Source organism: Bombyx mandarina, chromosome 23 (assembly GCF_030267445.1).
Source record: "Bombyx mandarina strain Sakado chromosome 23, ASM3026744v2".
Classification (NCBI taxonomy): Eukaryota; Metazoa; Arthropoda; class Insecta; order Lepidoptera; family Bombycidae; genus Bombyx; species Bombyx mandarina.
In genome coordinates this window covers 15,213,339-15,267,520 of record NC_143229.1, presented here as the reverse complement: position 1 = coordinate 15,267,520, position 54,182 = coordinate 15,213,339, and the positions used below count along the sequence as shown (strand labels likewise).

Here is a 54,182-nt window from a genome sequence, read left to right as displayed (position 1 = left end):
CGCTAACAAAATTTCAGTTTTTATAAAATAACGAAGGTCTGGGGTTCACCACGGGTTCTCAGGCCATATAGCATACATCCACCACTCTCGCCATCTAAGTATTTCGACCAGAATCGCTTTTTCCACTTCTTTATTCCAATTGAACGATGATTGCTATTGTTACACCGGTAAGAGTAACGCCATCTATCGCCGAATAGTCGAACGAATACCGAAGGATCCAGTAGCACCTAGAACGCTCGAGGAGTACCACGCCATCTATTGTCATGATGGATAGATGTGGTATCGGCTATAAAAGCGTTGCAGAGATGGCACGAAGTCAGTTAGTAATCGGAACTACTCGAAGCGAAACAGCGAACGGATTACCTGAAGCGAAGCGGAAGAAGCGAATTGAGAATTTGAAAGTGTTAGTGAAGGGTTTTAAGTGTTCTAAGTGCTAATAGAGTTTTAAGTTATACTCGGTAGATTTTTTTATTTATACTGAACCCCAGCGCGTAACACTATTTTACTGCGGACGCGAATGGGTTACCAATGCCCATAACACGGGCACATGTAATAAAACGAAACTGAACAGTAAAAAATGTATGTATTATTATGTACATTATATTATTTACAGTTTTTCTTTTTAATATCACAATATAAGTTCACAAAGGCACTACCGACGTCACTCGCATACAGGGTGTTCGGGAAACATTTATTTGTTAAACTAAGAAGTTGATAATACAACAGCTATAGCTAGTTTTTTTTTCATAGAGTTCCCTTGCTATGAACACTTCTTTTCCAAGACCGGTATGCCCCCTCCTTTAAGAATCCAAACGGAAATACTGTGGAGTGCCCCCGTTGTGTTGTCAAACCAGAAGCATGGCTGGAGGGGTTGCGACAAAAGGGGTGGATATTGGCTCCATCCTCATAATTCTTCTCGCCGCCAGTGCGACACCACAGCCTCTCTGCTTGGTCAAGAGGATAATCGAGAAATCGTTCTTGGGGATTCCTTCCCAGCAGTACTTAACGGAGCGAAACCATACTCCTGACCAGTACACCCAACAGTTCCTTCACGGATATGCATTGATTCAGGCATAAAGATTCCAGAACCAACGATGGAGTTTCACCATTGTGACTGCGACGAGGACACGATCGAGCATACGCTGGCACATTGCCACGCATAGTTGGGGCATTACCCGTATCGAAAATAGGACCGGACTTGTCGCTGCCAACCATGGTGCCTACGATGGTTGGCAGCGACGAGTCCTGAAAGGCGATGCTAGACTTCTTCGAGTTCACCATCTCGCAAAAGGCGGCAGAACAAGAGAGGGAGAGATCAACCCTCTCCGCACTTATCCGTCGCCACCGAGCCGGGGACCGGAGGCTTTTGCCAGACTCCGACACGTGTAGGAGGCAACCTCCCCCCGGTGATGTTACGGGGCGACCTGAGGGGGGCAAACCACTCGGCCCCTTACCTGCGCTCAAGCATGGTGCATGATAGCAGTTCCATAGAAGAGCAACAGATTGGCGGTGTATCGCGTTCCGACCTAGCAGGCTGGTTCTGTTTTAAAGTCATTACACAAAGTTTTACCCTCAAATAAAATACCCTTCAACTATTCTAGACTCAACGGTAAGCTGGGATCGAGCTCCTCTGCAAATGGATCACCCTCTTCCGTGCTTACATCAAAATTCAGTTTAACAGGAACAACAGTTTTGTCATTAGCCTTGCTGACTGATGAAGTATCACTAAAACTACTACAATAAATATTTTTTTTCGATCCGGCAACATTGACTGGACTTCTGTACGCCGCCATTGCGTTTGTAGATTTGTTCACTATCGTTATAGGGTTCAGGGGTGGAGGTTCGCCGTATCTTTTTAATTTTTCAATTTTCGCTTTGATCTGCTGCCTACGCAATAACGTTTTGGGCGATGGCGACTCACGGTCCGACTCATTTGTTAAATTTTTGAAGTCATTTTTATTTACTGTTAATGGTGTCGAAACAGACGTTGTCTTTGTTAAATTTACATCACTAGTCTTGTATGGAGTTACATTTTCATTGCGAGTACTTTTCCTTTTTTTATTCTCTATAACGTCTACGCAATCCTCGCAAAAACGTTGAATGTTGCAAGATTTAAATTTTTCATTCAATTCTACCACTAACTTTTTGAGGTCCGCAATCTTGGGAGATTTCGTGAAATAGCTGATTTCCGTGGCCCTGTACTGGGGGATGCTTCGGGCGGTGCTGCCCGCGCGCCTCTGCACGTTGACGCAGGCCACGACCTGTCCCGTGTCCAGGAGGCTATCGTAGCCGAACTTTTCGAGGCCGCCCCAGAAGTTGACACTGACAATGTTCCTTTCGAAATCCGACAGGTAAACGTTTTGGAAGTGCACCGTGTTGTTGAGAACCGTTGTCTTGGGTTCGACTCGCACTATGAGCCCGGCCGTGTCCACCTCGTCGTACGGGGTCTGCGCGGCCGGGCTCCGCACCAGCTCGTCCAGGGTGCACGTCCTCCTCCTGAAGAGAGCCGCGGTGGACTCCTTCAGACGACACGCCGTGAACGCAGACTGCCTGCCGGCCGAGAGCTGCATTTCGGAATATCTGAAACACGCGTTTAGAGTATCTACATATTATATACGTGAAGCAAAAACTTTGCACCCCTTTATACGAAAATTGCGCGGACGGAGGAGTATGAAATTTCCAATACTTATAGAGAATGTAGATGAGTGCAGGATGTTAATATTTTCTTAAATTATACATAAAAAATACATTAAATCAATAAAAAAAACATTACACACACTACCATGTATTTGACACACACACGCATGCATACCATTTGTTTATTGTCAAACTTTTCTTATTGATAATAGTCTGTGGTCAAATTGAGAATAGATTAAATATTGTTGGTCTTTAATACTTTTTGTCTAAAGTGTAGTCTTAGCAAAATCTGTGATTATAGAAGTACAATAGTATTTGACAATAGAATCAATAATGTTCAAACTTATAATTTCAATTAATTATAGTCGAATTTCGACTACCAGTTTTTATAAATGTCAGTGTTTTATAAATGGTACAGCGGTACCTAGTAACAAGGAATCGAAACTTCGACCTCACGCCTCAAGGAAAAAGACTTCAGCGTCGAAAATCACAATAAAGCCAGTGAAAATTTCACTATCAAAACTGTCAAAATTAGTTAAGTCACCTGACAGCTGTCGGCGTGACGTTCGTCACTTCTATCGAGTTCCCCTCCTGCAGCAGCTCCAGGACCTCCTCCGTGGGGTTCCACACCGACAGCGTGCCTGCGGGATACAAAGGCGGTTGAAGAGTAACACGAGATGGCGTTTGTCTCACGCCAAAGATCTAGTAGGCGGATTTTTTTTAGACCTTAGAACTTATATCTCAAGGTGGGTGGCGCATTTACGTCGTAGATGTCTATGGGATCCAGTAACCACTTAACACCAGGTGGGCTATGAGCTCGTACAACCATCTAAGCAATAAAAAAAGGAAAGCATCGTACATAATAATTGAAACCTCCAGAACCGTTTGAATCTCTATTTTATTGGTATTACCCTAAGAAAAACCACTGAAAATTTGTCTTTGATTTGGAAAGGGTCCCGATTCCCCCCATTCTACGGCAGCCAGCATGACAGCAGTACAAAAAGATTCGTGTTCGTACCTCTGGTAGCGCAGTCCGGTCCTGGATCGAGGACCCTGACCCGCAGTACGACTGCCACATTCCTCCGCGCCAAGGTGCCCTCCGCCCTCGCACGGAACTCGCTCTGCAACCTGGCGACGACTGCATCCCGACGCGAATCCAGGTGTTGCTGCAGAATGTGGTTTTGAGACGCCGTGAGGTCGCTCTGTAATTAGACGGGACACGAAAGATCTTCCATAAAAAAATCTAAGGTTATGTACCAGTACTCAGCACAATTTTCACTTTGAGACATGAAGCGTCCTCACCGCGCCCTCTCGGCACCGCCACGGTACTTACACGGAACTCGCCGGGGTCTGTACTTCTCTTCATTTGTCGATACAGCTGGGAGCCGCTATCTGAATCTCTCCTGCAGGACATCTCCTGAGAATCCACATCTTGCGACTCCTGTGCAATATGTGAATACAAATTAATTCCAAATGAACGATTCTGCCAACCAATCTTCTTCTTAGACTGAATGGACTAGTACCACACTACTACACTATATCAGACTACGCTATGCTATAGTGCCATATAGTATAGCAGCGTATACTTAGTCAATAATATATAGTACAGTAGTGTGAACGTGTCCATAACAATGTATGGTGTTTTTTTTATTTATTGCTTAGATGGATGGACAAGCTCACAGCCCACCTGGTGTTAAGTGGTTACTGGAGCCCATAGACATCTACAATGTAAATGCGCCACCCACCTTGAGATATAAGTTCTAGGGTCTAAAGTTTGGTTACAGCGGCTGCCCCACCCTTCAAACCGAAACGCATTACTGCTTCACGGCAGAAATTGGCAGGGCGGTGGTATCTACCAGTGCGGACTCACAAGAGGTCCTACTACCAGTATCATTGTATGCGATAACAGGTGTGCGATATTGTTGTGCTATGACCTATATACATTATGCTATTATATTATAGCGTAGTCTGAAAGCGGCTTAAGCAGTTACCGGATCCGTCGCAGCGTGAATGCCGCCGTCCGTCTCGATGCATGAGATCGAAATATCATTAGTATGACCAACTACCCACCTGCTCGCAGCACGCGCGCTCCACGTCTCGCTGCAGCTCCTCGGCCAGCGCCTGGCGCACCGCCTCGAGCCGCGTCTGCTGCAGCTGCTCCAGGCGTTCCGAGCGGGTCACTGGGTTCAGGCGAGGAGTCGATATTTAGAACTGACGAGTTTGCGTGCATGACTGCGTGACTGCGTGCGTGCGTGTGTGTGGGTGCGTATCTGTATGCGTACGTGTGTTCGTGCATGTGTGCGTGTGTGCGTGCGTGAACGTTGCGTGTACGTGCGTGCGTGCGTCGTGCGTATGTACGTTCACACCTGAATATTGTTATACCATTGTTATAACTACCGTTTAATTGACTTTAAAACATATTATTTGACATAATATGACAATAATTATTATTATAGTTACTCGCAAGCTTATTCAGATTGTGATTTCAACGCGTATCAAAAGAATTATGTGAACAATAAAAAAATAAATAAAAAATGTCGGTCGAACGCGGTCACCCACGTTCAGACATGGTGTTGAGGTCAGAATTGTTTGGTACAGTAGCTGCTCCACCCTCCGAACTGGAACAGAACCAGGCAGGATGGTGGCGCCGACCCGTGACAACTAACGCTCGTAGCTGTCGTGACTTCAGAAACATCTCTTATTTTTTCCTATCTATTTTAGTAACCTCGAGGGGTTATTCTAGATTCACCGAACTAGTAGGTGAGCTCACGGGGCTAAAACCGGGAGTATTGCTAATATTGGCCCTAGCAAGAGCCGTGCTTCGCAGAATCTACCACCGGATCGGAAACGCGCCCCACTAAGAAGATCCGGCGAGAAACTCAGTAAGCTGTGTCTGTGGGTTAGGTACCTAAAAGCACCGTAAATGGATTGGGAAGATCCGTAATGACGTGTTTAGGGCGACGTCGAATGTTTACCATTCGGTCCGCAAGATCGGGAATGTAGTTACCGACGGCCACGATGAGAGTTCTTTTGTCGTACCGCTTTCTCGAAATGGCGCACTGATGCCGACTGTAGATACTTACTTATGGAAAACATCTCTTGATGAGGCAGAACCGACCTGCTACTTGTACCCTGAACGCACGCCGGACTAGTCACGTACCGGTGGTGCCGTCTCCCAGTTTCTCGACGTACAGCGGCGGGTAGACCCTGACCACGTGGACCCGGAGGCGCGCCACCCGCCCGCCCTGCGCATCCACCTGCCGCAGAGCGCGGGACGGGCGAACGCGGTGATGCCCCAGCCGTGCGTACCAGGGACAGCGACTGGTCGAGTTCCCGGACAGCTTTAGACGTACTGAAGATACGTCCTGGGTTGAAATAGTTTTCAGTAGTACAGTGTTAAGGGCAATCATTATTAATGGAGGTGTGTGTACACACCATCCCAAACGCGCACTTCTCAGCTTCTCTGTCACAGGTGCCACTTTCAGACTTCCTCTAACATATTCATTCCGTATTCTATCCATTATATATTATATTGTTATGGATATCGCCATGTTAACACTATTTATTATATTAGTGTAATTCCTGTTGGTAACTACAAGCCGCTAGAGATGGTACCAGCACTTTGTTATTTGTGCTTCGGAAAACCTTGCGTTCAGCTTGAAAAGTGGGGCAGACCATGTGTGTCATAACTCGCCATGCTAGCTGCCATGGCAGTGCGCCCCAAAAATTTTTTTTTTTTTATTGCATAGATGGGTGGACGAGCTCACAGCCCACCTGGCGTTAAGTAGTTACCGGAGTCCATAGACACCTACAACATAAATGCCGCCACCCAACTTGATATATGAGTTCTAAGGTCTCAGTATAGTTACAACGGCTGCCCCGCCCTTCAAATCGAAACTCATTACTGTTTCACGGTAGAAATAGGCAGGGTGGTGGTACCTACCCTTACGGACTCACAAGAGATCCTACGACCAGTAAATCTGAATCACACTAACGACAGTTGCAAGATAATTACATTATTACAATTTAACATCCTCAGACCTGTTCGGCTGCGTGGAAACTCACCTCCCAAGGCGACACACCCTCGCAGTTCAACAGCTCAGCCCCACAGGTCATCACTTTGGTTCCGACCACGATTTTACCGCTCCGCACCATCCGGGCCAGGAGCCCGTCAGTGGTGGCCTTCACCGAATACCAACCGTCACTCACTAACAGTTCTATGTTGTTCGTTTTTGGGACACTGAAATTTAAATTAATTTAGTTCAGATTAGTGTTATCGGTCTAGGTCAAATCCACTTCGAAGCAAGGACCTGTGGCGGCAGCCATCACGGAACATAAGGTATTTGACAATGTCTGAATCTCGCTTACGATATTTTCAAGATAAGGTTGCATATATACAAGCTCAGAACAACAACATTAGGACCGTCGATCTACCGAGCAATATCACCCGCTCGGTGGAAGGTCTTCCCTTTCTCATATACCTACAGACCCTAATGGGACACGTTGTTGCTTGTTGCACACGCACCAGTAGAGCCTTGATGCTGATCTAAGCTGCACGTGTGCGATAAAAAATTAGCACCTTTGCACACGCGTAACCAAGCCACATATCAAGCATCAAAAGACCAACTCCATTTAGGCTAGATTCGGCCTATCTAGTACGTCGGAATGGTCACAACAGATCGGTGTTTGGAGATGCGAACCTCAGCACATTCAATGAACTCAAATACATTATATATCCGACCCACTTTACAGAACTGGGCACATAATGATAGATTCTCTAATCAATTTTCAGATAGACCATTAGATCACAGGGTTTGAAAAAAAAAACACATTTTGTTTCCGCATACCCGGTCTGTCTGCTCTAAGAGGATCCATCCACAAGCAGCGCTTACATCTAAAAACATTTACCTTTTCACTTCAACTCCGTCAACAAAAATCCCGGCGACACACAGTACCAAAGTCTTAGAAGGGACATCGTCTTTCTCCAAGATCTTCCTCAAGGCCGGCCTTTCAGCATTATACAACTCTTTGTCGTATCTATATTTCAATTGTTCTATGACATTGCCGACAGTACAGACATTCGCCATGACGTTAGGAAATTTAATTTCGTACGACAACAGTTTCCACAATATCAATTTTATATGATTTTCCAACCAGCCCTTTGGTATCAGTTTCGCATTGACCGAACTCAAAAATATTCTCTGGACGTGTTCCACATTCACTACAGTTTCCGTTACATCATTTCTATGTTTTTCAAAAATGAAATCCATTAGATTATCCATGTCGTAATCAATTGCAACAGATTTCTCTTCATATCTCTTTTCTAAATCACACAAATCTTTCAGTTTGTATGTTTTCGTTTTTTTATAATCTTTTTTGAAATTTACAAGTGGTTTTTTTTCTTCGATAATTTTTGAGGTTTGTGTGTGTTTAAGCTTCTTGTGTGGAGCTTCGAATTTGAGTCGTTTAGCCTTGGGACATAACAAAATAGGACTTGTAGATCTTGTTGATCTTGTTGCTGATATTGTAAAATCTTCCGTGTACAGTGTTTCGTTGAAACCTTCTTGTACAGCAAACAACAAATCGTCTGGGTATACTGAAGAATTTCTTAGGACATCTCTATCAATATTCTTTACGTTTTCTTTGATTTGCTCACTATAATTGGTCTTAGTGACTGATTTACAACGATTTATAGTACTTCCCTCGGCCATGATGTTAGCATTTCGTGGGTTTTTCACTAATATTTTCGCTTTGTCCAAAGATGCGTTCGCAACATTGACCTTGTCGTTTTTAGGCGACCTTTTAAAATCCGGCTCGGGTGATACGTTTCCAGTATTGAGATTATCATCAGAGCTAGCATTGAAAATCTTCTCGAAAATCTTTTTCGTCCTGGATAAGGCTCGTTCTGATATTTTTACAACATTATTGTTTGCTGTTTTAAAACCTTCGAAATTCTTCGAAAGCCTGTTTTCATGGATTTTTTTCACCGGATCTAAATTGTTTTGGCATTCGTTCTCATTATTTATATCTTTGAATATATTTTTCGTTTTCACTAATGATTCTTCGGATACTTTCACGACTTTATTATTAGCCGTTTTAAATCCTTTGAAAACATCCAAGCTTGTATTCTCTTCGCGTTCATTCGTTAAATCTTGTATATCTTCGAATATTTCCTTACTTTTAATTAGTGAGTGACTGCTAATTGTAATATTTCTGTTGTTAGCCGTTTTGAAGCCAACACAGCGAGTGTTGCTCAACGGCTGATTCCCAGTGGAAATACCAACAGTATTATTAGTCATACATTTTTGAGGCTCAGCAAAATCTGTATTTAACTGATCGTTTTTAAAAAATATATTTGGTGTTTCAATGTTTTTAGTTTTGTTTTTTATAAATTCTGAATTAGTTATAATGCTATCACCAATATCAATGTCTTTGAACACATCATTAGTTTTACGTAATGCTTCTTTTGTAATTTCTATTATCCTGTTATTAGCAGTTTTGAAGCCAACAAAATCACTGCCTAAAGTATTTAGTATGTTAGATTGGTGATTTGTCATTGTTTTATTTTTAACATTTTTTCTATTGACACAGTCTTGTACATGACAATTTTCTTTTTCGTTATACTTCGATACAAAATCATTAATTTCGATTGTCATATCTACGTTCTCGAACTCTTTAATAATGTTTTCGTCATTCAAATCAGATTCCAAGTCTTCCATAAAACTCTGTTTCGATTTATTGCAATCCAAATTCAACTCTGTTGCTTTAATTTGATAATTCAATTTCTCAATGGCTATATCGTCGGCATTATCATTGAAATCACTTTCGTTATTATGAAACACATTGCTCAATTTATCCTTTCCATTATTCGAATTTTCATCAAATTCTTCATTCAGATCTATATCTTTGAATACTTTTTTGCATCTCAGTAAAGCACTATTAGATAGTTTAATTTTTTTGTTACTAGCCGTTATAAAGCCGTCGTACTTTCGTTTCTTAGGTTTCAGCACATAATCGCTGTCAGCTTTACCGGAAACCTTAAGTGAATCATCATTATTTATGGCCATATCAATATCTAGAATGCCAACATTTTCGGAATTCCTATTTAATTCATCCTCATCTTTATTCGTGTTCGTCGTACCATCACGGGCCTCAACAATTTCATTGAAATTCAATTTGTCTGTGTCTTCAAAGCTTAATATAGATTTAGCTTTACAAAAAGACTCCTCGGAGACTTGTATGGGATTATTACTGGCTGTTTGGAATCCAACATACATACTTTTGTTTATAACATCATTTTTGTCATAGGTAGATGTTTTAAAAGGGCAGGTTAAAGGTAAATCTTGAATCATTCTATCACTTTCTTCATCGCTACTAAATAATATTTCATCTTGTATGTAACTATTTGTTTTTTGCCTTAGATCATTTAATGCTGTCGTCGGCATAACAATTTTGTCTTCGATATTTAATATCGGACTTTTTTTATCCAAACACACGTACAAATGATTGTCTTCAATTTCTATATTCAATTCTCCATCAGATAATTGAGAGTTAATCAGATGTTTGACTCTGGTTAGATCTTTGTTTTCTTCGACAATGGGAAAGGCTATTCTCTCAAACCTTTCAAACTTCTCCAGGTCAAACACTAATGGCGGTATTTTATTGTTTTTAAAATTTAGCACTGGACTCGGTGATCGACTTTCTTCTGCCACTAATGTTTCGGAAACTTCAACTTTGTCCATTTCAAATATTTGACTTTTGAATATGTTATCGTTTACTTCAACAGTGTCTGTCTCATCATTCACACCAATTGATTCAGCGCTCTCCTCTAAATCATTTAGGAGTGAACTCTTATCATTATTTTCTTCCTTACTTAGCGCTCCTCTGTGATTGTCTGCTGTTTTAGTGGTGTTACCGTCACCTATCTCAGCAATTACGTGATGAAGAGTTATATTTTCTGGTGTTGAAACTTTCGTATCTAGATGCTCCGCATTCTGCACTACGGCAATCAGTTGAGAATCAGACACAGACTGTGTTTCAAATCGGTAAATATTTTCTTCTTGTAATTCCTGAAATCATGAAACCTTTTTCAGTGTTTTAATAATGTGTTAATTTTCTTTTATTATTAATTTTATAAACAGTGAACATTCTCATGACCCTTCAGATATTAAGTCATTACCAGAGTATGCGGCATTACTGCATAATTTTTTTACAAGATGTCAAAGCCTCGATTACTAAGAAAATATCTATGTAATTCTATTGGTTGAAGGGTGTCTTGTGAGCCCACATGAGCAGGTTTCACCACCCTGTCTATTACTGTTGGAAGGCATACTTAACAAATGTTTACGATTGGCTTCCACAGTGAATAAATAACATTGTGTAAAAACCAAACCTGCAAAATTATAATTTCTGTGATTACGTGGTAGGAGGTCTTTTGAGTCTACTTAGGTAGGTAATACTACCCTGCCAATTTCTACTGTGAAGCAGTAATGCGTTTCGGTTTAAAGGGTGCAGCAGCCATTGTACTGTACCTACCTTGTGACTAACATCTCGAAGTGGGTGGCATACATTTTAGATGTATACAGGCTCCAGTAACTACTTAACACCAGGTGAGCTAAGCTTGTGCACCTATCTAAGCAATGAAAAAAAATCAAACAAAATATTCACAGTAGAACTCATTCTGATGTTGATGTACAAACTTGTACAGAACTATACACAGGGCATATACCACCTTATGGATATTTGGATCTAAAATGGCAAAATTATCTGGTAAATTTAGTTAACTATTACTTTACTTAACTTTTAACCTTTTAACTTTTACTTGTAAAATTAAGAAAAAATATGGAAAAATAGCAGGGCTCAAACAATTTGGAGAAATCTATACTAATATTATAAAGAGGAAAGATTTGTTTGTTTGTTTGTTTCGAATAGGCTCCGAAACTACTGGACCGATTTGAAAAATTCTTTTGCCATTAGAAGCCGACATTGTCCCTGATGAACATAGGCTACTTTTTTGGAGTTTACTCCTTTAGAATCGATTTACATATATAGGCCCGGGGTATGAAAATTATGGGGACCAAAATCGTACTAGCATGTCACACGAAATGCGTTATGCGCATGTCACACGAAATGCGCGCCGGGCTGCTGCGCCGGCAGTCCGCCACAAAGCCTCGTACTGATCGCGCGTTTCTCTCATTATTGTATTTTCATATATTTGTTAGTCGTTTGTTTTGTGTCTCGTTAATTTGTTAATAATCTGTAGTGTATCGTGTTGTCGTAATATAGAACTATTTCTCGTATTGTTTCGTTTAATTTTTTATATCCAGTAAACTCCAGTCGTGCGTCGGAGCGGACACACACACTTTTTTTTATTTTTTTTTTTGGAGTTTACTCCTTTAGAATCGATTTACATATATAGGCCCGGGGTATGAAAATTATGGGGACCAAAATCGTACTAGCATGTCACACGAAATGCGTTATGCGCATGTCACACGAAATGCGCGCCGGGCTGCTGCGCCGGCAGTCCGCCACAAAGCCTCGTACTGATCGCGCGTTTCTCTCATTATTGTATTTTCATATATTTGTTAGTCGTTTGTTTTGTGTCTCGTTAATTTGTTAATAATCTGTAGTGTATCGTGTTGTCGTAATATAGAACTATTTCTCGTATTGTTTCGTTTATTTCGTTTAATTTTTTATATCCAGTAAACTCCAGTCGTGCGTCGGAGCGGACACACACACTTTTTTGGTTTCATGTGTGTTTTAATGTTTCCGAAGCGAAGCGAGGGCGGGTCGCTAGTTAATTGAATAAAGTGTAATGCTGCTCAGGACAAATAACAGATATGTTGGCAGCAGAAGGCAAGGGCTGGGCATTATTTACGTAAAGAATAGCTCGTGTTCTTATCACTGTAAGACTTTCTGACCTTGCAATATATACTGACCTTGGGATAATCTGGTAACTCAGCCACAGGGATAAACTCCTTTTTCGTAAAGTAATTATTAGTTGTATTATCAACTTTGGTCAAATTATTCGTATCAGCTTTCTGAATGGCTCTCATCTGTGATTGTACAATCTTTATAACGTCCCTTGGTTTGCTGGCCTGTTCTCTATCGCGAAAATCGTGTCCGTATAATACTGGTGTTCTATTACGTTTGTTTCGTAAAATTAATTCAAAATCTTCTATTTCCTTTACCGTTTTTTCCATTTCGATTTTTTAAGCACTGTTCGCTTAAATTACACTATGATTATTGATATTCTGTAACAAAATTGTCCTCGCATTCTGTGTTTACTTACAAATAAAATGAAATTATTGAAATAAAAGATGTTTTGAAAATAGTTTGAGCGAAAAATCCAACACATGTCAAAAGTTTTGACTTACTTATGTTAGATTTTTCAGTTTATGTGTGGCCATTGTCACTCGATCCTTTAGCCTATTTATTTTTGTTTTTTACACAACACACACGTCATAAAAGAAAGTCTCAAAATTTTGAGACATAAATGTGCACCTATTCCCCTGTTTATTCTGAAGATAAGCTACCGGTAAAAGTGTAAAATAGCTCTTCGGTTATGATAAAGCCGAGTACCACGCAACAAATTCCCAATGTGCACAATTCTGTTACTTATAAACGATGTTATGCGAATATGCAACCATTTACATGTTTTTATATATTTTCAATATTCGTTACTTTATAAATCTTGTAAGAGCGAAAGCGAAATAAGTACCGTGATATCGTGGGATAGGTATGTTATTTTGATTAAGAACTAATAAATCAGTTGACTTTTTTTCACAAATTTTCGAAGCAGCCATTTGTTTCGCATTGAAGGAGTTGAGACTCTACTTGATTTCTCAAGGTGAGCCCCGGAGGATACCCTTCGTAAGGTGGACAGCGGAATTCACCTTGTGAAATCTATGGTTCCCAATAACCTCACACCAATTAACCAATTCACACATTTATGCAATAAAGTGAACGTTAAAATATACCATACTCTTTAATATAATTTAATTTTCAGGTACAAGATGGTACACCAAATACGTTTAATGTTTTGAAACTATGAATTGCTGGCTCTATTTGTTACAAAACAGATAAAAAAAATGATTTTTGATCGAATTTTTTATCACATTCTGGAACATAAGCCTTTTTTAAATTAAATGAAATTCAATTTTAAATATATATCAATTATAATTAAAATTATTATTAAAATAAATAATGGAATCAAAAAACACATTTTCGAACGTGTCATTAAAATTTTTAGACCCTAATATTTTGATGAGCTTTTCTGTTTATTTCTGAACGAATAAAGTTAGAAGCGCGATTTGATGGCCTGATAATTCTCGAAAGAATCCTGTCTGTTTATAAATACAACCGATCTTTTATATTATTTAATTAAAATCTTAAAGATCCTTTAAACATGGTATGTTCAGTTTAATTTTTACTTAGTAACGTTGAATTTCTGGTCCAAAATATGGCGGCAAATAGAGGTTATGATTTCAGAGTCACACAATTTTGCTGGTGCAGCCCGGTCCGAGGCCCGAAACCAGGACTTACTCAGACTACGAAAGCGTCAACGACTGCATGGAGGGTGTGTGTAAAATATATGAGGAACATCTGAAAAGGCGAAACCCTAATACACCCACTATCACGTACGATATATCACAACTCTTCGATTTTGTAGACCAGGTATCTAATTATTACTATATATACAATTGTATTGATGTGACAGAAGCATTGAAAGAACCGGCCTAACTTTTGTGATTATTAGTGAGCAGTGTAGATCACAAATGAACATGCTGTATTAATCTGAAAACGACTCGGAGAAGAAAGATTAAATAATTTGTTTCTCTCACTTTCTTGACCACATATTAATTTGACTTGTTGTTATTGTTTGTCTCTAGTATTTTGTAGAAGTCTACTTATATATATATATATATAAAAAAAAAGACTACAATTGAGTTAAACGCCATTTTTGCAACTTTACAGGAGAGCCATTTAAAGTTTAAAATTATCATATCGTATATATAAATATCATAACAAAAAAGCTTCTTCAGCTATTTGAATGAGTAAACTTAAAACATCGAACAGTTGATGCTAATACCAAATAAAACACACCTTTAATTACAAAAATAATGTTGCGTATTAAGCAAAACGTCACTTAAGCCACCTCAATATTATAATTGGCTAATCGGTTTTCAATATGATAATTTCAATATGTTACAAAATGATAAAAACCCATTTATTTGTATCATCCTTAAGATTTTTGCTTAGATACTGATGTGTTACTTATCTACCTAACCCAGAAATCTGCCTGCTGAGTTACTTCCCAAGACTCCTCTGTGATCCTCGTTTCTGATCTGGTAGTAGATGCATTTGCGAAGCAGCTGCTCTTGAAATGTTTGCTTATCAAGCCTGGGCAACTGTTAGCGAATTCCACCCCTCCTGGCTGAGCCTACACTCTCCAACCTATCCTGGTGATACAGGAATATCATGTATCATGACTATGCCTCATCTGTTGGTAGAAAATCACGCTAGTCATCTGCATTTTTTGTCTCCTAAAGTTTAGCTACTCTTTGTTAGCTATTTGCGTAATATTGACAAGTGATGAACTACATGGCCTAAGTTTTCTTAAAATATGATCCATACTAGAGATGAAACGGATATCCGGTATCTGGCCTATCCGGCCATGATTTCACTATCCGGCAGCTGATCTGGCCATGATTTCACTATCTGGCCGATCTGGCCATGATTTCACTATCGGGCCAGATACCGGATAGTAATTCAGTATCCGGCCAATTGGCGACCGTTTTTTTTGATGATGACATTTCTTTTCAATTCAAACATAAAACACAACGACGCGTATAAACAAAAACAAACTCACACGCGCGAACACTCGAACGCCCCCGAGTCGTCGCGATCTCCTCTGACGTGCGACAACACACGAACGTGCACGAATGTTTCCGAAAGGGCCGAATATCCGGCGCTCCGGCTTCGCAGCTTGCCGAATATTCGGTATCCGGTATCCGGCCAAACTACTATCAATTTCATCTCTAATCCATACCATCTAATTTTGTCTATTTTACATTGCTCTTCGATTATTCATGTAATGCCCAAATTGATTCCAAACTCAGGACATGTTTTAGTACATGCACAACTTTTGTTTGCTTCTGATTATTTAATATTCTGGATCTCAAACTGCACCTCCATCTCTTGTAGGATGAGTCTGATCTTGTATTTAATTTTCAATCTGTGTTTAATCAGATAACAACAGTGGGCTAGTTGTGAATGAATTCATAATTTTATTAGTGAGTGATGTTGTGCCTTCTTATATAAAAGCAATAGATTTCAATGTGTTGATGTCTATCTGGCTGCAATCATTACATTTGCTGTTATGGTGCATTATTTTGTTATGACTACATAATAACATAACTTCTTTTTTTGTTTTCAGTTGGCAGATCTGAGCTGTTTAGTTTATCAGAAATCTACAAACACATACGCACCCTACAACAAAGATTGGATAAAGGAAAAGATATATGTTTTATTGCGTCAAGCGGCCGGACAGAGTGATTAAGATTATAAAAAAAACTCAACTTTAAGAACACCGTACAGTGTAAACTTGAAAAAATACATAGTTGTATAACATAATACAGTAAGAGAGAAATTATTATGTTTGGAAAAATTCTCTGATAAGACTCTTTAATGATCAAATTAATCTATTTTATTAGTGAAGTTCAACATTTAGCACTGTTATTTATGTAAAATCACCTACATAACGTGAAAACTATAAGTCCATCCCACATGCAAGCAGTTTTCAATGTATGTACATTATTTAAACCTATATTTGACACTTTTGTTGTTTTTTTAATTTCATGTAAAATACAGACTAGAACACATAGTGTGCCTGCTTCCTCTAAAAAATTAAACTGTAATTGATTTAAGTAAACTAACTATATCTTGAAGTCGAATAGTTGGTTAGGCTTTGCCCCTAAGGATAGTTGCTGTATTTTATAACCTTAGAAAATATATTTATGTTGTTAACAGCAGCTTCACCAATACCTGTTGTTTGAGGCAATGTAGACTTCGTGTGTTACATTATACAACATTAATACAAATAACTAAGTCTACTGGTGACCGAGTTTGTTGTAAGCCCTTTAGTGTAGGTAATATCATCCTGCCTATCTTTGCCGAGAGGCAGTTATCCGTTTCAGTTTGAGGGATGGGTCAACCGTTACACAATACAGTTAAAGCTTTGACCTTATGACTCATAGTGGGTGACTGAATTCAGGTGATGTTTACATGCTCAGATCAATGCTTTACACTAGGTGGACTCGTTGACCCATCTGCAGAGTGAACCAATATAGTGTTTTTACTTTTGATACATTAATTAAAAAAACCTAAATAAAGGAGATAAAAACTGTTTGTTTATTATGATTAAACATGAATAGGTTTTTTTTTTATTAGTCAAGATTCACCCTTGATTATATTGACACTGCTGTCATCTAGTTGTTTTTTTGTGAAATGCTCTGCATATCCTTGCAAATATATTGCTTCAATTCATCAAGAAACACGAAACTTCACTTATAAGGTATCACAATAGAAAAATCGGGTAGGAGATTAATGCCAGTTAATGTTACACCTTTTGAAGTTCACTTTTTGCTACAGCTACCGATGCAAAAAGTAAACAAACGTTTGTTCCACACTATACATAAGCGAAAATGTTTTTTTCTATTTAGCACATTAATTAATTAATTTTAGAGTTATTATCCAATATGGGGTTTGGCAAATGTTCAGAAAACTGTAAAAAGAGTAATAAATTCAAGTGGCCTGTAAGATTACTGTAAGAGTACTATAATTTAATTATTATGATTTATTGTTTTAGAGTCATTATAACTTATATAGTTAGCTGATCACATCATTGACGGGCAGCAAAAGGTGTTTTTTTTTGAAAACTAAAGCAAACAAGCAATAGATAATATCTTTTCAGATAACAGTAACGAATCATGTAGCAATTTAAATGGTTCATTTGGTTTCCGTGCAGTTTGTCGAACTCTGCCTTTACAAATTACTCAAAACCACATTCTAATGATACGGCAAGTTTGTCAGCTTTGGTTGGAACCACCGTCCAACAACACATTTCTCCCACAAAGCAATAGTGTTCCAGCTTATGCATTTGCTGGTAAATATCGATCCGTTGTCTGTTTTTAGAGGCAAATAAATAGTTAATTCATCCATCAAAGAGCAAATCCTACTGTGAAATTAATTCTAATCATTTTTCAAATTGTATTAGACTAAAAAAGAATGTAAATGATAATGTCTCATGATTAGTCCATACATGATAGGCAGGTTTTTTTAACAAATCAATTGATAAGTAATTGACAGATTGCTAGAATTAAAAAAAATAAAAGAAATTATTGGCCATGTTAGATTTAGCAATACCTACCTACCTAACTTAAAATTGAAGAAAATTCATAAACAATATCTAAAATAAGTATGTAATAATAATAATTATTGGTGTTCACTGTCCACCATTTCTTGTCAAGCTTAGTGAGCTAGTGAGGCCTTGGTAATAAATAATAAACCGATCTGGTGATTTATCAAGGTTGAAAATAATTTATGTAACTTTTGAATTAATAATAACAATTGGGTATTTGACTGCTTTACGTTTAAAACTGTTTAATGTTTTTGTAGCTCGCAAAATATTTTTATGAAAAATCAATTTAAAAAAAACAATGTTATGATTGTGACAATTAATGACGTCCCAAGCTAGGAACCATTTTATTTATTTTTCAGAGATAATACGGGTCATCTACCAGTTACCTATCACCCAGTTAAAATTCACCAATGTAATATATACCTGATAATGAGCTCTTTGTGTATACATTAAGAAACAACGCGTTCGTTAGAAATGATATCAAAGGGTTTTAGGGCTGCCCAAAAAAAAATAAACAAAATGGTCATGAATATTTTGTAACATATTGTATTCTCATTTTTAAATGCCTATCCTGAAAAAAAGCCTTTGATATTGGTGAATTGACCCCAAGAAAAGATATCAAAGTTAAAAAACATTGAATTTTTAAAAGGACAATGTCAACCCGGTCTCATTGTGTTCAAAAGTCAAATACCCCGTTGAAAATTGAACTATGTTACATAAAGCCTTATTAATGTAAATGTAAGAGTACTTCAACCACTTCGTTCCAAGGCAGTGGCTTGGTGTCATCGTGTCCGGTGTAAAACTTCAATGTTCTGAGATGATGTGACGGTGTGAGCATTTCATTGATGTTCACTGTGCAGAAATTGTCAAGATCTTACTAGTATTGCCTTATAACTTGTGAAGTAAGATCGTGGCATTGCAGGCAGCGAGCAAACGATTCTGATGATAAGTAGTCATTGTCACAGCAATTACAATGTAGGGTTTTGCTTGTGCACCAGTTCCTCCCACTGGACCGCACCCGAAGCGCTAGCTCATAGCCACACACGTCTTTGAGCGAGATACTATTGAGTGTGTAGTTCGTGATTGTGTGAGTACTGCTGAACACTAGTGAGCAAGTGTCTGTGCACATTGTGCTGGTGTGTTGTTTATGTGACGGTCAGAGGAATTTAAATTTAAAATTTTGTACCGGTTTTGTTTTCAATTTGCGTTCTTTATATTAATAAAGGATGTATTTACAAAACGACTTGTTTTTTTTTTAAATTGACCTTTGTATTTTGTCAGAGTCATCCTTGAAGATTTTATTTTGCATGTTCACATTGCAAGCGTCGCCGCGTCGCAATGTTTGAATCCTTTATGTTAATCAAAATCTGCTCTTTATTTTGATGATTTAACGGTAGGTAACGGCTTGGCTCTGCCCCTGGCATCGCTGACGTCCATGGGCGATGGTAATCACTCACCATCGTCTGCAAAAAAGGGCGGTAATATCTTTTATTTTTTTATATAAAAAAAATAATGTTAGATATAATCCTTTCGTAACGATGAATTAATGATAAGAAAACAGGTTATGGACTGATAAATGTTTTAGTTAGAATTGTTTTGCAGCAGTAAGAAACATTACAAACTTAAGCAGTACCTACACAGCTCTCGAGAATTTTATGTTAGTTTAGGTATCTCGAATATATTAAGTGTATATGGTTAGGTAAGTACATTTTTTCTATATCTTTCCCTACCTATTCGCTGGCAGTCGGGGCTATTCCAGCTACGCCTGGACGGGTGGCTGAGCTCACGGGCTCAACCTGAGAGAATTTGCTAAAACTAGCCCTAGCAAGTATAGTGCTTTGCTGAATCTACCACTATCGCGACCCACTTAGAGATCCGGCGAGAAACTCAGTGGGCTGTGTCTGTGGGCGAGAGCTATATTAGTTACATATAAGACCACACTATATAGACATATGTCTTTTTATTGCTTAGATGTGTGGACGAGCTCACAGCCCACCTGGTGTTAAGTGGTTACTGGAGCCCATAGACATCTACAACGTAAATGCGCCACACACCTTGAGATATAAGTTCTAAGGTCTCAGTATAGTTACAACGGCTGCCCCACCCTTCAAACCGAAACGCATCACTGCTTCACGGCAGAAACAGGAGGGGCGGTGGTATCTACCCGTGCGGACTCACAAGAGGTCCTACCACCAGAAATTACGCAAATTATAATTTTGCGGATTTGATTTTTATTACACGATGTTATTCCTTCACCGTGGAAGTCAATCGTGAACATTTGTTAAGTACGTATTTCATTAGAAAAATTGGTACCTGCCTGCGAGATTCGAACACCGGTGCATCGCTAGATACGAATGCACCGGACGTCTTATCTTTTAGGCCACGACGACTTCATGTCTATCTATAGTGTTTTTTTTGCTGCTGGAAATTTACTGGTGGCCCGGAGGCCCTTCCAGTTTTACCAGGACAGATGGGCAAGCAAAGGCTCAGCCAAGAGGGGTGGGACTTGCTAACAGCAACCCGAGCGCCTCCAAAGGAGACCTAACAACTCAAGAGTAGCTGTTTCGCGAATTCTACTACCGGATCGGAATCGCGACCCGCTGAGAAGATCCGGCGATAAACTCAGCGGGCTGATGTATGGGTCCGGTTGCACTCGAGTATGGTTACCGGAGTCCCTACTCCTAGTGTTAGAGCTAAAGATGTCCAATGCAAGGATTATTAAATATAGTTTAATCTGGAAGAGCATGATGTATGTAATTGAAATAACCATAATAGTTGAACATGGGTTTACAGTCGTTTAACAAAAGTAGAAACAGAAATAAAACAACAGAATCCCTTAAAACTACGTTTATTTGGATAATGAGATTACAATTTTATTTTACAAATATATAACTTGCCAAAAATAATCTATGTGCAGACTGATTTTTCTACAGATGTTTCAAAAAAAAAAAACATGTGGCACTCGGGGACTCCTGCGGTAAAGCTATTGCATAGCATTTTTTAGCAACTTATGCAATTATAATTAGACAATAATAATTTAATATTAAAACAATAATAAGACCACGCTATATTTATAAACATTAACATAAGCAAAACATTAACTGTCCCCTTCATACTCATTAGCTAGACCGCGCGAGAGAGAGATGGGCAGACTTTTCATGATGCGCATATGCAGTGCGACGTCACGCCGCGCGCTTATCCACAAACACTACACAAACGCAACGTGTGAATGTGTTGAACGCGAGCTACATGGTAGGCGGAATGGGGGTGTTAAGTTTTATTTTCGTTACGGAATTTCTTGATTCAGTCGCCGCACTCAAAGCCCGCGATAAAAGCTATGCAATAGCTTAAAACTAAACACATAGATAGGGCCGAACATCGAAAACCAAATAAGGCATGGTTTTGTACAGCGACGTCAATGTTCAAGTTCAAGAGCTCGATATAATCTCTCTAATCGCACATTGAATTTATTTTACTCATAGCGCAGGACGCACATTGACATAGCCGATACAAAATAACAGGCAAACATTATACAACACTCACCTAGCGGTAAAGAGATACCATTTTTGGTACCTGCTGTAGCATTTGTCTAAGAAGGTAAAGTTGCCTTTCCACCGAAGCGGAGCGAGCAGCGGAGCGAGCAGCGTAGCGGAGAAACGGCGAAATATTAACCAATAAAATTGCACAAAATTCAAAATCATAAGATTGCGAAATAATGTTGTGCAATCTTATTGATATTATTATTGGCAGCCTTAACACATTCTTAATTCAAGAAACTATAAAGAAAATCAATCTCAATGGCCGTTTAAGAGTATTGACAGCATTCACATAATTCTACATACAAATACAAATTATAAATAAATGCAGTTTATTCGATTTAAAATACTGAATTGAATACTGCAGAGAGTACTGACTATGAGTGAGTCAGTGACAGGATACAAAATAATACTTGTCCAGGATGGGACCCATTGTTGGGTCGATATTAAAATTTTATATACTAGTGTAGTCTTAGGAATACTTAGTCTACTAGTCTTAGGAAGTATAAAAAATAATTAAAATTAAATTCCAACTAATCTATTGGTAAATTGAGATTTCTGATACATTTCTTAGAGTTATAAATGTAGATTATAATCAGATCCATTTATCTTTTAACAGATTGTATATATTCTAAAGCGTTGAGATAAATAACAGTTAAAATATATAATTTCGATCATGACTAATAGTTTAATCCTATTCATATGTTGTAAAGACATAATCAAATTAATTATGAGAACCTTTGATGTACTCCTGTGAATTATTTCCAATAGCATGCTTAATGCATTTTGATATCGGAGTATATGAGTAAGCCGATATTGCTAAGCACATTCAATGAACATAAAGATGAAGATATCTTAACACATTTACAATAGATGACAAACAATCATCAGGTTATTTTGGAGTGAAAAATAAAAAAATCTAAGTTCAGTCTTCCGATGACCAAAAAAAATTAATTATTCTAATACAATAAAATAATAATATGTATTCATATTTCAGTTGTTGCAAGTTGTATAGGTTGTATTATTGGTCTGTCTGTATAGTTATCAACCTAAAACATCTTACTTAATTTTACCATGAACATATTTTACCAATTCGGGACTTCAATACAATTAACAATTTTTATTTCATATTTTAATAGGTGTATATAGCCTCCAGTAACTGGTAATACGCGAAAAAATCACGCGAAAAAATCACACTCACGGAGACAATGGTCTCACAGAAACGCGAGCCGCCGCTATCAACCAATACATTGGGGGCTCACTTCATATGTATTTAATATAACGATAACCATGGTTAATTAAATAAATTAATATTACTATCAGTTTAGTAGTTTCACATTGAGACACAAGGAATATTACCAATACATTGTGTAGCCATAATAAGATATGGCCGATCGGAGCCAGCAGTGTATTACTTTTGAACATTTCCAGTTCATTTTAATTGGTTAACGTAAGCATAATTTTCGATCTTGTTACTGTGGCGGTCCGTACAAGGGCTGACAGAACAGATATTCATTTACCAATTATCAAGAAAATCGTAGCCGGTCTTTGGCAAAGCGGACATTGATTCGGTGAGTGTCTCCTGCGACTGGAAGTCGGTACCGGAGGACGCCTGCGACGACGACAACAATCCCCTGTTCTCCTCTGACAGATCTGAAATTGGAACCAAAGAAAATTAAATAGATAAACATTACATATTTAGAAGTTCCAACCTAGTATTTTCTTGTGGACTGTAAACTCCAATAGCCACTTCTAAAACGACTATATCTGGCGGGCATGTGGTGGTATCTTTGAAATGTCTATGAACTCATGTAGCCTGTCTTATATACTAGAGCCATTCGCAGCAGAACTTCACAGAACTCGGATGGAATCTACAAACATTAACTGAATGTTTGTTGAGTAGAAAAAATTAATACAATATTGAATTTAGTCTGTGTGTTTGAACACAACTTAAAGAAGAATTATTGTGCTAAAATCAGTCAGAAAATTGTTTCTTTTTTACTAAAAATTTCATTAGTTTAACCTAGTTCTAATCACAAATAGTTCAAAAGGCTATCACAAACAATGACGCCTTCTTCATAACACCTATTCATAGAACCACAAAGGTGCAGTAATATTTAACTGTCATTGTTTCATATTTATTGACAATGTTAGTCAAAGCCTGATTCAGTTTAGAAGTTAGTCTTATCTACAACAAATAGGTTAGGCCATGATACATCAGCGACCTTGTAATTAGTCTATGTTTATTGTGTACAGATAGTATGACTCAAACAACAATTATTATTATTTTTTCTTTTTTCCTACCTATGCTGATATAGCCTGTTATGGCTATCAGACCTGAGAGCTCACCTACACGCTAGGGTAATGCTGATATAACCTCTTGTGGCTATCAGCATTACCCTAGCGTGTAGGTGAGCTCTCAGGTCTCAAACCACTGACTCACTGAGGAGATCCATTCATATATTCTTTTTTTAATAGCATATGTGGCTACTAAACCACATTCTGTACTGAAGCCCACAGATATCATAATTTGAATGCTACCACTTTAGAAACCGAAAGTTAAAGTAGTACAAAGAGTGTTGCTCTGCACCCTACAGACCAATATGCTGCAGAGCTTCGCAGTAGAAACAGGCAGAATGGTGCCGTCTACCTAAAAAACGGCCGCAGAGCATGTGTCTTTCTTGAATTATCATCCATTCAATGTTACTTTGTAAATTTACATCACTTCTATAAATATTTCCCAAGAAAACCCATTAATTTTTAATTTTCATAATTGGAATATTAAAACCATTTTCCCCAGTTGATTTAACTAGAAAAAAATGGAAAGAACTCATCTTACAAACTTAGTAATTACCATATTAAAAGTAGCAGTCAAAGATTAAATTAATATAGGGAAAAAGAACAGATAAATTATACATTTATTTTGAGAAGGCACACCAGATAGAATATACAGTATAGGTTTCTATGGAAATTAGCAATGCCAGGGTTATTGAAAGGTTACCAAAAAATCAAGTGTAACTAATCATACTATTCAAAACTCAAAACTAATTATTTACTTAATTAAAGTCCTGATAGTTCTAATACCAAGTAAATTATAAATTATATCGACGCTTGAAAGGCAAACGTGACTAAGTGACAATGTGTGAACTTTACAGTGGACTAATTTAAAGTTGAAATACCTGAAAATAAAATTTATTTTAATGAATCTAGCTAGTAGCTGTAGGATTGAAATGATTTTAATAGACTTAGAAATATATATTTTTTGTGCATCGAATATAGTTATTGCCTATCATTTATGTACAAAGCAGTTATTGTCGCTTAGTCACGTTTGCCATTCAAGCGTCGATATATTAAAATTATAATTTAACATGATAATATTTTCATTAAACTCACCACTGCTAGATTTCACCACACTATTCCTATAATCTCTGCTATCATTTTGCACACTCTTAAAATTTGTTTTGAAGAAGTTATCTGAAGAAGCAACAATCTGTGTCTGGTTGCTCAACACTAAGCACTCTCTGTCTTCATCTTTACTCTTAAAGTTTCCCATGAATTTACTTATAAAGCCTGGCGAAGTGACCTCTCTTTCCTTGTGAGAGCGTAACTCATGGGACTTGAGAGCATTCTTCAATTCTGACACAACTTTAGAGTGAGATAACTCCAATTCAGACATCACAGGTGGAGGTGAAGTAGGCTTTTCCTTAGGTACTCTATAAGAGCTTAAAACGCACAAATCTAGCTGACTCTTAGTTTGGTATAGGAATGGAGCTGAATGTTCATCTCTGTATGAGGAATTCTCATCCTGTATTAGCTTTTGACCATGTTCACGGCCAAAGAATGACATCAAGTCATTTTTTTCTGCAGGTAAAGCATTCAAATCAAAATTGAACGTATCCAGCAGAGAATATTTTAATGTGATGTCTGGTTTTATGAGTGTGTCGTTTAAAAGTTCCACCTGAAAATTTATACTTTTTTTAGGCATCAGTCAACGTACAAGTTCATGAATTGTGAATCGATTTATATAAGTTGAATTTATACCATTGAAACAATGAATTAAGAGTACAAAAATAGAAGTATCTAATGTGATATGTTTCTACACGCTGCAGTGCTGGCTAATAATATTTATCTTCAACTAGAATAGTTTCAATTGCACTAAATTTTGAGTGAAAATATTAAATTAAAACGAATTGTTAAAAGCCTATTCATAAATCGTATATTACAAGTAATATTTTATAAAGGAAAACTAGCTGTGAATCATACGGAAAAAATAGAATGCGGAATTGTGGTGGTCTATGTATGGCAAAAATACTCATTTAAATTCATTTAAAATTTAAAACAATACCGAAATAAAGAATTAATGTTGTGTAATTACTTACTTTTTCCTTTTCCGTGAGTGAATCCCAGATGTTTTCGTATAAATTTTTCGCTTCAATTATGTCTTCGTGAATTTTCGCTGCTAACGGATTCATAGTGCGGAAATAATCTTCGGCAGCGGCGCTCAACGCCATTTTTCAAGAATTACTTCAATAAGTTTTAAGATAAATAGTCTTAAAATTATTGAGATTCACCGTTACCACTCAACAAGTTAGGCTACAACCGCTTAACCATCATGAATTATGAAAATAATTAACGAATATAAATAAAACACATAGTAGCTCCTGAGCATCACATTAATTACTATATATTAAGTGTATAATCTATGACTACAGACTACTACAGAGTAGACTTGTGTAGTGTGTAGGTACCTTATTAAGGAAAAAAAATCGATACTTCGATTTCGGAACATAAATTTAACTACAAATCGATGTTTCGAAAAATATATTTTTGAAATTCCAAGTATCGAGTGGTATTCAAATGTTCAGAATTACAGAAACGAACTTATAGTTAAAAATTTGAATACTGCTTTACTTTTAACCATTTTTATTTTGACATGTTCGCGAATTCATGGCCGCTATAGTATTTCGTGGATATCGGAGCCCATATAGATGATTACGTGTATGTTGCCTTCTACCTTGACACATAAAATCTAAATCTTATTGAATAGTACGACAGTCCCATCCTTCAAGCTTGAGTGCATTACTACTTATTACGGGACAGAAAAAGGTAAGGTACAGGTTGTTTTGTGAGCAGCTAATAAATTTATTCTAATGTAAATTATTATTAGTTGCATTTATTAGAACCTAGCGTTTACGTGCGGTATCCCTCGTACAAATATAAAGAAATGGGTCAGCTGGAATCGTACATTTTCTGGATGAAAGATAAAACAAACATTCATGCCAATTTTGTTATGAACATTTAAGTAGTTATGACGTGAAAACGCAATAAAATGTAAACAAATTCTCTTTCGCAGATATACTCGTAGTACGGACAACGTCTCTTGACTGTACTTATTTATGAAAGTGTAAAAGGGTTAGCTGGAAAAATATCGATATTTGAAAAAAATCCTATTCCAATCGATTCTTTTTGACGGCAGGACACCTCTACCAGAGAGTATAATGTCTCACTATAACATGTCACATTCACATTAACATGTCTGGTGTAGGTACTTGTATCAAATAGTAAAGATGGGTTAATACCGATATTTATCAATATTAGTGAATACTAATATATTCATGATGTAATATTATAATACCTTAACGAATACGTGAATATCCTGATATCTTAATATACTTCGATAAAACGGGTAAACGAGTTAAACTTAATACGGTATTCGTGAAATAAGTTAATGATTATTAATACACTTAATACGGTATTCGTACCGTATTAATTTTAACTCGTTTATCCGTTTTATCGAAGTATATTAAGATATCAGGATATTCACGTATTAGTTAAGGTATTATTATACAAAAATGAAATGCTGTTAGTTAGTCTCGCTAAAACTCGAGAACGGCTGGACCGATTTGGCTAATTTTGGTCTTGAATTGTTTGTGGAAGTCCAGAGAAGGCTTAAAAGTTAAAATAAATATGAAAATGCTCGGAATGAAATAAAAATTACAATTTTGTTTTTCCTTTGATATCCCCCCGTCGGACGGATTCCTTTTGTTTGTTTTAAGTTTATTTCATACAAAAGCTTAGGTCTTTTATTTATCGATTGAGGCACTACGAAGTCTGCCGGGTCAGCTAGTTAATAATATAAATAGTATATTGTATCTAGGAATTTGACTTCACACTAAATATTTTACAAGTAATATTATGTACATTAAAATTAATATTATTATTAAATCAGAATTTGGTCAACATTGTACATTAATATAAACAACAAGTTAGTAATATTATTTATTTCTTATTGGTGCATAAAAATATCAGCTTTTTTACTTTTTCTACCGAAAGCCTGTTACGTCGGTCAGAAATAAGTTTAGAAATTTTGAAAATATTTTTTGAATTTTTTTTTAAAAAATCCTCTCACATGGTACTGAGGTGGCTAGTGGGTACACAACATCTATAATATTATAATCCACGAACCGTTTGTTTAGAAAGTCATTTCGATTCAAATCAAACTTCATAAAAAAAAATCAAAAAATCAAACTTTTATTTAAATTTTGAGAAGTCCGTAGAAGATAATTAAATACCACCGCAAAAATATATTGTCATCATAATTTATTACGTAAAAACACTTAATTTAGTTGTGGCAGTATTACATTTTGTGTAAAAAAAATTTAATTTATGAAATTGGTAAACAATGTCAACTACCTACCTATGTAAACCTACTTTCGTTTTTCAAATCATCGTTTTAAAACCAACTAATTCAAAGGAAACAGAAAATAAAATTAAAATAATGAAAATAAAGCTCACCGATTTTATTCCAATAAATGTAAAAATGCACTATTTTGCCTTGAGTAGAATCTTTAGTTGAATCAAGAAATGAAGGTTCAAACATTAAAAAGTAATGCATTTAAAAATTCCCACTAGCATCTTTGACATGTAAAAAGTTGAATTAAAAAATAGTCCATAAACTCATAATGATATGTACCGGTAAAATGGGGCGATTAGGGATTGACAGGCGAATCGGGAAAAAACCGGGAAAATCTTTCGACGCTCAATATAAGTTTTATATTCGTTGCAAAATCTTCCATTTTTTGTAGTTTAATAGTAGAATGTTGAAAGTTCACAAAACAACTCTGAATATGCACGATAATAGCTGCTAAATTATAAAAAATCGCGTTTCAAATTAACTTCCTGTGGTGGTCATTATTTTAGTGCTAGAAACTTTGCTCTCTTTTATTTATTTGATAATAATAGAAGACGACTATGATTTATAAACGTTATTTAGTGTTTGAACCAGCATATATATTAAAGGTAAGTCTCAGTTGTTATTGGTTTTAATGTATTTGATTAAATAAAAATACATGTAAAAATCTGTTGTTTTTGGGGATATTGGGGACGTCTTAGGTACAAATAACAACGAAAAAGGGGTCAATTGGGATGAAAATACGTGAAATGGAAACGACCTAAGTATAAATAGGTACAGGTTTGTAGGGTTGTCTATGTAGTTATAACAATATTTTTTAAATTTGTTGGTAAAAATCTGGTTTATTCGAAGCGAAATTGGGAATAAGTCTTTATTTGAAATAGATAAGCAATTTAATATAAGTAAGTCGATTTTGCAGAGACATGTAACAAGATCAATGAAATCTCAAGGTGGACAAAAATGTCTAAGTAATACATAATAAAATATTTAATATTTGTTCAGAGTGGGGGTATTCATCTGATTAATCCATGGAATAACCGACACACCTAATCTCTTAACCCAGATAGAAATATCAGCACTGTCGATTGCACCTATAATTGAGGTGATGTCTGCCATGTACTTTTGTCAGTTTTTCAATTTTTTTTATTGATGATCACTTTGTTGGTGCAACTAAATAAATAAATAAATTAAAACTATATATAAAAATAAAAGTAGTGCCAACCCTAGGAAATTTCTCATTTCGTCCCAATTAACCGCAATTTTCGGGTAAATAGGGATTACACCTATTTTTGCATTTTTAGCTTAAACTGGAATGCTAGTTGCATAATTTTAAATTAGATAACAAAGATGCCCCCAAGACTCAATCATTTTGATCCTGATATAGCATTATATACATCAACAACTACCTTAAAATTGCTCATAAAGTTGGAATTTGTCCCTAATCGCCCCATTTTACGGTACTTATTTTCATTGCTCAATATGTAAACATGTAGTTTATCTCACTTACTCTTAGCGCATGCAGTATTGTTATGAATGTGATAGACACAACCCGACCGATGTGAGTTGGCTAATATTATGAATAGAGTAATACGGAATATTAGCATATCAGAATTCGACGGATTACCGATACACGAATACAAGCTGTATTACGAATATCATAATGAATACTAATATATCGGTCTCACCCTTATCAAATAGTATCAATCGATGCGAATGATGGACCATAGTTTAGCGTTAAACTTTTAAATTCTTAATTTCGCAAATTTTTTGTCAATTTCATTAGGTTAATTTAAACATCAATTTTCGAGCTATACTAACTTTTATCCATTATAATTTCATCATTATAGTGTATACATACAGCTTAAAGACATACAAGAACAAATATATTTTTACTCATAGTTGTTAAAAATTATCATAACGTTTTCGATAATCATCGTTGAGCCTTTGTTTACTTTGTTTGTATAGATAGCAACCCTCAACATACTGTTTTATTAATGTATTCTTGTAGTAAGCATCGATGTTTTTGAGGTTTCGATCTCCGCTAAAGTATTTATCGACAACACTAATTTAAATGTCAAACAAAGTTTAACCAAAATGGCCAACTTATTATTTTCTTGTTTACTTTGCAGTTTCTAAGCCAACATGTAGCCGAAATATATGATAATTCAACGGCAAAAAGTGTTTTTCACAATAATGTTACACAACAATGGGCCTTTTGGCCCGAATGAGGCATCAGTGAATATGAACACTCAAGTTAACATGACGTTCAATAATAGTGTAAATTACGTGAATAACTTGAATAAAATCACCCAAGAAACCGAACAAACACCGGGTGTGGCATACAACTTCCCCAATTACGGTTTCGGACCTCCAGGATTAAGCATGAACCCACAAATTCCACGTTATCCAACATATCACCTTGATAATATGCACTCCGCTTTTACGACTCACAGATCGCAAAAGTTCGACCCAATGCCGTGGAGCAGTAGTCTAATGCCTACCAACTTTAATCTACAGCACGGAGAGCCCCAGAAAATAATGGGTTATCATCAAACTTACGACGCAATCTCTCCTCACCCATTGTCCAGTACTGATACATATCACAGAAACCTACATTATAATGTACCACATCCGCAACCCTTAGACTACGCAACCTATGGATCGCACGACTCTAGAATAGACCACAACTCACAAGATAATATAACAGTGAATAAAACCACTACACTAAATGAAACAAAACGTAAAAGTCTCGAGAACACCGTAAGATTAATAGAAAATATATTAAGTAATGCTTCTAACAAGAATACAGAGGAACTTGACTCGCCTCGGTCAAACATCCATAACGAAACTGAAGACAGCCAAACAAACCAAAATGTGACCAGTACAACTGAAAAAACAACAGACATATCAAGTGACGAGATGAAAAGCAACGATAACCAAATGCAGAGCTCTGAAAATACACAGGATTCCTTCAATTTTGACGAAAGTTCTAAAGGTGAATCACAAAATTCTGACGACAAGTGCAATATAGATGATGGAGACGGTGAAGATTCGCTCAGCAACATTGAAGTTAAAGTTGAAATGACATGCGGAGAGACAGAGTATATTAATCCATATTTGAAAGACCCAAATGGAGTTCAGAAAGATGGTTTAAATGGAACGTTTGTGTCGGCAGAGAATAGCATTCGTGAGGCTATTGAAGCAGTAAGAGCTACTAGTAAGTAAGAATAATATATGCACTAAATTTAATGAAACACACAGCTAATCTAAATCTTTTTGATGAACTTTGAGAACAATGCGTAATTACAAGTTCTAACTTTAATTATAATAAATAATCTAATTATTAGAGTATAAATTTGAGAAGGTATTAAAACTATTGTTATTTTATGGAAATATTGATTATATTCTACATTGTCTATTCAACTTATAAAATTTGAATTTAGAAACCACAGTTAAAAGTTTTTTTTGTAGTTAAATGTCAAACTAAAATGATGTAATCATTTATATATTTCATGTTTCATCTCATTGGTTCATTTAATTAATGTTTTTCTGCTTTTTTGACTTCCGCACATACAGACATTTAGCAATTTTATAAAAATTTAAGGTATGAAACTAATTCTCCATTAACTTTAGTATCTAAACATGTAAATATTCTATGTAAAGTTTTATATACTAATAATATTTATCTTTAAAGTAGTTAGTTTAACATATTTGTTTGTGCTGTTCTTAAAATCACAGATTTGCATATGGAAAAAGTGATCAAATTTATTTGTATTTAGATATATTCTTTGTCTAAAATCTAAACACCTGTCATACTGTGACATTGCCAAAATCAATGCCTAAGGTGTTCGAGCCGAAATGCTTTATAAAAAAAGGAAAAAAAAAAAGATATAAAACTACTTTACTGGGCTTGGTAGTTAGGAAAAGGATCACATTGTTTTTGAATACTGTTTGGGGCATTATAAGGAAAGAGCTTAGACGTTTTTATGTAGTTATTGCATATAAACGTATTAGTGTACATCGCACATTGAATTCTCAGCTACATAACAATAATCATAACATTTAATCTAAAATAAAAGATTTTGCACACAAATCAATAGTCTGATAGTATAAATCTCGACCCATTCAGCTTGTTAAAACCACATAGTCACTTATATGATCCAGAGTCTTAAAAAAGAAACAATACGGGCCTCATTGTCTGTCAACTGTCATATATATGTATAATTGTGTAGTCCTTTGAGCAGACTTTACACTAACAAGGATTTTAACAGTATAGGTTTAGAAAAACATCAAATTGGAATTATACTTTATTATTTAATTAACTCAATTACAAGTTTAAGCACACATATTAATGAAATGGAGAATATGTACCCTCACTAATTACGCTGTCTAATGATTTTCCAGAATGTGTGATAACTGGAACTGTGGTGAATTTAAGTTATGAATGCCCACATTGTAGCCTCATGTTTTGTAATCCGAAACGTTTCCTCATACACACAAAGTGGCATACCTTGGGCTTCAATAAGAAGACGGAGAGGGCTAAGCGAAGAGAGATTAGGCGGAACGAGAAGAGAGAGGCTAGGATGATGGAGAAAATGAATGAGGTAGTTTATTTGTTTATTGAGGGATTGTTAAGAAGAGGGGATGTTAAGAATTACTAGATGGTAAATTACATTATAAGTTAAATCGGTGGTTCGTATTAGTGTATTTTTTAAAGGTGTAAGACACATTTAAGTGCAATCGTCATTGGTCTCATATGAGGCCGTCAGCACAAAAGTGGCTTAACCCACAATTCATATTCGTGCTTATATATTGCAATTTATTTAAAACATAATAAATTTCGATGCAAAATCGGCCTATCCCTAGATAATAGATGCCTTTCTAAACATAATTTTAGCGCGTATTTTTTTGCCTACGAAGTATTGTAAAGGGCCAATGTAAATTTTACATGAAGTGTAATAAATAAATAAATAAATAAATTCGAACCTCATATCTCCATACTAACTATGGTAAGCTTAGGCCACTTTTGCGCTGACGGCCTCATATATGCTTGTTACCAGCTCCAACAAAGACCAACAGCATCAACAACAACGTTTAAGGAATGAGCTTAAAAATTTCAATAATTTGCGTTTCAAATATCCAATCTGTTCGCTTAATAAAGTTCACAGATAGTTTTGTAAGTTAGTGAGTTATAATTTTTTAATAATCTTTTCAATAACAAGACTAATTTCAGGTGAAAGAGGAGCCAGTAGGAAACGGTCAGACCTTTTCTTGCAAGGACTGCGATAGAGTATTCATAACGAAGAGTCGACTGCGCTACCACAGGCACACGTGAGTCAACACAAACAGTTACTAACCACCTGGTCGCACGTCCCACGACATCATCACTGTCAAACTTTTTTATTGCCCTTGTGGGCAGACGAGCATACGGCCCACCTGATGGTGAGTGGTTACCGTCGTCCATGGACTTCAGCAATGCCAGGGGTAGAGACAAACTGCTGTCTACCGTTAAGTACTCTCCATAAGCCTCGTTTGAAGAAGGACACGTCGTAGCGTTCGGGAAACACCGTGGAGGGGAGCTCATTCCAAAGCCAAATGGTACGTGGCAAAAAAGATATCTGGAAACGCATTGTGGATGAACGCAGAACTTCAGGTAGTGTGAATGAACTCTACTCCGGTGGCGGGCGGTGCGATGGTAGAAACGAGATAAAAATCTGTAGCTCGAGCTCGACAGCTGCTGAGCTTTCGGCTGTTTGAATATGACCTTAACCTCTCGTTCTCTTGAAAGCTTAATTCTACACATAATACGTTTTTCTCTTTTTAATGTCGTTTCAAGAAAATTCTCATAGAGTACAACCTCCCTTCCTCTTTACCATTACTAGTGGTGATGGAATATTTACATGCCCGCAGTGTTCATTCGACCCGTCGTCGCGTGAAGGTGCAGGAAGAAGGGGCGCCCTTCCAGTGCCCCGACTGCCCGAAGCAGTTCAAGCACAGACATTCCCTGGAGAAGCACAGGGCTTCGCACATGGTCAGTATTAGTCAACACTGCCACTGAGGGGACTGAAACCTCACACTGTATTATGTATGACCATCTAAACCATAGGATTGCTACTTGGTTTTTTGGACTGCTTCGGTGAGGTTGTAGTTAGTGCCTCTGACTCCTGTCGTGGGTGTTTGTGTTGTATTTAACATTTAGTATATCTTATATGTCTTCGATTACATATTTGAAGGGCCGTCTATACACAATAGTATTGAAAATCGACTGCTTATCCAGGTGGGTGTCGATTCACGTTATGATGTCCATGGACTCGTGTGATCGTTAAACACTAATGTTATGTTACAGGAGAAAATCCACGAGTGTCCCGATTGTCCAAAGAAGTTCGGTTCGGTGTCGCAACTGAAGATGCACTCGAAGACGCACGAGCGGATCACGCGGGGACACACCTTCCACTGCACCTACTGCGGGAAGGGGTTCTACGAGAGCTACAACCTACAGGTCGGTCCCGCCGCGCGCGCACGCACACACGCACGCACGTACGCACAAACGCGCGCACGTACGCACACATGCGCGCACGTACGCACACACGCACGCACGTACGCAAACACACACGCTCGCACGCACGCACTCACGCATGCACCCGTCGACGTGCGGCGTACAGTACGATGGACTGTATTGGACATTGAAGAGACGGTTGGAAAACTCGTATGGCAGTTCAAAAAATCAGTAGGCAGCGGCTTGGCTCTGCCCCTGGCATCGCTGACGTCCATGAGCGACGGTAATAGCTCACCACCAGGTGGGCCGTATGCTCCTCTGCCTATAAATACAATTAAAAAAAACTCAAGAGATTACACTGCAACAGTAGTTATTGTGTGATTCATTCATTAACTCACTCATTCATTAATTCTTTCATTGTTTGGAAGTGAAACTTCTAATGCGCCTTCCAACAAGATTGCGTTAAATGTGTAACGCTCCCGGGGAGTGGGAATAGAAAGAGACAGAGTGAGGGTGAATGCGCGGTACTTGAGCGCATGCTTGTAATATAACTGTTACAGGCCAGCGCGAGCGTTAGCAACGAGTAGCGTCCAATAGTTTAATGAAGTATTTTTCTATCTATAATTTAAAATATATATGTATAATATAAATGTTGAAATTGTCGCATCTCTTATACACATCATTAACCCTATTACAAGAGCAATCTGATTTAAGGATGAAAAATGAAGAAAACCACAATACATACTACACATTGAAAAAGAAGTTTCACTTCATTGACGTGCATCAAGTTACACGCGCACCGTTTTTTTATTTCTTTATTTATCATTCACTCACTCATTCATTCATTAATACATTCATTTATTCACTCACTCGTTTGTTTATTTATATTTAAATATCTCAATGTAAATCAATAGCTTATATTAATAACTTGTACAATTGGGTATTTGAAATTATTATTTTTTGTGATAAATGGAAAGATCATATATCAGTTTTATAACAAAACTATTTTTTTTTATTTTTTTTTTCGCAATAATTCAAAAGTTATTTCAAAATAAAAATTAATTTTTGAATCCAGTACCGAAGACACGCCGACAGCTCCCGATCAAACCCGAGCGCGTGTGACGTCATAATGTTAGTTTTCCCTCATTGCAGTTCATATTATAGAAATACTCGTAATAAGTACAGTGTTTTGATCTATTTAATTTTGTTATCATCGTTAAATATTCAAATATTTGTATTGAAAATGTCGAACCTCAAAAGTTATCGTTCTTCTTTTGTACCATTATGCATGAATACTACAAAGACAACTCCTGAAAAAATGTTTTTAAATGTTTCCCAAGATGACAAATGTCGAAATAAATGGTTTCAAGCAGTGCACCGTGATAATCCCAAAACAAAATCGATTTTTTTTTCATTGTGAAGATCATTTCGACGTATGTATTTCTTATCACCACCAAAATATGGAAATTTATAATCCTCAAGAACTAAACATTGATGCCGTATCAGCCAAAACTGTTGAAAATATTGGTGTTGATTTTGATTAATATTATCAGATTTATTTATTTTATTTATTGGGTACCAACATGTTATACATCAGCACAGAACATTACAGGTATCATATACATTGATTTCACACTAAATGCTAACACAATTACAGGTACGGACTGCATGCATAAGAAAAAAACGGTTCATTATATAAAATACAAAGAAAAACTATATATAACATTACATGGAAGACCTTACATTATTACACATTTACTACCAAATACGCTATTACTTAATTTAAAAAACTCATTGAGCAAGGCTGTAGACTTCTCGTCTAAAACTGTCAACAGTGCCAGCAAAAACGTCCAGAGAATACTTGTTAAAGTTCAGAAGAGATAAGAGATCAGGGGCATCGTATTCATCGTATTCAGATTTTGCCTTAATAAATTTTTTTTTTTCAAATTCCCAATTGTGTGTGGGTGTGTGTTATAGGTCCACGAGAGGACGCACCGTAACGAGCGTCCGTACGTGTGCGACATTTGCACCAGCACTTTCCTCACCAACTCCAGCCTCAAGCGACACCTGCGGGTCGTGAGTATCCCCCCAAACCGCCTCCCGCCATCGGGACCCCCATACACTGACTTACATACATACAAAACGTATCGAGGGATGAAAAGCTACATCTTTGTAGTTCAAAATTAGTTTTATTTGGTATCAATATCAACTCTCTTTTTTTTCTCTTTTTCAACCCGCACCCTCCCAATGCTGGTGGTAGGTCTCTTCAAATGCACCCCATTCTCTTCGGTTTCTTGCCTTTCCCATCCAACTCCTGCCAACCACTTTGACCAGGTCATCGGTCAAACATTACTATTGTGCCATTAGCCAACGGCCCGCCGAACCCACACTTCATGTTACGCACATATGACGCCACTAGTGGCTATCGCGTCCCGCGCCGCCAGTACGAGTGTTCGTTCACTAGTCGTCGAGATCCTGTCTCCGCTTGCGTCTCTTACTTTTAGGATGTTTTTTATTGTTTCTTTTACAGTTCGATGTTTTTAATCGAACTTCAATTAAGCTTACTCCATTTTAAATGTCTGAAGAAGTTTTTTTTGTCATGCTAGTTTTTCTAAATGTTTAATTTTTAAATGGCTCTCCTGTATAATTGCAAAAATGTTTAACCAAAATCGCCTTTCATCTCTCGCATATGTATATTAAATACCCAGACAAAGAGGAAACGAACTTGTCATCACACAAATGATTGTCCGATGTGGGAATCGAACCCGTGACCTTCGGCCCAAGGGCCAGGTCCGCTGACTACTGCCCCACCGAGTCAGTCTTCCACTCTCATCTTGACTTCAGATCGCTGTGATCCTCATATATCCTTCACTCGACAGTGCGACTCTTCCCTGGGCACTACCAGGTGGCGCTACTTGTTAGTTCCTGTAACGGCCACCAGAGTCGTGGGTAGATTTGCACGACGCGCCATATTAGACATAATCAATTGAAGATAACCCATAGACACAGCCCACTGAGTTTCTCGCCGGATCTTCTCAGTGGATCACGTTTCCGATCTGGTGGTAGATTCTGCGAAGCACTGTCTTTGCTAGAGCCAGTGTTAGCCATACTCCGGTTTGAGCCCCGTAAGCTCACTTACACGCTAGGGTAACGCTGATATAGCCTCTCAAGGCCTAGGTAGGATAAAAAAAAGAAAGTGATTAAACACACCCTTGCCTCCCCCGGGAGATTGGGGAAAACCGCGATGCCAAGCTAACTTGCAAAACGCGTCACGTCTAACCACTTACGTCAAATGTGGCTGAATATTTACAATATTTAAATAGCGTCAGCAAACTAATATAAAATCTGATGATTATCGATTAGTAATATCGATTTTTCGATGTTACATTTTTGCTGTTATGTACATAATCAAAGGCTTATTTATCTTAAGTAAAGTTCGAGTAACGCCCTCTAGTGAGCGCGCGCTCAGAATGCACCACCTTATGGTGAGTGGTTACCGTCTTGGACATGACCCATGCACCATGGACTTCAGCAATGCCAGGGGCAGAGCCAAGCTGCTGCCTGCAGTTAAAGCAGTAGCTACGTATAAACATAACAGGATTATTGAAAACCCCAAGTCGGCGTCCCCTGACACACACCTATTGATAAAATACCTCCTATACATAAACATATTATTAAACAAGTCCTCAACTCCCGCAGTCGCACAGCAGCGCGAAGCCCTACGAGTGCAAGCACTGCCACAAGAGCTTCGCCAAGGAGAAGATCCGGGACTCGCACGAGGTCCGCGTGCACGGCGACCCGGAGTCCTTCCGCTTCCACTGCCCCCAGTGTCAGAACAAGTCAGTGCTTGTTGACTACCTACATACTATGCATAAACATAACTTCATAAAGATATTGCCCATACGAGCATCCACCTAACTATGAGCGGTTACCGTCGCCCATGGACATCAGCAATGCCAGAGCCAAGCCGCTGCCCACCGTCTAATACCCTCCACAAGTCTCGTTTGGAGAAGGACATGTCGTAGCGCTCGGGAAACACCGTGGAGGGGAGCTCATTCCAAAGTCGGATGGTACGTGGCAGAAAGATCTCTGAAAACGCACTGTGGATGAACGCAGTGGCTCCAGGTAGTACGGATGAACTGTCCAGTGGTGGGCGGTGCAATGGTCAAACCGAGGTGATGGTATCATCTCGAACAATTCCTCAGAGCACTCGCCATGGAACATGCGGTGCATACAGAGGGAACTAAAATCACTCCCCAGACCCAGAGGTTCCAAACGAATAGATGATAGATGATATACTAAATGTCGCGCTGTTGAGACATGAGGTCGAAGATTCCATTGGATTACATCAGGACTGTCTGACCCTTCATATTGAAAGGGTCAGACAGTATCAGTACGCTGGTGTTATAGAAAGAGCTTATTGTTTATTCTCTGGTGAAGCTATTAATTATAAATTATCGGACGAACTCACAGCCCACCGGATGCTAAATGATTACTGGAGCCCATAGACATCTGCAACGTAAATACCACCACCCACCTTGAGATATAAGTTCTAAGGTCTCAGTATAGTTACAACAGCTACTCTACCCTTCAAACCGAAACGCATTACTGCTTCACGGCAGAAATAGGTAGAGTGGACTCACAAGAGATCCTACCACCAGTAATTACGCAAATTGTTTTGATTTTGCTTACACGATGTTCACTGTGGAAGTCTTCCATCAGGTACACAACGTTCAAAGATCTCCAAAAGCACACGTACAAAGCGCATCCTAAAGGTAAGAGACGCAAGCGGAGACAGGATCTCGACGACTAGTGAACGAACACTCGTACTGGCGGCGCGGGACGCGATAGCCACTAGTGACGTCATATGTGCGTAACGTGAAATACGAGTTCGATGGACCGTTGGCTAGTGGGATTGGTAATGGTGTAAATACAATAGTCAGCTAGATAAGATAACGTCGCGACAAGGTTTGTCGTGTGGCCACCGGGCATCAGCAAGTAACAAGGGAAGTCAATAAAGATGGTCATTTAAATCACAGTATTCATTAAATTAAATTTGAGTTTCTGTTTGTGGTATTCAAATAGCAGCCTTTTTTTTTAAATATTAAATGCGTATGATTTATGTACGGTATTTACAAAACAATTTAATAAATAGTAAAACTTTTGTCCGTCCGTTTACTGCGGTTGATGTCGGAAGCGGCCGAACCAATTCTGACGGGACCTTAGTTGGCGGATAGCTGACCTCAATTAGCAAAGAGTAACAACATAGGCTAATTATGTTTTAGTAAAATAATTAGGGTTCCGCGTGCAAAAAAAACCCATCAAATTGTGATCAAAATGCGTTTCAGATAGGAAGGTTGTTTATTTCAGACGAAGTCATAGCGGAGCGTCACCAAGACGAGCTAGTCATTATTAAAGTTGTAACATTTCGTTTCGCGGCGAGCTGAATGCGTGACGTCATATGCGGTAGTCTCGAATGACGTCACCAATGAGTTTCGTCATGTACGCGGCGGTAATCCAATCATTATAGGGGGTTGACCTCGGAAAATCGCATCCTAAACCTATTCTTAAAATTCACATATAATTAATTGGATGGTCGCAAGTTTTAAAGTCGCAGGGGTCAAAGGTCACAAACATCGATTTTTTTTACATTTTTTGCAAATATCTCGTTTTAATAAAAAGTTAATAAAAAATTATAGTAATATATTTAGCAATGAATTATAACCTTAATATTACGAATTTTTGATCGGGACTACCAGTTGACCTCCGATTATTCTCTGACCGCGCGCGCCGTCTACGACCTTTATCTCGAAAACAGTTCAAATCATAAAAAAAATGTTAATTAGAAAAGTTGTAGCTAATTTAATTCTCTTCAATATTGATAATAAATATAAATAGTGTAAAACCCATAGAAAACGAGATATTTGCAAAAAAATGTTTAAAAAAATCGATGTTCGTGACCTTTGACTGTGAATTTTGAGAATAGTTTTAAGATACCAAAATACAAGTTTTTGTGGTAATATTTTCCGAGATATTCACCTAATTTGGCCTAAAATGACTGGACTAAGTAGTTCTGTAAAATAAGTGTTTGTCAGGTTTGAACATCGTTACACCATATCGGGTATGTCTTGATGATTTTTTTTTATGAATGAGGAATTACTGGTGGCCTTCTCCAGTTTCACCAGGACAGGTAGGCGAGCAAAGGCTCAGCCAGGAGGGGTGGGATTTGCTAACAGCTGCCCGAGCGCCTCCGAAGGAGAACTAATAAGGGCAGCTGCTCCGCGAATGTATTGATGCTCTCCTGATCAGGGTGCGCTGTCAGCTTTCTTATTTTCTGTCGACATACGACATGTGATTAGGAGATGTGTGGAAATTGTAGTGCAAGGTAGAGGGGGAAGAGGTCGACCGAAGAAGACATGGATGGAGTGTGTGAATGACGATATGAGAGAGAGAGGAGTGAGTGTGAAAGTGATAGATGAGAATGGAAGAGAAAAATTCGCTGTGCCGACCCCACTTAGTGGGATAAGTGGGAGAGAGACAAGCAAGGATTAAATACGACAAAATTATCTTTCATTCCCTTTATTATTATGTATGATACGTCAATACTGATATTAAAATGTTAAAAAACAATAGTGTATTAATAAAAAAAAGTGGTCGTTTTGTTTGTAAATAAAATATTGTAAATAATGTAGATTATCAAATGTGTATATAGTTAGTCCGGAAGCGCGTTGATTATTTTTGTTTTTGTTTTATCGAGTAAATAATGAATGATGAATGTAACAATGCACTTTGAATATTAAGACGAAAATGATCTGATTTAAACGATTACAGTGAAAAAAAAAAAAACTGTTCATTTTCTATAAAAAATATATTTAACGAAACGCGAAAGGCTATTTGGTTTAAGCAAAAAAGTGGCCTAAGCTTACTATAGTTATTATGGAGCAATGAGGTGAATAAGTTTTTATGAATTTGAATTTGAGTAGGCAAAAAAACAATACGCGCAAAAATAATATTTACAAAGCCATCTGTTATCTATCGGTGAAACTATGGATAGGCCGGTTTTGCATCAAAATTTATTATATTTAAAAAAAATGGCAATATACATAATTATAAGCATGATTATGAAAAATTGTGGGTTAGGCCACTTTTGCGCTGACGGCCTCATTTAATGGTCAAAATTTTGATGAAAATATCATAACAAACAAACTTTTTCAGTTATTCGAATGAAGTAAACTTAAATATGAAATTCAAATAAAAACATCTAATTGTTGATGCTGATACCAAATAAAACGCGCCTTTAATTACAAAGATAAATGTAGCGTGTTAAGCGTAATATCGCTTAAAACAAATAGCATTTCGCATCGCTCGATTATTAGATGAGATAATATATTACCTCAAATGAGTCGTCTATTATCAAAGGTGGCAATCTGTGCATTTCGACAAAAAAATGTTATTGATATGTCAATACAGATTGATTTGAATATAATCGTCTTCTTCAAAGAATACGGTTCAAAACCTGCATTAAATAAAGGTTAACACTTAACCTGTTATTTATCTAAGATGTCGTTCAGAAGAGTTTTGTGACTGCCAATGGAATACAAAGTCAATAATTCGTTTTTCTGATTTACCAATAATTTTCCAAAAGTCACATTGCCGGCTTTGATAATAGTCGACTCAAATATCGAACTGGTATTCAAGATCGGTGTTCTTAGTGCGAGTTTTTTTAGCGGCTAGGGGCGCTGTTCCAACAGTATACAAATTTGACAGAGAGAGAGATAGAACATACTTTATTGCACACGAAAACACAATTAACATCAGAAAACAGACAACAAGCAGATACGTTTGTACAATAGGCGGTCTTATCGCTAAAAGCGATTTCTTCCAGACAAACGTTTAATTACCCGAAATTCTGGACAGATAAAGATACAGCAGGTATGTTGCGGTGCACTATTAACAACACATTATTAAAGAAAATACATACGTACAATTATTAGATATATACCGTTAAACACAATATGAAATCACCATATGATTTCTATTCCAATATACTTACATAATAAATTAACAGTAAGGATAAAGCATAAACAAGCTAACAACACTAGGCGGATAGGTAATGCCCCGTCACAATTTTTTTAAAGCAATTTGAGTTAACTTTTACGCTATCGAGAACGTTAAAGAACTCGCACTAAGCACAATGACCTCGTGGGAGACGCGAACCACATTGTCGCGACAAAGAAACCTGTACATAGAGTCGTGTCGTTTTTTATTTGTAAATAGACAAAAAAATCGAAGGGAAGAAAGTAATTTACAATATTATTCGATATAGAGAAGAGACAGAGTTTATATTTGTTATGTTTCATGTATTTTAAATGTAAAAATTCGTTGTAAGTAAATTTTTTTTTTTTCGGAAGATTAAATTAATTGCATTACGTTGTGTTTCTTTTATTTTTTCGTTTCCGTAGCGACAACTATGGACATCGTATGGGTCGTCGGTCGGTGTGGAAGATATGCCGTCTTCTATAGATCTAATCAGGTCTGGATTCAGGGGAAGGTCTCTTCAAAAAAAAAAGTTTTGAGGTTTCCCACATCACAAGTCAGGTTCAATAAAAGAAACACACTAATATGTTTAATAAAATTTTATTACGCTTATATTCAATCCACATTTAATGATATAGCAAAAATAAGAAAAATAATATATTATAAAATTATAACATTCTTAACGTCGTAACTTCGAGAAGCAGTTTTATACGGTAGCCAGTCAAACTGACCGTAATCAAAAAAATATGAACATAAGCGATATCTATAGATTTTATACGAAAAAAAGCCCACATTTTATTCCGTAAAGCATCCCGACCCCGCTGTTTGATTTAGTACAGATCTCTCTACGCTAAATTTTATTAATGTACATATTATGGAGAGTAGAAGTAAGGAAATCCATCTTAGTGTATTAAAATGTCCGCTATTCAAGATGGCGCCACAGTAGCAAGTGGAGATATTTTAAAAACAACGTCATAAACTGCCACTATTCTCTTCAACCTGGCACAGCTCTGTCTAAAACTGCTATATTCATATAATTTCTACTTCCTGCCCTAGCGCTATATCGGTGAGTCTTCCAACGACTTTTTGGCGGGAACGAGAGGAGCGAAGTTGTGTGATTTGTTTTATTTTGTCTATTTAATGTTTCTTCAGGTTTAAATGTGTAATAACGCTGGACGTAACTTCTCGGAATCACTGAAAAAGTCTCAGTAAATGACCACCATTTTACTGAGATTATATTTCATCCTATCCATCTCATCTCATTTCATTTTAGTTCATAATATTATTTTTCATATATAAGTTTGCATTAAAATAAAAATAAGACTTGACCTAAAGGCTTTAGTTACCAAGTCATAAAATCCCATAAAAAAATTGTTTTTTTTTTTTTTTTATTGCTTAGATTGGTGGACGAGCTCACAGCCCACCTGGTGTTAAGTGGTTACTGGAGCCCATAGACATCTACAACGTAAATGCGCCACCCACCTTGAGATATAAGTTGTAAGGTCTCAGTATAGTTACAACGGCTGCCCCACCCTTCAAACCGAAACGCATTACTGCTTCACGGCAGAAATAGGCAGGGCGGTGGTACCCACCCGCGCGGACTCACAACAGGTCCTACCACCAGTAATTACGCAAATTATAATTTTGCGGGTTTCACTTTTATTACACGATGTTATTCCTTCACCGTGGAAGTCAATCGTGAACATTTATTTTGTTGAGTACGTATTTCATTAGAAAAATTGGTACCCGCCTGCGGGATTCGAACACCGGTGCATCGCTTCAACACGAATGCACCGGACGTCTTATCTTTTAGGCCACGACGACTTCAAAATTGTGTATTAAAAAGTGTCCGCTGAAAGGGAGCCAATCAAGGTGGCGCCACAGTAGCAAGTGGAGAAATTTTAAACAACTCCATAAACTAGCACACTTCACTTCAACCCGATACACTTCACTCTTTTCAAAACTGCTATCTATATTCATATGATTTTCACTTCCTACACTAACGCTATTTCGGCGAGTCTTCCAACAACAATTTGCTGTTTACTACAGATGAACACTTTTTCAACTTGTCCCCCATACAAGATGGCGCTCTTACTTTTACCCTCCATAATTGTACTTTTAAAACATACCCTCCTATATAGAAAATATATCACGTTTATCAAAGAAATTTTAATAATTTTACTTAAGTTTAATTTTCTTACCTCTCATTGAGCTCACCGGGATCATTTAAAATAAATAATAAAATCCAGCGGAAAAAAAAACACATGGTTTTTTTTTAACTCCTTATCATATTACATAATATATTCGCGTGTTATTATTGTTTAATAATATTAGTACTGCGAGATTAACATTCCCTTTTCGACTTGATCGGCCTTTTCCTTTCCCGTCAGCAACTCGATGAGGGTTAAACCAAACCAGTACGCCGTGCCGGGACCCTGGGGAACATACAGGACCACGTTACACAGGGGGAGGGACAAAGTGACCTCATACTGATCAATCCACGTCATCTGCTGATGACGTTATTATCTATACATTACTGCCATCTAATAGGAAGGTCATTTATTTGCGATTTATTGGTGATCTAGATTCTACAAACTGCGAAGTTTTTTTTTTATCATGTACAAAATTGTCTAAATCACGAAAAAAATGGTAGTCCGTTGGAGCAAGGTCTGGCGAATACGGAGGATGACAAATGATTTCTAATTGCAGTTTCTGTGGAGTTAAAACGGTTTCTCGTGCTGTATGAGGTCTCGCGTTATCATGGAGCAATAATGGTGAAGATCGATTCATGAATCGAGTCAACTACTAAAAATCGATAATCGAATGTTGCACATTTTTCAAAAGAAGAACCTTATACCATAACCATAACCATTTGAAAAAAGTTTTACTCAAAAATTTCAAGTTCTATGTCAATTTGGAGTGCCTATTACAATAGAACGGCAATTTCATAATTTAACCCCTATAGCTTTATAATAAAATCACTGACCCGGCTGGTGACCACATTGCCGTCCACCACCACCCTCTCCCCCTCAACGTACGTGTAGTCGCCGGCCGACAGCTTGTCCCTGGTGCTGGGGTATGACGTCACGCGCCGGCCCCTCGCCACGCCGTGGGCTGCAAACGCTATGGGAGCTGCCAATGTAACATTTACTTACATATTATATCTGTGATATTATAATATATGTTGCGATATTTCCTTAGGTAGTTTTTAATGTTTTATTTACGTAGTTGCTTATTGAAAGAGAATTCTCTTATGTCTATAAACAAATGTTTCTATTGGCTTATTCAATCAACTGTACCTATTGTTGACTTTTCCGAAACATATTAAATCAACATGTAGTTTAGAAATTTAAAATTAGTATATCCATTGGGAACGGGTGAGGAGTGGCGAGGAGGTGTTGTTGGTTGTGATGATGATGATGACATCCATTGGTAATATTAGTACTCCAAACTCAAGTGGAAAGCAAACTTAAAATATTTTTTTTTGTAATTCATTTACCAGCACAAATGGCAGCAATGATTTTCCCATTATCCTCGTGGTCTTTAAGCAGAGCACCAACCTTCTCCGATTTGGAGAGACTGTCTGATCCTTCTAAGCCTCCTGGTAGAATCACCTGTTTGGAGAAAATTATTTATTTTTATAGGTGACACCTGCAGTGCTATCTAATGCCTGTCAAAGTAACATTCATTGTAGTTGATGATGCCAAGTATTTTCTTCAATTTCAAGTGAAACGGTGGTGCAGGACAGGGAATCTAATTTATGGCTAGGTGATGGTTGTGACTCGTGCCCCGGTTATTATGGGTGGTCACTAGCTAATCTTATTTTCGATCATGCCTATGCTACGTCTAGATTTTTATAAGCCTGATAGTACTTAATCATTAGCCATTAAAATCAGAACTGGGGTGCATAATTCTAGGTTCAGGTTCCAAATTGTGTTAACATAGAAATTGGCCTTCGGTGCCCTGGGGGACCGGCTCCTTGAGCTATATAATGGCTGCTTGGAGTCGGGACGGTTTCCGTCGCTCTGGCGGACGGGTAGACTTGTGTTGTTGAGGAAGGAGGGGCGCCTGGTGGATACAGCCGCCGGGTATCGTCCTATCGTACTGCTGGACGAAGCGGGAAAATTGCTGGAACGTATTCTGGCTGCCCGCATCGTTCTGCACCTGGTCGGGGTGGGGCCTGACCTGTCGGCAGAGCAGTACGGCTTCCGGGAGGGCCGTTCGACCGTGGATGCAATTCTTCGCGTGCGGTCCCTCTCGGACGAGGCCGTTTCTCGGGGTGGGGTGGCGCTGGCGGTGTCTCTTGACATCGCCAACGCATTTAACACTCTGCCCTGGACCGTGATAGGGGGGGCACTGGAGAGGCATGGAGTGCCCCTCTACCTCCGCCGGCTGGTTGGGTCCTATTTGGGGGCCAGGTCGGTCGTATGTACCGGGTACGGTGGGACCCTTCATCGTTTTCCGGTCGTGCGTGGTGTTCCGCAGGGGTCGGTTCTCGGCCCCCTCTTGTGGAATATCGGGTACGACTGGGTGCTGAGGGGCGCCCTCCTCCCGGGCCTCCGCGTTATTTGTTACACGGACGACACGTTGGTCGTGGCCAGGGGGGATGATTATAGAGAGTCTGCCCGTCTCGCCACAGCGGGAGTGGCCCTCGTCGTCGGAAGGATAAAGAGGCTGGGTCTCGACGTGGCGCTCAGTAAATCCGAGGCTCTGTGGTTTCACGGGCCGCGGAGGGCGCCACCCGTTGACGCCCACATCGTGATTGGAGGCGTCCGGATAGGGGTCGGGGTGCAGTTGAAGTACTTCGGCCTCGTGTAGGGCAGCCGGTGGGCTTTTCGTGCTCACTTTGCTCAGCTGGTCCCCCGATTGATGAGGACGGCCGGTTCTTTGAGCCGGCTGCTCCCGAATATTGGGGGACCGGATCAGGTTGTGCGCCGCCTCTACGCGGGGTTGGTGCGATCAATGGCCCTGTACGGTGCACCTGTGTGGGCTGAGCCACGCAACCGGGCCACTATGGCTCGGTTCCTGCGCCAGCCGCAGCGCACCGTTGCCATCAGGGTCATCCGCGGATATCGCACCGTCTCCTTCGAGGCGGCGTGTGTGTTGGCGGGGACGCCGCCATGGGAGCTGGAGGCGGAGTCGCTCGCTGCCGATTATCGGTGGCGCAGCGAGCTTCGTGCTCGGGGCGTGGCGCGTCTCCCCGAAAGTGAGCTGCGGGCGCGGAAGGCCCATTCTCGGCGGTCCGTGCTCGAGTCGTAGTCGAGGCGATTGGCCAACCCCACGTGGGGGCTACGGACCGTCGAGGCGGTTTACCCAGTTTTTGATGAATGGGTGAATCGTGGCGAAGGACGTCTCACCTTTCGTCTGGTGCAGGTGCTGACCGGGCACGGGTGCTTCGGGAAGTACCTGCGCCGGATAGGGGCTGAGCCGACGACGAGGTGTCACCATTGTGGACACGACCTGGACACGGCGGAGCATACGCTCGCTGTCTGCCCCGCTTGGGAGGTGCAGCGCCGTGTCCTGGTCGCAAAGATAGGACCTGACTTGTCGCTGCCTGGCGTCGTGGCATCGATGCTTGGCGGCGATGAGTCCTGGAAGGCTATGCTCGACTTCTGCGAGTGCACCATCTCGCAGAAGGAGGCGGCGGGGCGAGTGAGGCAAAGCTCTCCTCACTACGCAGAAACCCGCCGCCGCCGAGCAGGGGGTCGGGACCGGGGTCGTATCCGTGACCTGGCCCCCTAAGAGCTAGGGGTCCCACCCGTTTTGTGCGGCGAGAGACCCAGACGTGGGGTGGCGTGCTTTGGACGCTCACCCGCAGTAGGTAGCCGGGTGATGGTAGACCGCGTTCCCCCGACCGCTCTCAGGAAGGTGTAACGCGGCGCCATCAAAGCGGGCTCTCGGCCCGCTGAACGAGGGAACCGGTGGTCGTGTCGCTAGCGGCCGCCGGTCCAGCGTCCGTGGGACGGTGGGATGGATGTAATGTGCTCTGCGTCAACCCTGTCCCGCCGTTTCAATAGCCCCGACTGGGCTCCGGCCCGGTCCGAGGTAGGGCGCCGGTTGTGAGCGGCAGGAGTTTTTAGTGAGGTTTAACTCCCACATACCCCACCTGCCGCGCGGGTGGGGATCCGGCGATTTTCTCATGTGGAAAAAAAAAAAAAAAAACATAGAAATTGGGTGTACTATTGTAGATTTTTTTCTAGAAATGATGTAGTTTCTGCAGTTGCAAATGAACTTTGCTGTATAAGATAACGGTAAGGATACTCACAGCATCATATTGTTGTTTCTCGGCGAGGGCTTCGGTCAGTGACTTGTCAGGTACTAGAGTCACTTGCCTTGAGCACAGCACAGGAGATGAGCCTTCCAAGCCAGCTAGAGTAACTGTTACCTATGGGTAAATAAGGTCTTTTCAATAAGAAAAAGGCTTAATAATAACTCATTGGCTAGAATACCACTATGATATCCCTTCTCATGGGTATAGAATGTAACCTTTGTTTTGTTTACTATGGAATCTGCAAAGAGCATGAGCTGTGTGCAGGTGTGCTGTGAGTTCCTGGGAGTTCATCCTCCAATAAAGGCAGCTCCTCTTTTGTAAATCATTTACAATACAATGTCGTTTTGTTTTAGCAATATAGTATCTTTTGTTCTTGTTCATAGCCAATTCATTTTCACTTCGCTTCATTCTCTCCTGATACAATTTCTTTGAAATTCTATGGATTTCCTCCTTTAAGATGATGATAAAAAGGTAAAAATATTCTTTATGAATATGGATGCTCTCTGAGTATTATAATATTTTAAAGATTCATGATTTCAATCCTACCCTTAGTGTTTAAACCAATACCATAGTATAACTCTTATACACATAACATCATTATGATAACATAATATGAAAAAACTATTTCAGTGATGTTTCAGTTGGGAGTGGACAACAATTATGCAACTGATGCACATTCGAGTAGAACAGCAATTGATCAGTATACGGTAAGTAGTAACTTTTTTATTGTTTAATTAAGATTTACAATTGAGCAGTGATCTAGTATTCAACTATTTGATAATTTATGGTCGATTTTCATTATGCAATTTTAGAATACACTAAATTTTCTATAGTAATAGGAGACTAGGGCTATAAGTTTTATATTATATTGCTAATACTATCAATCAGTGATCAGCTGAGGTGTTGGTCTATTTGTCATTTAGATTTTAGACTTTGTCGTTGACAGTTGTGGTAGCATCATGATTACCCGGAGACCATTGTAACTGAATAGTTGATAAAAGGGTGTTAGTTTTTATTGACGAGCGAGAGTCAGCTATCTGGAATCACATTATCAGATCGTCAAGACCACATGCACGGGCGAAATATGTCGATTAGCAAAAGTCTAATTACAATCCAAGTGAGGAAATTCAGTCAACGGATTTAATGAATTAATTGACTACAAACCCCTCCTCGTCTCAGCATATCAACAGTTATAACAGTCTCCATCTCCTCTGCACCCTGCGCCAAAATCACTAACGCAGACTTGCTCATTGTTCTAAAATGAAAATAAACTAATATAAAACAGAAAAGCATGTAGTGTGCAAACAACAAATTACATAGTTTTTATTTCTGTATTATGTAATCAGTAGGTATTACGATAAAAGTGTAATTAAAGTTTTCTTAAAGGTAATTAAATGCCGGTTCAATTTGTTGTACCCTCTATTTTGGTAGGTATTTTCACTTGATTCACGGCTAGATTATAATGTGAATGTAGTTAACGCCACTTATGCAATTAAATTCCGCTAAAACAGTACGGTACCTTGATTTAAAAGCTCTATAATTTGCAAGAGTTTTTAAAAATAAATTAGAACGAGTAGACAATGACAACAGCAACATGAAAACCATAGATAATACACTTGATATTTATTAATTAAACATATTTGTACATAAGTACTAAATAAATTATTAATTATGAACGAGTTGACAATTTCTGATTAAATTTAAGTAGACCTACTAGTATACATAGATAATAGACTGTGTTTAAGAGAGTAAATTACCTACTTTGCCTTTGAAATTGTGTAGGTATTGTCAATTAATTGTCGTTACTATTATCATCTAAGGCCTAAGGTTATTTGTGTATGGTGTAAACAAATTATCTATGCTCGAAACATTGTAAAAAATTATATCGTCAAGTGTATAACAGTCTACACTATGAAGGGCTCCGTAACGAAATGAACTTAGCTTGATAAAACACCCACAAATATTTTAGCATCCATCAATTAGCATCCATCAACATATTGTGGTCTCTTAGACCTACATATTGTCAAATCATTTTCCATTGCAAATTTTATTTAGGTTCATAAATTGTTTTTATGCTTTATTTATGTCCTTAATAGGAGCACTAGAATTTGGAGGTACCTACACTTTTTTAACCTTACAAGCGCACAAAACATCGGTAGCCGTCACAGAATATAAATCTGACACGATGTCTGAAACCGAAAAACGACATGATGCATCAACAACGTTGCGAGTCTTAGAAAAAACTATCACGACAACCTAAACAATATATTATTATATCTATATTATATTATATATACCTGTAGGGACACAGTTTGTTATGTAAACAAAATTGTTCGTAGTCATAACATGCGGCTGCACTCGCATTTCGCCCGATCACGATGTTCGACCAGCCCATACCGTGGGCCCCGAAGGTCAAATATTTAGGCGTCACCCTCGACAGTAGGATGACATTCCGCCCCCACATCAAGACTTGCCGCCTTCATTCTAGGACGTCTCTACCCGATGATATGTAGGCGAAGTAAAATGTCCCTTAGAAATAAGGTGACACTCTACAAAACTTGCATACGCCCCGTCATGACCTATGCAAGTGTAGTGTTCGCTCACGCGGCCCGCACTCACTTAAAGTCATTCCAAATTATTCAATCCCGTTTTTGCAGGATAGCCGTCGGAGCCCCGTGGTTCGTCATGAACGTCGACCTCCATGACGACCTGGACTTAGAGTCCACCAGTAAGTATATGCAGTCGGCGTCGATGCGCCACTTCGATAAAGCGGCACGACACGAGAACCTTCTCATCGTGGCCGCCGGTAACTACATTCCCGATCCTGCGGACAGAATGGAAAGCAGTCGACGTCGCCCAAAACACATCATCTCGGATCCTCCCGATCCACTAACGGTGCTTCTAGGTACTTCAAGCACCGGTCACCGTTCTCGTCGAACCCGTCGCTTGCGACGAAGGGCTCGACGAGTAAATTAACTCTCAGACACAGCCCACCGAGTTTCTCGCCGGATCTTCTCAGTGGGTCGCGTTTCCGATCCGGTGGTAGATTCTGCGAAGCACGACTCTTGCTAGGGTTCGTGTTAGCAACGTCATCAGGTTTGAGCCCCGTGAGCTCACCTACAAAAGTTAGGGTTACGCTGATATAGCCTCTCAAGGCTCTCAGCTTAGGTAGGAAAAAAAAAAAAAAAAGCACTCGCAAGCTCCGTTGTTTTTTACTTTTTAAGTTACCGTCGTCTATGTACATTAGCATTCCCAGGGGCAAAGCTAAAACGCTGCCTACCGCTAAGTACTGTATAAAAGCCTCGTTTTAAGGATATGTGCTTTCGGGAATCACCATAGGTAAGTGGCAAAAAATATCTATGGAAATGCACTGTGGATGAACGCATTGATTCTAGGTGGTGTTATAAAATAGAGAACAAAACTACCTGCTCACAAATTTTCACACATCGCAACTGTTCAGATACCATGTTTTTTGTTAACTTCAAAACACTAAATTTAAACTATTTCAAACAAAAACTATACATACATAATCACTAATTATGGACCCTTTCCTGGCTGAGCCTTTGCTCGCTCACCTGTCCTGGTGAAACTGGAAGGGCCTCCGGGCCACCAGTAATCCTTCAATCATAAAAAAGAAAACTAAGTACATGATATTATGAGTTATAGCCATAGACGATACACTTAATATTTAATATGTTAGCCCTTGAATATATTTGTCTATGCGCAGCTTCCTTTCTTTGGGTTGTAACGTCAAATGATTAAAAAAAACTTGTTTTATTTTAATTTTTTCAAACATATTAATGGAAACTATGTAGTACTTAATTGATTCTACTCGAAAATATCTGTTAGGCTCTTGATGCGCAAGTTTAGTCATAAATTAGCGTAAAATATTTTTAGGTTAGGCTTGTAGTCGTTACGGAAAAAAACTGAAGACAATTAAGCTCTTTAAATGCTGAATGGTTTTTAAAAATGGATTTTGTGAAAAGAGAAGAACATAATGCCGAAGAAGAGAATTACAAAATGTACATGGACAGTGTAAGTTTTAAAACAGTCTGTTTTTATCTACAATTTCGTAACTGTTCAGAGTTGTATTTTTTTTTCTTTTTATACTTGTCTTTTGCCGTTTCGAGATATATCTGTATTTTTACAGATCAGGAATTGAGTAGTTCTGCAATTGACCTATTATCGCATAAGTACTGTGCGTAATAAATAATTTTTTAAAACCATTTTTTTTTTTATTATGATTTTTTTCCATCAAACTATATGAACTTCGAAGCATGCATTATTGTTACCTCTACAGCTGTCCAATGGTTTCTACCTTCTTTAGATTTAGAATAAAACTAAATTGTCTTGAAATGAGAGCTTGCGGTAAATGTGCATATATTCATTGTTGTCCAACAGGTGTGAAATGTAATCAACATAAAAATACCATAACATAGAATATAGAAATTTATTATAGAATATATAAATATATTGGAAACTTTTTCATTGAGTATAAATGGTTTGTGTGCGTTTTGTGAACTCATGACACATTACAATTGAGATTAAATAGACATGTGAACTCTCTGGGCTGTGGTAACAACCATTAATTGAGTCTATTTGCTAATACAGTCTGAAAAAAAAACTGGTAATTTTTTTGTAGTTGAACAAAAACTTTGTTTTGTTGAGTGCAATCTGCATTAAAACAAATGAAGTCAGTGTATTTATTCGCCTGAGCAACTGAAAAAAGAATATAATTTGATGAGACATCTTGTTTTAAATGTTTAGTCCTAAACATGTTTATATTCATTTCACTATGTAGACGGGAACTCGAAATATGTACAGCAATGTAACTATCTTTAATATGCCATTTTTTCCATGAAATGTCCCGAAATCATATTATTAGTGCAAAGAGTAGTGTTTATTAAAAAGTAGAAATATTATTTTTAACAAAAACTAAATATACAACAAAATTCCATTTTTTTCGATCAAACCAAACAATGTAAGCTTAAAACAGTTGCTCAAGTATATAGGTATCTTATTAAGTATTGTACTTCTTATAAGTGCTATTTAATAGATTTGAATGTATATTAGTCTGTCTTTGACTGTGTGCT

At 38.2% G+C, this 54,182-nt stretch overlaps 6 protein-coding genes across 8 annotated transcripts in view; 3 read left to right on the top strand and 3 right to left on the bottom strand.

Moving 5' to 3' along the window:
* Positions 1 to 566: 566 nt before the first annotated feature.
* On the bottom strand, positions 567 to 13,020 carry LOC114246536 (uncharacterized). Its single transcript, XM_089737615.1, has 9 exons — positions 12,576 to 13,020; positions 7,546 to 10,706; positions 6,703 to 6,877; positions 5,798 to 6,002; positions 4,708 to 4,817; positions 3,971 to 4,078; positions 3,656 to 3,839; positions 3,182 to 3,278; positions 567 to 2,580 (listed from the first exon to the last, which is right to left on the bottom strand). The coding sequence occupies exons 1-9, from the start codon at positions 12,837 to 12,839 to the stop codon at positions 1,593 to 1,595; spliced, it is 5,292 nt and encodes a 1,763-aa protein (XP_089593741.1). The 5' UTR covers positions 12,840 to 13,020; the 3' UTR covers positions 567 to 1,592.
* An 849-nt stretch (positions 13,021 to 13,869) lies between these two features.
* Positions 13,870 to 19,298, top strand: e(r) (enhancer of rudimentary). The gene is made up of 3 exons (XM_028179127.2): positions 13,870 to 14,047; positions 14,128 to 14,313; positions 16,076 to 19,298. Exons 1-3 carry the CDS (start codon positions 14,045 to 14,047, stop codon positions 16,196 to 16,198), a joined length of 312 nt encoding a protein of 103 aa, XP_028034928.1. The 5' UTR covers positions 13,870 to 14,044; the 3' UTR covers positions 16,199 to 19,298.
* Positions 19,299 to 20,890: 1,592 nt separating this feature from the next.
* On the bottom strand, positions 20,891 to 26,311 carry LOC114246570 (uncharacterized). Its single transcript, XM_028179152.2, has 3 exons — positions 25,974 to 26,311; positions 24,988 to 25,552; positions 20,891 to 23,247 (listed from the first exon to the last, which is right to left on the bottom strand). The coding sequence occupies exons 1-3, from the start codon at positions 26,103 to 26,105 to the stop codon at positions 23,111 to 23,113; spliced, it is 834 nt and encodes a 277-aa protein (XP_028034953.1). The 5' UTR covers positions 26,106 to 26,311; the 3' UTR covers positions 20,891 to 23,110.
* A 3,993-nt stretch (positions 26,312 to 30,304) lies between these two features.
* LOC114246561 (uncharacterized) lies at positions 30,305 to 43,210 on the top strand. Its single transcript, XM_089737613.1, has 8 exons — positions 30,305 to 31,502; positions 32,690 to 32,889; positions 33,519 to 33,616; positions 34,196 to 34,316; positions 34,632 to 34,784; positions 36,759 to 36,857; positions 38,481 to 38,620; positions 39,504 to 43,210. Exons 1-8 carry the CDS (start codon positions 30,443 to 30,445, stop codon positions 39,592 to 39,594), a joined length of 1,962 nt encoding a protein of 653 aa, XP_089593739.1. The 5' UTR covers positions 30,305 to 30,442; the 3' UTR covers positions 39,595 to 43,210.
* Positions 43,211 to 43,402: 192 nt separating this feature from the next.
* Positions 43,403 to 50,924, bottom strand: BmDJ-1beta (DJ-1 beta). Of its 3 annotated transcripts, none has more exons than XM_028179155.2 (6): positions 50,851 to 50,924; positions 50,254 to 50,344; positions 49,084 to 49,203; positions 46,318 to 46,432; positions 45,805 to 45,950; positions 43,403 to 45,253 (listed from the first exon to the last, which is right to left on the bottom strand). In XM_028179155.2, the coding sequence occupies exons 2-6, from the start codon at positions 50,338 to 50,340 to the stop codon at positions 45,149 to 45,151; spliced, it is 573 nt and encodes a 190-aa protein (XP_028034956.2). In that variant the 5' UTR covers positions 50,341 to 50,344; positions 50,851 to 50,924; the 3' UTR covers positions 43,403 to 45,148. The 3 variants fall into 3 exon arrangements, with proteins under 3 accessions (XP_028034956.2, XP_028034954.2, XP_089593740.1); XM_028179153.2 differs by lacking the exon at positions 50,851 to 50,924 and adding an exon at positions 50,609 to 50,831; XM_089737614.1 differs by lacking the exon at positions 50,851 to 50,924 and adding an exon at positions 50,446 to 50,574.
* A 1,858-nt stretch (positions 50,925 to 52,782) lies between these two features.
* The window catches only part of LOC114246559 (uncharacterized), a 9,006-nt gene continuing 7,606 nt past the window's right edge, over positions 52,783 to 54,182 (top strand). Inside the window, exon 1 of the mRNA XM_028179135.2 lies at positions 52,783 to 53,124. Coding sequence (XP_028034936.2) covers positions 53,059 to 53,124 — 66 coding nt within the window. The 5' untranslated portion in view covers positions 52,783 to 53,058. The remainder of the gene's footprint in view (positions 53,125 to 54,182) is intronic.

Coding starts and splice junctions, on each gene's coding strand:
- LOC114246536 (XM_089737615.1), bottom strand. CDS start 12,839: ATGGAAAAAACGGTAAAGGAAATAGAAGATTTTGAATTAATTTTACGA. Junction 10,707..12,575: donor AGTTACCAGATTATCCCAAG/GTCAGTATATAT, acceptor TCATGATTTCAG/GAATTACAAGAAGAAAATAT. Junction 6,878..7,545: donor GACGGAGTTGAAGTGAAAAG/GTAAATGTTTTT, acceptor TTTAAATTTCAG/TGTCCCAAAAACGAACAACA.
- BmDJ-1beta (XM_028179153.2), bottom strand. CDS start 50,694: ATGGTTTTCATGTTGCTGTTGTCATTGTCTACTCGTTCTAATTTATTT. Junction 49,204..50,253: donor ATATGCTGAGACGAGGAGGG/GTTTGTAGTCAA, acceptor ATTTACCCATAG/GTAACAGTTACTCTAGCTGG. Junction 45,951..46,317: donor CATTGCTGCCATTTGTGCTG/GTAAATGAATTA, acceptor TTACATTGGCAG/CTCCCATAGCGTTTGCAGCC.
- LOC114246561 (XM_089737613.1), top strand. CDS start 30,443: ATGATAATTCAACGGCAAAAAGTGTTTTTCACAATAATGTTACACAAC. Junction 33,617..34,195: donor CTGCGCTACCACAGGCACAC/GTGAGTCAACAC, acceptor ACATGCCCGCAG/TGTTCATTCGACCCGTCGTC. Junction 38,621..39,503: donor TGCCCCCAGTGTCAGAACAA/GTCAGTGCTTGT, acceptor GTCTTCCATCAG/GTACACAACGTTCAAAGATC.
- LOC114246570 (XM_028179152.2), bottom strand. CDS start 26,105: ATGGCGTTGAGCGCCGCTGCCGAAGATTATTTCCGCACTATGAATCCG. Junction 25,553..25,973: donor CACTCACGGAAAAGGAAAAA/GTAAGTAATTAC, acceptor ATAAATTTTCAG/GTGGAACTTTTAAACGACAC. Junction 23,248..24,987: donor TGTGGTGAAATCTAGCAGTG/GTGAGTTTAATG, acceptor TTCCAATTTCAG/ATCTGTCAGAGGAGAACAGG.